The sequence below is a fragment of the Xenopus tropicalis genome, chromosome 2, assembly GCF_000004195.4.
Source record: "Xenopus tropicalis strain Nigerian chromosome 2, UCB_Xtro_10.0, whole genome shotgun sequence".
In the NCBI taxonomy this organism is placed as follows: Eukaryota; Metazoa; Chordata; class Amphibia; order Anura; family Pipidae; genus Xenopus; species Xenopus tropicalis.
In genome coordinates, this window is record NC_030678.2 from 52213891 (window position 1) to 52285979 (window position 72089).

Below are 72089 nucleotides of genomic sequence, written 5' to 3' on the forward strand. Positions count from 1 at the left end.
CACTCTTCCCTTCAGTGAATATAACAGGAATAACTGTGCAGATTATATACTGTCATACTAAAAGAGAGGGATGCTGCGTTTGAATACATTTTCCGTTCTTCATGTTTAAGATGTACTCGCATGTTTTCTATATGCCTCCAGTGTTTGTTTCAAACTTTACATTTCTCTGGGATATACATAAATATCAGTATAGCAAAGTATATAAGATTATCATAAAAATCTCTATCCTTCTCTTTATATATTAAGCTTACATGGTATATTTCAGGAGAACTAGTCAACTCCGTAAAGGGTTAATCTTCTCAACCCTACGTAATTGCATTCTAGGGGGGAGTACAAAAACATATCATTTGAAACATGGGACATTTGAAACTCCACCTCATAGCTGCCTGGGTCTAAACTCACAGACACACACAAAGTCTCTCTCTGCGGCTCTGACCTTAGGGGATGCACTAACTTCCACAAATAACACTGCACAACAATCTAGGACCTGGTCCATCTGTGCTTCTCTGTGTCTATCTGCAAAAGCTGCAAGAATGATGCTAATGTGCTGTCTCAGAGAGCTGAAGAAGGTGTATCTTTTGTGGAGTCTGTTAAGCATCCTCATACTACTTGGTGAGTAGCTATTCATCGTGCTCACAGCACAGTTTATCTTAGAGATTTCCAAAGCTTTTCTTCTTCATTTGCCATGGGGACAAGAATATAATCATAAGCATAATATTGCCTTTTTTAGAGGATAACTGTAAGTGCCAACTGACCCCTGTGAATTTCTCTCTGCTTCTGCCAAGAGTTATTTGAGAGAAATGAGTGTAATTACTGTGAGACCTATTACATTTCTGTGCCCCTTTCACTGGATCATTTCTGTGTTACTGAATGCAACACATGCAACACATGTGAATAAATTCTCTGATTCTATAGTAAAAAGTGTTATTCTATGCATCCTTCCGTACATGTTCCTAAAAACACAATGTTAGTGAACTCATGTAACTGTATTGTTCCTACACAGGACCTTTGTAAATGTAGGACTTGGTATGTGTTAATGCAGTGGTTTGCTTGGCTATTGGAGAGAATATTTCTGTTTCCTAGTTTATAGAGTGGATTTCTTTTTGCCAGAGCATTTAAAAACCATATGTTATATAGTATATATATATATACATCTGTAGGTACAGAACACACAATACACGTGAGTGTATGATTATATTGTCTAGAACTTTTTGTCTTTTTTTTTGAGAAATACATTCAAAGTGTATTAAAGGGGAACTGTTGCCAACATAATAATCCACTAAACTGCACTGGATGTTTATTAATTAATATGTTTAACTAATAGTTGTATTATTTTCCTACATTTTTATATATATAATAATAAATTAATGAGTTCCTCAACCTAACATGTTTTAGCAGCTGCACTAATGCTGTAAGTCACTGTGAGACTTCACCTTGAGTCTGGAAATGAAGTGCAAATTGCAATACTGAATAACATATGGCTAGGTTGTTCATTATAGGAAGAAAATGTTGGGTTGAGGAAACACACTGATGAACCATCTACATCTCAAAAATTATAAGGAAAAAATCACTACCACAAAAGCTTAGTGGATTTTTGCACTTTTGTGCACATTGGTTTATGGATTGGTTTTGTTATTGTTTGTGATAACTTGTTGACTAGCTAAACTTAAGTTTGTGATGAAACTATATGTATGTCTTTATTTATAAAGTGCCACAAGGGTACGCAGGGGTACAAGGGTACAATCTTACAAAATACAAAATTACTCACAGGGAGGACAAGTGTTATAATAAATAAATACAATAAATATATATTAATGCACAGGGACTAAGTGCCATGTGGTATGAGACACAGTAAGAAGGAGGTTCCTGCCCCATAGAGCTTACAATCTAAGTGGAATATTATTCATTGCCTGTGCATAAAGTTCCACTGAAAATGAGAATTGCATGTACATAAAGTTACCCTGAAAACCATGGCTGCACCAAAATGTATGTATGTAATGTCAGTGGTCAACCTGAAATAACACAGACCTGAACTCCATATACTTCTACTGAGTGATCAGTGTAATTTATCCATGTGTGTGTGTGGTCTAATTGCACTAAGATCTGTCTAATTATGATGCAATGCAATCTGTTGAATATCCAACAACTTGCATTAAACATGCAAAATATAGCCAAGACTCCCATTAGTATGGTCACAGTGTGTTCCATCTCTAAATTGTAGAGTTCAAGATTATAGCTCAGTTAAGGGTTTTTTATGCATAATATGAAGGGAGAAGTGACAAAAAAACACCACATGTGACCAAGTTAGAGCCGTTGTGTGTGTAAAATAAATTCAAACCAAATGTAGTAGGTTCAGGTAACTTTATGGATCTGGGTGGTTACTGGGGATTAGATTTCATCTATTACATCATTCTACAAACATGGGAAAGACAAATCACACTCTTTGGTCTATAATATTAGTTGGGGAAACCTAAGACTATTTCCTGGGGTTTGTTTTTCTAATGAGCTAGGTTGAATTCCTGCAGATACCCTTCATCACTTCTTTTGTTATTTGTGCCCATGTTACAGTGGAAGTTCAATGGGGGAGGATTTAATGTGGGTTAAGGAGAGCCTGTCTGTAAAGAAAAACATCTGTGGTCTGATTTTATTAAGATTAACAGAAATCGAATTAAAGGGTGTGGGGGTTTAACTAGTCTTGATACCATAAAAGCAATAGCAGATTGAGACATAACGTAAAAACAAGGGCATCTTAATTCTTATATAATACAACATAGAGCTGGCAATCTAGTCTGGCAATTTGTATGAAATCCCACAGAAGTTAGACAAGGTTGTCAATAATTTAACTGAAATTAGGTGAGGATGTTAGTCAATGCAACTATCTGCACATAGTTTTGTAGCCAGTTGTTTAGAAACATCCCATAAGTTGGGTGCATACAGGCATATCTAATGGATCGTTGACCCATACACATGCTGGTACCAAAACTGACAACTACAGGTCTTGTTCAAAACATTCTGCTTCTACATGAACAAATTGGGTCATGTGGGTTTTCCATTAATACACTGGCCAATAGCCATGGAACATGTCCCATCAGAATCTGTGCACATGAGAAGATATGGATCATTTGGAACATGAGAAATTCACATCACCAGCGTTATTTGGCTGTGTTTCATTCTGCTAAGACATAACTATTCCTCTTAGATTTAGGGTTAATCACTATTACAAGTAGTGGTAATCAAAGAGTTGGTCAATTGTCAAAGATTGCTTACCACTGACAAAAGTCATTTATATGTTTTCTAGTAAAACTGTGGGTTCTAAGCTCCTGGGATCCAGCCAATCACCTACCATTCCGATGACTCTACTTGTATTGCCATAGCCTTTGGAAGAGTAAACTCTATCACTGACATTCAGACTGTCATGTAGCAGGAAATTCAATGAGGAATGTCTTAGTCAAGTCCATTAAGTCCTTCCTTGTAAACCTGATTCATCATAGTTTGTCTTTGTAGGGAACTCCACTACTAAACTACCATTACAGTAGGATTCTTTTCATATTCTGATTATGAATACACAGTCTTTGTACATGTTAATACTGTACACTCATAGGCAAATGGCATAAGGGAAATCTTGTCCAATGGCATATTTCAGCCAACAGAAGAAAACCCCCAAAACCGCTCTTGCTACCTTCAGGTATAGCCATTTTACCTCAGGAAAACTGCATATTAGAACAGTTTGAGGCTGATAACCACCTGCATGTGTTCCAATACAGTCAGTGGGAGGTGGCACTGGAGTTTTCTCCGTTTTGTCTCTAATTTTTTATCCAGTCTTTTATGCTATATTTTTTTAGTTCATTTGGTTTATCTCTCTATTTGTGATTCAAATGTATCTTTGTCCCCAAAACTATAACCTATACCCAAATGTTTGTTATCCAATGTGTAGATTTTTTTTCTATAAATAATTATAATTTTTTATCACAACTTCATGATCATAGTTTCAGTTATCCAGTTTTTGTTATGCAGATATATATATTTTTTTTTTTTGCAATAATCTTTACCAGAAAGCGCCTTGTGTACTATATGCCTTGACATTCATTTCCTAAGGTGGGCAGCTGTGGAAAGGCTTAAAATACTTTCTGTTAAGATGTCATAGACATCAGTTGGGTGTTTCCCAGCTTTATTGGTGGTTTCATACAAAAGTGATTAAAGCATGGGCTCCTAACGTAATGAGGTGCACATTCCTGTGTCTTATCTGTGAGGATTCAGACATGGTGAATGCCTGATGGGTTACAGTTCAAACTCAAGTGATGTCATGCTGCAGATTGGTTTCCTCTCCATTTTCTCTGGTGCCTTTGAACAGACTTCATTAGCATCCTGTCTGACACTCAGTAAGAAGGGGACATACAGTATTGTATCTGATGTTTCCAGAGGGTAGGAGGATACACCCTTTTTGTTCCATTTCCATATAACAGACCTTGTGTCAACTCCTAATTTAGAAAAGGTTGGTGGGGTTGAAGCTATTATTGGACATGGTAATATTTATTACAGTCTATTTTTGATCATCCTATAGTTGTTTGTGCTTCCCCAATGCCATTAACAAGATCACACGTATCCTCAAAAGTCATGCCTTAAGCAGGTTTTTAATTTTAAAACACTAGGGGGCACATTTACTAATCCACGAACGTCCAAAAAGCGTCCAAATGCGTTTTTTTCGTAATGATCGGTATTTTGCGACTTTTTCGCGAAATGTCGCGAATTTTTCGAGCGCTCAATACGAAAAAGTTGCGACAATTCGTGAAAGTCGTAATGGCTATGCAAAAGTCGCGACAATTCACGAAAGTCATAATGGCTATGAAAAAGTCGCGACAATTCACGAAAGTCATAATGGCTATGCAAAAGTCGCGACAATTTGCGCAAAAAGTTGCGACGGTGACGAAAAAATCGCAAAAAATACGGAAAAGTCGCAAAATGTTCGTCTCCAATCCGATTTTTTCCTATTTGGGATTCGGATTTGTGGATTAGTAAATCAGCCCCTTAGGAGTCTTTTACAAATGCAAGTTTAGAGTGCAAAGTGCAATTTCATGCAATGTGTTTACACATAATTTTCTCCTATAAGTGGTGTCATTTTGACAGTGGGTAGTGTGTCTTTTCAGGAACATGCATTCAAGCTATATCTAATTCATTCGTTGCACCTATTCATGCAACCTACTGTGGGAACCCTGAAGCTACTGTCAGGTCCACAGTGGCAGGGTTCCCCAGCTTCTCTAGGCACAGTTGCACTGTTCCTCATAAGAGGCAAGATGGACCTATATGGAAGTGCAGAATGTGTTTGGGTGGAAGTACCTTTATAAATTTGTGTGCATTCGTAAATTACTCTTACTAACTTTAAACATTCTCCCTATATCTTTGCCTTTATACACTTTATGTAACCAAGGGCTATTTAATAATGTATTATTGGATGCTGGTAACATCCTAAATATATTAAGGTAAAGATGTAATGTAATATTTTATTTTAAATGTTGAAAGCTTGCATTTTTACATATATCATTGTTAAAAGGAATTTGAATAAACTATTCTTCAGTTAAAGTCTTGGTTTCAACACAAGTGAAAGGCAGAAAAGCAGCCTTCACTTAATGTGGGGCATTATGGTGAGAATGCAACTTGCAATACTTGAGCTCATTTATTTTTTCAACCAATTGTTACCAAAAATTACATACATTTTTCTGAACTTCATCTCCTAGATATATGTTATTTGGTATTTATTCAGCAAATATTATCTTAAGGGCTGTGACAGAAGGGGAGATTAGTCGCTGCGCAACAAAATCCCACTGGCTAGAATATGAATCACTGGTGGGATGGCATACGTGGTGGCGCGATTTGCCGAAATCGCCAAAGTTGCCTTGAGAGGAAACTTCAACGATTTCTGCGCCGCGTATGCCATCCCACCAGTCATTTACATTCTAGCCGGTGGGATGGCATTGTGGGGAGATCTGTCACACGGCGACTAATCTCCCCGTCTGTCACAGCCCTAATTTAAAACTGGCAGGAGAGAGTTCATAAAACATAAACCAGCATGAATGTATTTAAGGTTAATTAGATAATGCATGAGACCTCAACCTATATATTTATAGATGGAAAAAAGTAACAGTTGTAACATTTTTATAGATTCTATTATATTTTTGCACATTTGAGACAATATTGAATCTATAAAAGGGCTCAAAGAAGTGTATTAATATAACTGTGTATGTACATTTAAATATTCAAAGGTTTCAAATATTTGTCTACTCCGGATTCATTTTAACTATGTCACATGTTGCTAGCCCAAATAATACTGCTGAACATTTCTTAGTCATCTATGGATTGAAAGTTATTATGTGGTTTTGGTGAGTACCAGTTTTATTCCTGAACTCCTTGGAGATATTTCTTGCACTGAAGTCAAGAAGAAAGCCAAGAACATACAGCAATATCATAAATTCAAAGAAGAAATGTTAGCAAATGTGTCAAACAAATGTGACCTATATATTGTTATAGAGTTGTCAAAGCAATGGATGCAATGCATATTATTTTAGACCAATGTACACTACAGAACAGAACTGTAGAACAGAGTTATGGCCAATTGATGCAAAGTATCTCATATCATCTGACCACAAACATGTCAGTGAATATCTTGAATAAATATGCAGTCAATATATTGTATTTCAAACAAAGTTCAAAAGATATACTTTGAATATGTGCAGTTCATTCAAATCCAGGGACCTGAGAACACAGCAAAATAATATAATCACAAAGAGTGATTGCATGGAGCAATTATGAAGTGAATAATTTATTACACCAGTGCTGTCCAACTTCAGCGGTGCTGAGGGCTGGAATTTCTCTAGCATACATGGTGGAGGGCCGCTAATGGAAGCCAGTTTTGGTCACTCCCCTTTTTTGAACCACACCCACTTCAAACCACACCGTTTTATCACAATGGTGGTAGTGCAGCAAAAACCCAAATGCTTGGTCCTTACTGTGGGGATATCAACAGTTATTCAAATATGAAAGAATTATATTATGTCATATTAAGACACACCCTTAAATCCATATGCCTCCTCCTCCCCTGTGGATAGCACAGCAACCCCCAGCAACATAATTACACACCTTAGGGACCATTTAATGGCTGTTTCCAACTACTAACAAAATCCCAGAACAAACCCCTGCCAGGTTCACCTCTCACAGGCAGCATAGGCCAGGCAGAGTATGGCATACACAGGCAGCACTCTGCCTCCCTTATGCTGCCTATGTGCCATACTATGCCTACCCTATGCTGCCTGTGTGTTCCAACCCTCCCTGCCCTATACTGCCTATGTGCCATACTTTGCCTACCCTATGGTGTCTGTGTGTGCCATACACACAGGCAACATAGTCAGGGCACTACATACAATGTCTGAGGTGTGAACAAGGGAACAATGTGGGTGATTACAGCCTGAGCCTGAGGTGTGAACACAGCACGGGGTGAACAATGCAGAAAAGGTGTGCAAAAACAGGGGATTACATGTTTAAACAATACAGGGTGATTACAGCCTGAATCTGAGGTGTGAACCATGCAGGGGGCCAGTTAATCTCAGTACTGATATTATTTAAAGCTTACACAAAGGTAAGCCATCAAAGCAGCCAGACAGGTGGGGGGCCACGGGCCGCCAGTTGGACAGCACTGTCTTACACCATGTTATACTAAATGTCTCTAAAAGCCCATTTTTTTGTTTCTTTTAGAAGCTTCTTCAACAGATCCTAAAAATGCCACAGAAACTCCAACAACCACAATCACCACCAAAACTTCAACAAACACAAAAACCACAGAAACTCTAAGTAAGTTAGCTCCATCTTCAATAAAACTAACAATGGGAGCATTCTTTTCTGACAACTAAAATTTCCATCTAAAATTGCATATCGGTGTTTTTTTATATAATCTTTTCTCTCAAGTTATACAATTTAATATGTATAGGTGTCATGTTCAATATAAATGGGATTAATTAAAGTTGTAAAGCAGTTTAAAACATAACCAGTGTGTAAACAATTCACATTTTTGTTTCACGGTTTTAATTCATATGAACTTTTGAAACTTTTTCATTCACAAAGCTGTTGAAATTATAGCTAGTCATTGCTCACTTCCAATCCTCAAAATTGGTAATAATTTAATAGATATTATTTATAAATGTGTACGGTAAAGTACACCATTTACTGTTACCTAAATTACAGGCATTATAAATTGATCACACCTATCGCCCCCCCCCCCTTTCATTTAGTGGCTGTTTTATAAGGTGATATTACAGGGCTTTGTGTTGTAGCTTAAAGAGTATGCGTATATGTTGTGTATGCAAGGGTCAATGACTCCATAAACAAATTAACTTTTATATATTTCATACTAGATAAGGTCAGAATAGAGTGGCAAATAATTCAGAACATTGCTTGTTTCAAAAAGTACATGAGCACTGAGTTTTGCACAAAACGGGTTGGGCCTCTTTCAAAGTTGAATTCCCTGGCAGAATTGTAATTGGCCATGGGAGTCAGGTGTTGCTGAGTCACTATGTGCTCTTTATTTTTCAACCCCATCTGTTGGAGGGGGTGTTTGATGCTGGGGAGCCTGATGTGCAAGTAGACCACAGTTGCAGAAGTTAGTTCAAGATCTGTAATAGTTTACTCTAGGAGTGAGAGCTAGGATCACAGTACTTAGGAGAGCAGCCAGCTGCTCCAACAAGGAGACAAAGAGGGTTAGTACTCCCTAGTGTTATCAGTCAGCATAGGGGGTCAAGGGGTTAGGCTCAGGGATAGAAAGATTCCTGCAGTAAGGCACCATTGTGGTCACCCTTCTAGCACTGGGGACTAGTTTACCTAAAAATAAGTACTATGCCTCAGTTGCTGCTTATTGCCTAGTTAGCATCATCAAATGGATGGAATTGTCTGAAGTTACATAGTTACATAGGGTTGAAAAAGTCCATCAAGTTCAACCCTTCCAAGTGAAGCCCAGCATACACAAACCTATACTGACCTATCAATGCACTCACATACTGCTCATAAACTATATATACCAACATCAATACCAATTGTAGATTTTAGTATAACACAGTATATTACTGTTTTATGGAAGACTCTTGCATGCAGCATGTTTTCTTTATTGAATTAATTAACCTTTGTTGCTTAAAACATTTCACTTCTTTGTGAACACTGATGGACAAGGGCTTAAAAACAGCAAAAGCAGACCCAGATGCTAATGGTATAGGTCTTATATATAAATACATTAAATCTAAATATTATGTATTTTAATATAACAAATAAATATATTATATATTTGCTAAACAAATAATTTTATACAGATTGTGAGAGAATGGGGTCTTACAAAAATGTTGATGTGCCCCCAGTAACTGCTAGTTGTATCCCTGTTGTATCACTGCAGTTTCAGTAATTCCTCCTATAGGACTTTTTTATATCATGCTGTATTTATATAGTTCTATTCGCACACTTTTATTAACCCAACAGCATGTTTCTGGATCATAGGTAGAACCCACGTAGGACACTCACACAAACATGGTGCATATTTTCCTTAGTCCCCATACAGAAGACTTTTTGGTTGGATCCCCCCTCCCCCTTTGAGGCCAATTCAGCATGTGAATTTAAGGTATAATGGCTCTTGAAACAATCCACCTCATTTGTATTAACAGCTTGACTTTGTCAGCCTCCAGACATGACCTGTGTGATCCGGCTGCAGGTCATTCCCTTACCATGCTTCCTTTGTGTGGTTCCAGGGATTTTCTTTCAGCAAACTGACTTAAATAATTTGTGTGTTTGTTTTCAATACCCCTCACCCCTTCTGCACATCACACTCTGCTTCATTCCTATGTGGAGTTCAGGCTCCTATCATTAAGTGCATTGTGTCAAGTTTTGTGCCATTAATTCATATTAAAACCTAGAAAGCTCTGTAAACTTTGATAAAGCTAGATATGTGATTAAATCTTAAATGCAGTGTAAAGCATTATATTTTTATATATAAGTTTTAAAAAAATGCTTCCCCCTTATACTTGCATTGACTTCACTTTGGCTGTTTAAGCATTCCCTGGGTGTTTCATACATTTTTAAAGCAATACTTTCACTATATGAATTGCATTTTTGCTTGACATGGCGCAATGTAAACGTATCTAAATCTTGAAAAAAATATTTAATTCAGTGTAAATTGTATGATTAAAGCGGTGGTTCATTTAGCATGTTATAAAATGGCAACTTTTCAATTGGTCTTCATTATTTATTTCTTATAGTTTTATGTTTATTTGCCTTTTTCTTCTAGCTCTGTGCAGCTTTCAAATGGGGGTCACTGGCGCCGGCAGCCAGAAAACCATTGCTCTGTGAGGCTAGTTTTATTGTTACTTTTTATAACTCGTTTTAATATTCAGTCCCTCTCCGATTCCTTTACCATCCCCTCATTCAAACTGCTCCCTGGTTGCTAAGTTAATTTGGACCCTAGCAACCAGAAAGCTGCTGAAACTCCAAACTGCAGAACTGCAGAACAAAAAAGTGAAATAACTACAAATAATAAAAAATGATGACCAATTGCAAATTGTCTCAGAATGTTACTTTCTATATCATATTAAAAGTTAACTCAAAGGTGAACAACCCCTTTAAGTGACCATTATTTCCCACAAAGCAGTTCCGGCATGCTTGAGCGTCTATATAGGGGGCATTGTCTGAGCATTTCCTTCAACTGACCCACGCCTGTCACAAATCATGCAATTGTGCTGCCTACCAGCTGCCTGTGACCAGTGGTGACTGTTTCATATGGGGCCGAATATATATTAGAGAACACTTTGACCACAAGCGCATCACTGACAGCCAGTTGCTATCCATTTTTATGGGAGACAGCATAGGCTTTGACCAACATTTCTCTGCCAAAGGAAGTTGCACATGGGTTACTTTTGCATGTTCTGTGTCTTACCAAATTCACATTATCTTACATACCTTTCCTAGGCATCTCTATTGCAGACTTACACATAATAGATTCATTTTACTCTACTGAAAATTTGTGACTATGTCTGCTGAGAGATCACTGTGAATGGTAGGTTTTTTCCCCAGTCTGAGAAAAGAAAACTTGGATTCATTGGGGTGCCTATTATGGCAGCCCCCAGATAAAATGAATATTTTCACTTTAAGTTTCAAGTATTAAAAAAACAACTGTAACGGTGATACCACCTTTCAAGTTCCCTTAGGCAAGCCAGACTTCTGCATTAGACAGAGAGCAAAGCTATATAGCAGTGTACACTACTTGCCCCAGCTTTAACTCTCACACACTGTGGGACCGCTGAGTGTGCAACTCTCCCAGACCTGGCTGGCCAGTCCTTCCATCACGTCACCGTCATGCCTTCCCCATGAGCTTTGTTTTGGAATCATTCTAATCTCCCTGCTAAGAAAACAAACGCACGCTAAACACACAACTATAAGATTACAGCCTGTGCCCAGTCAGTGAGGTCTACATCCAACAGGGCAGATGCAATCCTACATCTGAGTGAGGAAATGCATAATCTTTTAAAATTAGACTGTGGCTAATGATTTAAGGGGCTTGTCATCACCACAACTATTCTTGTTAAAAACACAAATTCTACTGTACAAAATTATTAATGATTAATGGCAACAAATTAATCAGATTAATGGATATATAACTTGCTGTTTCGTAAGGAATACTGTTTTAAAGCAACCCTGACCATCATCTTTCATCCTCTTGATGACTGAGCTTTGGAGAATGGAATATGATTGGAAGATATTCATAAACAGATATAAAAGAGTGAAGTTATAGAAAATGTAGCCCCTTTTTGGAAGTAAAACAGGCAATGACCAGCTACAATTGCAACACATACGCAATCCCATCAGCAATTCACTTTCTTGGCGGTGGAAAGGAATTTCAGGGAGATTGATCACCTGCAGTAGCAAAGTTTTACCATGGGCGTCTAATCTCCCTGTGGCCCACAAGTCTCCCTGTTGCCCACAAGTCCTTGCTACCATGGGTGAGTAATCTCCCTGAAATGCCTTCCCACTGGCAAGAGCATGAATTGCTGGTGGGATTGTGAAGTCTTGTGAACTTTCCTCATGCAGGCAACTTTGCACGACTTTGGGGAAAACAAATTGACGCGAATGCCTTTCAACCAGCAATTCACTTGCTTGTGAAAAGGCATTTTGGAGAGATTAGTCGCCCACAGTAGCAGAGATTTATCACAGGTAACTAATCTCTCCAATGGGCATTAGCCTTACAGAGCAGGAGAAGCAGCTAAGCCATAGGAAACTAGGCTGCTCTTAGTTATATAAGCACTTACTTTTGACAAAGGAAAGCAGTGAGTCACTTTATCCCTCACACTCCCCTCTTGATGGCTGTATTTTAAATTAACCCCTAAATCCCAGCAGTGTCCTTATCTAATTCTGTTATGTCAAATTGCTGAATTTACAACCAGTACTTAGTGTTTAATTCTACAACTTGTGTCCCAATTTTTTGATAGCCAGTTTATTTATTGTTAATATCAAGAAAATATCACACAGATACATATGCCACTTTTCTCCACCAAATCTACAAAAAAAAGTGTAGATGCACATAGGACTGGGGATATGCTTCTTTCTGCCTGAGTTTATGTACAGTGCAAAAATGCATACTTTTGTATTTCCACACAGATATAGAAGGGCCTGGATACCGGGCATAGCGTAGGAGGAGGGCCCACATGACTGGGCTGGCAAAGGGAACGCCGATTGGGCAGTCAGGCCACGGGTCACCAGGGGTTAAAAAAGGGGTGGCGGAAGGAAGGGCCAGGCAGTCGCGCGGGAAGGCGTCTGGCAGAAGGCAAGCAGGACACTGAAAATTCCCACCCACCCTCCCTAGTTGGCACCCCTTTAAAGGCATTTAGTTTGGGCTAGCTTGGGACAGTATTAGGGCAGGAGGATGCTGGAGCGGGTTCAAGTAGGGAGTTAGGCAGGCTACCCAGAGTAGCACATTAGTCACAGCGCTGGCGGGTCCCTTGCCAGTCTGCCAGGCATGTTGGTATGATTTGGACAATACTGGACCGTTGGGGCAACCCCTAAGGTGGGTATCCACGGTGATGGTGGAGATGTTCAGTTAATTTTCCCAGGGCTTGGTCCCTTGTGGATTGTTTCCGTTTAAGAGCTATGGTGTGGATATTACAATGCTATGCATGCTCACTGAGCTAGGGGCAAGCGGCTAGTGAGCATTGCTGGCACTTGGAAGGGCAGACTGGCAGAGGGCTTACCAAGGGCTACTAATTGTTAGCAATTGTTGTCAACTATTAACAACCGTTACAAAGTTTTGCACTATGTTATCAATGACACTAACAAACAATGTTTATGAATGGTTTTCTATGTAAACAATAAAGTTTTTCTACATGACTGTTGTACAAATAAAGCTGTGGCCATATCATCCAACCAAGGTGATGTCACCCGTGGTTATTTAGCACAGATGGTGGGAGGAGTGAACAATGGGCCATGCCCACAGTCATGCCTTGTATCTGCACACAAACCTACACTGTTCCTTTTTAGTGCAGCTATAGAACAAAGCAGATTGGCTTCTCCTTGCCTGCATACTTAAACACACGTGGAGAGAAACACATTCCCAACCCCTTATACCATTAGCCTAGCCCTAATAGGTCCCTACTCTTAGGTAAGGACATATGTAATGTTTTGTTGTCTGGGCTAAATTGTTTCCAGCTCAGGTGACAAAATGTCCAAAAATACTTTAAAACACTTTACTTTTGTAAGTGTGCAAAATTGCTGAGAGAGACATTTTCAACCCATTATGTAAGTGTTTTATAATCTGCAAGTCACAATAAGTTCAAGGCATAGGTATTTTAGGACATTTTGTTGCCCTGGAGGCAATTTAGTGCCAAAACATCTCAAGTGTATTTACCTATATGGGTACCTGAATGGTTCAATGTGGTAATTGGCCAAGATAAAATTTAATTTTAGCATAATTGTGTGAGAGTGCAAAATAAATCATTTTTGTGCAATTATGCATTAGTAAAGATTTCCCTGAAACAACCCTGTGGTGCACAACTGAAAATATTGCACTGAGCATTAATAAATAACTTGGCATACATTTAACACAGTTGTCTAGCTTTAGTATATTAAAATACACAGAATAATTGGGGCAACAAAGTGGCACAGTGATTAGCCTTGCTGAATTGTGTTTTGAAAATATGTTGTTTAATTGCTTGATTCTGTCAAATACACTACACTCAGTTATAGTTACTGGCCAGTGGTACAGCTGCTGAAGCACACAGTAAACTGTCTTCATATTTAACTTTCTGTTTAAACAAAATAATTGTACGATAGACCTTTCTTGGTAATAGGTAATATTTGGGTTTTGCTGCTGGGTTACCTTCTCTGGATTTCCTCTGCTGTGCTATTAGGTGAGCTTTTGCCCATAGGGTATTCTATGAAAATGGAAATTTAAGGAGCAATTCCCATGATTTCCTGTGACCAAATTGGAACTGCATATGTTTGGCAGTACTGCATACAGGGATGCACAAGACCATCCCCTAGCTTGCATATCATTAAGAATAAGGAACCGTCGTTGCTGTGTTTTCTTCATTGAATCATTAGGTAATGTTGCATGTAATCTCAAGTTATTTAGAGGGCAAGTGCCTGGCCACACATTGCATTGCAATATGACTTTTCTACCCTGTAGCATGGTAAGTTCCAGACTGGGACAGCTTACATTATTGCTAATTATATGAACTGACTGGGTAGCCAAGCTACCATAAAATCTATATTCTACATGCTTCACAAACAGGCAAGGGATGAAAAACAGCTCAAATTCACCAGGTTTCTCCACTTTATTTTAATCATTTTTTAGCCTGACAAAGATTACATTTATTTTAAGATCTTGACCTTGCTGCGGTATGAGGGGTAAGGCCCAGCCTGCCTGCCCCAGAGCTTGGCTGCCCAGTATCCCCTTCCCTCCAAAAACAACATATTTTTATTCATTGGAGGCTCTCTATCCTTCTGGGGCCCAAGATGTAAAATGTAAGATTGAAGCATGCTACCTGGGCCACTGAATGACTTGTTATCCACCAGTTTTCACCCATAATACAGTACTTACAAATCTCTTTAAAATTGTCTGTCACTGTGCTACAGTAATATTGGCAAATATTAAATACTGTATATACTCGAGTATAAGCCTAATTTTTCAGCACCCAAAATGTGCTAAAAAAGTCACCCTCGGCTTATACTCGAGTCTGGTGCCATGGGTCCCTCCAGACTAGCACCCTCTGTCTTTTGTGTGCAAATTAGGCCACCCACAACCAGACCCTCCAGTGCCCTGGCCCGCTCCCAAATTCATCTTCATCTACCATCCTCACCTGTCCCATTCTGCACTAGACATTGCACTTTATATTCTATATAATCTATATATAGTTTTGAATTATTTTAACTTTGTGTTTTAGCTTGGTTGCTGATTGAGCTAAGGGGTAGAACCATATTGTTTTTGTTGCCCCTCTTCTCCACTTACAGAGCTAATTTACTGTTTTTCTTTGAAATAAATATCTAAAAACATATACCCCACTGATGCCTCATTTAATGTAATTGTATTGGTATTTATTTTGATTATTGAAACTTAGCAATAGCCTCTGCTTTTCTCACCCTATAGGCTTATACTCGAGTCAATAAGTTTTTCCAGTTTTCTTAGGTAAAATTAGGTACCTCGGCTTATATTCGGATCGGCTTATACTCAAGTATATACGGTAAATTAGGGCCATCTTATGTTTAGTTGTATTTAAAACTTCAGTTATATGTTTATTCTCTCAAAAGTAATTCTTTAAGCAGATATATATGAAAGAGCTTTGCATTATATTCACACAGACTACATGTTATATGGTCTTTTTCAGATGTTGTTACACCAACCATGCCTAAATATACCACAACGACCACTTTACCTCAAATACCAAGCACAATATCGAACGTCATAACCACTGCGTATACCAAATCCACAGAGCCTGCGCCAGTGACACAAAATTCAACAGGTGAGTCTTTTTATTATGTACTTACTTTGGCTATGGATTTCACCCACCCAGTTTTGTAGAAACAAAGATAATTTTGGGAATAAACAGAATAGAATAATCAAGTGGACATTAATTCAAAAATTCTTTGTATTTGAGCCTGTTTTTTTAATGTAAAAAAAGAAATGTACTTTTGTTCCTCTAAGAAATAATGTTAAGGTATAGGATCTATTATCCAGAATGCTCTGTCCTGGGGGTGTTTTGGATAAGGGATCTTTCTGGGACCTTATGCCTGCTAAAAAAATCATTAAAACATTAAATAAACCCAATGGGGCTGTTTTGCCACCAGTATGGATTGACACAGGTTAGTTAAGTCACATATCCCAGAAAAGCAAGATTGCAGACAGTAGCCACCCAGTAGTAGGGATTAGCGAACCTGTTGCTTCGCTGGAAAATTCGCGAAAATAGCAAAAAAGTGTGTGTGTAAAAAATAATTGTCACACGCGTCAAAAAAAAATTATGTAATATTTTTATACGGACGACAATATTTTGTTGCACGCCAAATTTTTCCGTGGTGAATTTTGCTGCCTGTTTCGCCAAAAAAAACCCACCAATGGCGAAACGCAGAAATTTGCCACGACTCCATGCCCATCACTACCTGGTAGCTGAAAAGATAAATGTCACAATGACCTTCTTAATAAGGTCAATGACACACAGAGAGATTTGTTGTCCCATCCGTGGTAAAAAATCAATACGCCAGGTTACAAATCTCACCGAAAATGCAGTGCCCTATGCTAACAATGCAATCAACACAAGTAAATGACATTACTCACAGTGATTTGGCTTAATCACAGGGAAATGCCTGCTTTCACATTTTCCAGCAATGGGTCGCCGCGAGTAATGAAATTTACTTTTGTCAATTACCTGTAAATACTACCTGTTGATTGGATGTTATGGAAAGACCTGCAGCACAGAGTAACTTTCAGACACTTTTGTCCCTTGGCAGCCGAGAAGAACAGCTCAGGGCATCTGTCAAAAAAACATGACAATGAAAACAAAAGACAACAGAAAAGGAAAGTAAACTGCAAAAGTGCTCAGAAGAGAAATCTGAGGAATTTTGCATTAAAGGGGTTGTTCGCCTTTGAGTTAAGTTTTAGTATGATGTTGAGAGTCATGTTGAGAGACAATTTGCAATTGGTCTTCGTTTTTTATTATTTGTAGTTTTTTTAGTTTCATTTTCAGTTCAGGAGCTTTCAGTTTGGAGTTTCAGCAGTTTTTGGTTGCTAGAGTCCAAGTTACCTTAGCAACCACAGAGTTGTTTGGATGAAAGACTGATATATGAATAGGAGAGGGCCTAAATAGAAAAGAAAGTTACAAAAAGTAACAATAAAACTGTAGCCTCACAGACCAGTAGTTTTTTGGCTGCTGGGGTCAGTGACCCCCACTTAAAAAAAAAAAGTTGAAAAAGAGTTGTAAGGAGAAGGCAAATAATTTAGAAACTATAACAAATACAAAATGAGGACCAATTGAAAAGTTGCTTAGAATAGGTCATTCTATAACTAATTCTATACTGAAAGTTAGCTTAAAGGTGAACTACCCCTTTAATGGGTTTAGTTTACATTTAATTAGGTGTGGGACATAGACAACATTTATTTTTCATTAGTGTTATCACATTTACAAATTTTGTGTTTCATTTCAGCCATTCCAGCAGATATAAAGACAACAACTGTATCTGAAAATTTAACATCATCTGTTCCCAACACCACAACTTCCACTAGTCCTTTTAACCAGAATATCAGTGCAGATTCTTATGAAGCATTTACAACCGCAGCCTCATCTTTTCCTCCTCTGGCCACTACTATTTCAAATACCACATATTCCTCCCCTCCTGACAGCACAAACTCAGATCTGGAAAATGAAATTCAGCAGAACTCCACTGGTCAAGTCAAAGTTGTAAGTATGGCTCCAGTGTTTAATCATGTTTTTGTGTTCTAATCACAATGGTCCCATTTCCTCAGAAATAAGTCCTGTGAGCGAATTCACACAGTTCTTAATTGTAGTTATAGTAAATAAAACTTTGTTAAGGAGAGCAGGAAAGTGAAAACAGATAGATTTGTTTGTACTGTAAGAAATGATGGTAACAAACAGATTTGCTTACCACGGCATAGCCATTAGTAAGTGATTGCTAGTACCAGCTCATTAATCCAAACATCCCTTCCCTTTATATCCATCACTAGTCACAGAGCTGATTCTGTGGTTGCATGGCCTTAAATGGAAACTTAATTGCAACTTGACTGAAAAAAACTCACGGATGGTTCTAAATAGACTTAACTTTCAACACTTGAATCAAAGATCATACTAGTGAAAAAAGAAATCCCTAATTAAGTGTAGCATTTTCTTTTATAATACCTTGCTCAATTGATTTTGCATAGAAATGTATGCTTGTGCTTACTAACATAGTAGTTTAAAGGAGCAAAATGCCAATGTTCCACAGATGCTATTACTTTGTTTTTAATTGTTTCTGATCTACAGTGTCAGTAAAACATGATTTTACTTTATACATTAAAGGGCCTGATTTGTGACTGGCAGGGCAGTACGTGCAATAAACAGGTGCATGCGCCCGGTCCCTAGGGTTGCCTCCTGAAGTCTTCCTATTCTTTTTAACCTTTTTCCTTACTAATTACATTGGCAGGGATTGTTTTTACTGGCCAGGCTGGCAAAATACCAGCCAGGTGGCAACCCTACCTGTCCTGGCCAAGAACACCCGTGAACACAGTTCTTTGTGCATGAGGTGGAGAAAGCAGCTATGCCCTGGAGGCAAGTTCTCAATGAATGAGTACCAAAAATGTGATGTTGCTTCTCTCAGTATTCTTTCACTTGTATCCAGTGCATAAGTAACTGACCACTATAACCACTTTCAGATTCGGCATTGTCATGTAATGTAATGTTATAATAAATAAATTCCATTCAAAGCTGGCCATACACGTTCAGATTTTAGTCTTTAGTCGAACGTTCTTATATGGATCGTATGTTCCATGCAAAGATCTAAAACTAACATTCAGATTGAAATTGTAGGATAAAGTACTAAAAATAACAAATCTGAGGATGTTCTAAACATCCAGTTGGCAGACAACAATCATTCTAAAGTTACGTCCCGGAAATACATTGTAGGCCCCCAACAATACAGTCAGATACACAATACATGAACAGATTTTATCACTGAAATTTTCCAACCTGTCAGATCGACTAAACGACCGATCGCCATGGTACAAAAATTATCGGGGTGATAATTTGGAGCCCAAAATTTAGTTTTGTATGATTATATTAGTGTGTGTATGCCCAGCTTTATACATTGTGCCAGTGATACAAAGCAAGACACATTAGAGGAAGGAACTCTTTATAATGGTGGAGGACTATGGGGGGCACTTTTTTAATACAAACCCAATGTAAGAGGATTGTACTTATATTGTTCCTTAAAAAATGTGCCCTTTAAACAGTAAAGAAGAAGATCTGCAATTTTATGTGTGTTTCTTTGTAGTAGGCTAAAGAGGCTGTGCCCCCATTAGTGTTACTTAATGTTCATAATTAAGAAGCAGGACAGCATTTGTCAGACTCTATAGTTAACGTTAGAGTTACAAGCAATGGGATCTCCTATGCTTGTTGGGGCCGAAAACTCAAACTACTAGAACAGCAAGAATAGAAGAGGAGCTGCTTCTCCTTTCTTTCTCATCACCAGGCCCTGACTCACATGCTGCACTGGAATATAACATTTCCAAACCTGCTAAGAACATAAGAATCAATTGGGAACTGTTTTTTTTTTACTATTAATTGTAACTTCCCTGTTTAAATTACAGAACTGTGACAGCCTCAAAAACTATGTATCTAATGAGAAGGTGGTGTGCTTTGAATACCGGGAGAAAGTCAAATGTGTAAGTATAATAAATAAATAAATAACGAAATGATCTCTTTAACCATCATTAGAATGTTTACTACAGATATATACAACACCTGATATTTACATTGATTCACATAAAGGTAATATCATACACAGCTGTGTATGCACAGTTGGCAATCTGGTGGCAAAGAAACAGATTATAATCCTGATATCACTGTTGCAGACTAATATTAATGGCAACCACATTTCAGTGCACACAAAAGAAACAAGTGTACATTTTCAGGGTGAAATACATCCCAAAAAAACAGTGGTTCTCAAACTTCTTTGGCTTAAATGCCCCTTGAAAACTTGAGATTTGAGATTTAATCAACCCCCACTCAAAATTGAAGTAGCTCAAAAAGGTGAACCACACCACATGCAAGCACACCCAATTTAAAGGAATGCGCACAATTTCATAGCATTGTGGCTCCAGAAATATAGGACACTATGGCACCACAGCACCCACTTACAATGGGGAGAAGTGACCTGGCATTCAGCATGGTGCTAGGTTGAATATGGTGAAATGGCAAACAAGCCCATGGAATATGACATTGATGGAGGATCAAGATTCAAATTTGATTGGTTGTTCAATTAGCAACAGGGACAGTGGATGGCAGGCAATGAGCTTCTTGAAATTGAGAGTCTTGAGATGATGAGATGCTTGTGGATAGGAACACATTGCTTATCTCTGTCTGCTACTCCCATTCCTTGTGGTTTTGTGGCTTTGCAGAGATCCTTGCACTATGACATTCTGACAATGGGATGTCAAACACCAGTTTTCACAATCCTTGTCTCTAGTATTGCAGAATAGGGAAGGGAAAGGCTGTATTATTCAGTACTAAAACCAGGGGGCTGGCCCTTGGCCTCCTATCCTTAATACCATACATATCAGTCCTTGGGGTAATCTTGGCTATTGCCTGTTCATCATTACAGCCCCAAAGTGTCCAGTGCCAGCAATAAGACATCCTGAAAATGTTGTAATCAGGTCCTACCTCAGTTTAGGTGTTAACATTTTTAAATGTTTTTTTATAGCCTTAAAGGGGATCTAAGCCCAAAATATAAACTGATGTACATTTAATCAGAGTGCTTTTATGAGCACTTTTGCAATGTACTTTTTTATCAGTTTCCGAGATTTGCATTTTTATGCTGCTAAAAGCAGGCTTATGGCTTAGCTGAAAGTCAGCAACCCAAAGGTTACCTGAACACAGAAAGTCAATGACACCCTTCAAAAAGCTGTTAGTTGAAAATCTGCCAAACAGAATAAATCTGTCTAAAATGCTCAGAAACCACTCAAGGGACTCAAAGGAGCATTCTGAATAAGTTTACTTTAATACATTTTTGTAAAAATCTATATATTCTTAGTCCCAAGCATACCACATAATAAATCCCATAACTGTCTAAAGGTGTAAGACTGATGCCAATAAGGCTGGGCCAGGGCCATGTTATTGCACAAATGCCCTAGGGCAAATTTGTTTGTTTACAGTTGTGATAGGAGCAAAGAGGCAGTTAGAGAAATAAACATGCAGCAGCCTTGTGATATACAGCTGTTTTTAATGTAGCCTTGTAGAACCTGTGCTAGGTGTAAGGTTAAAGTTGTGAAATCCCTTAATAGTATCTGGCATAATATAATAATATAGTCAAGCTTAGCCCTGCCTTAACATGTGATAGCAAATCACAGTTATCCTCAGTTATGTGTGGGTTTCATAGGCTCCTATGGTCTTAAGCCTGCCACGAGACCTGCATCCCTTATTGTTTTGCCTCTGGCTCATAGATTTCTGGAGTTTGACATCTCAGAGGTACAGAATTCAATTAGTGTTTAAAATGTAAATGTATCTGTTACAACACCTAGCAGTCTGCACAAAAAACAAAAGCTCAGATGAGGAGTCCCTAAAAGAGATGAACTGCTGAGAACATGACATTTAATTGAAAGATGAAATAAACCTCTGCAAATTTCTAATGGATTGTAATTGCAAAATTGTTTGTTTTTTTCCAGATAAAGCTTGTAGCTAGTGTCATAGTCTTTGATGTAACTTTATACAGCATTTTTTTTTATCATTTTCAGGCACATTGTGTTAGCTGCTTGCCAATAATTTTGGCACAGTGTAATGATATATTAATTTGTTTGCAGTGATTCCAGAAGTAGAGAGGCATATCAGAAAAGGTGACCTCCGAGTGAAACCCTTTAGCTACTTCATACTTTTGCTTCTTCATCTAAATAGCTGCATTAAGGAAAATGTAAAACAAAATGCCTAATTCATAATATTCACTGTTGCTTCTATGGTTTGGATGCATATTATTCTACCTAATAGTGATTTCTAGTTCAGAGAATAGCCAAAAAGCTCAAAGAACAATAAAAATAAGTGAATGTGCTAAAGTTAAATATCTAGGAGAGAACATGTCATGTTTTCTAGTGTATTTGTAATATATAACTTATATATATAAGAAACTTTATTGTTGCTTTTGTTGCGGAAACCCTATGAGTGCCGACACTTTGAATTGGTTTGTAACTTATATATATATATATATATATATATATATATATATATATATATGTAACACTTGTTTGGCTTATAAATGGCAAAACCCAGGCTAGTAATTAGTGTAGAGCATGTGTTAAATGCGACCTTAATACACAGGAGTGGGCCTCCGCTAAGTGGGAGGTATTAATGGAGCTGAGGGTGTAGTTGAACTACAACTAGATAGAGCTTGTGTGGTGCAGATAGAATAATGGACGCCAGAAAGGTTCTTGCTGATAAACTATAGTACAGGTTTATTGGACAAGGCACAACTTAAATAGTGCAGCAGGCTATATACTCACAGACACAGCAGTATAGGATTATGTCACAATGGAGAGTAGCAGGTGTGACACTTAGGAACAGTATAACCCACTTGAAGGATGTACGGAGTATTAGCTGGATACCTGAGATGAAGACCTTTACAGTAGGGAGTGTTCCAGTTGACTATGGTTCAGTGGCACAGCACCTATCCTGAATCCTGCATCTAAACCGGTCCCTAAAGAAAGACAACAGAGCCGGGGTAGGCTAAACCCTTTTTACAAACTCCTGGATGGGGCTATATACTGCCCTTACTAAATAAGCTATCTGTGCTCACCACTCCTAGAGGGTGCTATTACATAGAACTGACTGTGCTGGCTTGTTCTCATTTAAACTTTAAATAATCCCGATAGGATTGTTTTGCCCCCAATCAGGAGTAATTATATCTTAGTTAGGATTAAGAACAAGGTCCTGTTTTATTATTACAGAGAAAAAGGAAATATTTTAAAAAAAATTAGAATTATTTGCTTAAAATGGAGTCTATAGGAGATGGCCTTCCGATCATTCAAAACTTTCTGGATTATGGGTTTCTGGATAACGGATCCCATACCTGTATATATATTTTTTGAACATACTGATACTTGTTTATGTAAGACCACTAAGCACAGGCTGCTGTTTTCTAGAAAGGAATGGTTAAAGAATAGAAATGTTGTTATGCCTCCTAATGAGTTTTTAGACTTTCCGCCACATCCTCGTGTCATTTAAAGAACAATTATAGGAAATAGCATAGACGGGCCATCAGGGAACATTACTTTAAAGTGTGTGCTTTGACTAGCTGTGGTACATTCTGCTTAAAGCTGTCATTTGAAACTCATTATGTTTGTTTGTGCTGTATAACCAGCATATGTGTTTTGTTCAAGAAAACTGTTTCTACATACAATGAATCCTTTGCTTAAAGGGATACAGTCATATAAATAAAGTATTATAATGTGCCTGGAAACAGGAAAGGATGTTGAACGTAGTTTTTATATTTTTTAAATTGTTTATACAGCAATAATAATAACAGTAGCAACATTTTGGACCACATTGCTGTACAAAGTGAGGGGTCAAATTTGGAGTGATTAAAGGAGAACTAAACCCTAAAGATGAATATGTCTAGAAATGCCATATTTTATATACTAAGCTGACTGCACTAGCTTAAAGTTTTAGCATCTCCGTAGTAGTAATGATATTAGTCTTGTCGCAGGGGCTTCCTGCCTTGGATTCTGTTCGAACGGTCCAGGACACTGTACATGCTCAGTGGGCTCTGGGTAGCTGTTAAGAAGCTACGCTTAGGGGTTGTCACAAATTATCAAGCAGAAAATAAGGGTGGCCTATCATATAAGCTGATGCTACCGGGCTGATTATTGAATTCTGATGCTAATTGCACTGGATTCACTTATAATGTGAATCTGAATGAATTACTAATCAGCCTTATACTGTTACATTTATATTCTATATATACCGTATATTGTGCAACAGTCCCTAAGCTCAGTAACTGACAGGAACACAGAGCATGTGCAGTGCATCAGCAGAAAAGAAGATGGGGGGGCTACTGGGGGCATCTTTGGAGGCACAGATCTTCCCTGCTAAAGGGCTGTGGTTGCCTTGGGCTGGTACAGAAGCCCAAAACATAATTTACAACTATTTAGCAAAGCTTTAGTTTTCCTTTAAGTTTATATCACCTTGATTAGATGTTTTTTGCCTTAGTTGATTGTAATTTAACTTAAGCTGTTTGCTTCATGCCATGTTGTTTTGGCTCCTTTAGCTATGCACATCATAAAACAGAGCTAAAGTCTGGGGCTTCACTGCGGCCTGAATTGTGTGCAAGTTAGGGTTCAGTGGTGAGGCCTATTGCCTGAAAGGTCAGCCCCTCATGAATACAGCACTGCAGAATGCAGGTAGCTCTGTATTCACTGGGCTCCAAAAAGGAGGGAAGAGATGTGGCAATTCTGAAAAGAACAGGGTGCAAATGTGCATGAAGGTTTGCATCCATTTAGGCACATTGTACTCTACCCAGAGTTTTGTAAGCCACCCCTTGGATCTTTTAGGTAACACAAAATTGTGCAGACCGTTAAAGGTGTTCTCACAGATACATTTATATTTTAAACATGAATTAAATTTTTCCTAAATGCAGCTATCTAGATGAAGAAGCAAAAGTGTGAAGTAGCTAAAGGGTTTCACTCGGAGGTCACCTTTTTTGGATATACTGTAACTCTCTACTTCTGGAATAACTGCAAACAAATTTAGATGTCATTACACCGTGCCAAAATTATTGGCAAGCAGCTAACAAAAATATGCCTGGAATATATAAAAAAAAAAATGTTATATAAAGTTACATAAAAGACTCCTCTGTTAAGGAGTTGGTACAAGCTTTATCTGAAAAAAACAATTTTGTAATTACAATCCATTAGTGATGCACCAAATCCACTTTTTTCAGATTTGACCAAACCCCGAATCCTTCATAAAAGATTCGGCCGAATACCGAACTGAATCTGAACCCTAATTAGCATATGCATATGCATGCACACGTGGAGAAAAATTTTCAACTTCCTTGCTTACGTGACAAAAAGTCACGTGATTTATAAGATTCGTTTTCGGTTTGGCCAGGAGCATGAATTCGGCCAAATCTTGCTGAATCCCGAACCAAATCCTGGATTCGGTGCATCCCTACAATCCATTAGAAATTTTCAGAGGCTTATTTCATCTTTCACTTAAAGGAGAATGAAAGGCATAGATTAGCCACAATAATGTAAGCTAGAACGCTATATTTATTATACAGAAAGCTTTACCATGCCTGAGTAAACAGCCCTTGAAGCTCCCTCCGTTTATTTAAGATGGCAGCTGCCATTGTAAACAAGAACTAAAGGTCCCTTGAACAGATTCGGCAGCTAATTTGCCCGTGTATGGGCACTTCCGACGGGTCTGTCTGTCCGATAGCTGGCCTGAAATCGGCCAGATCTCGATCGGCGGGTTAGAAAATCTAGTGGGATCGGGGACCGCAGACTTAGGACCATAGGAGTCTAGCAGGACCTGACTGACCAGCAATTTTAATGTGTGGTTGCAGAATACATTTTCCAAGTTCATGGTCATAAAATTATTTTGTTGTGAAATTGCTTAAACTCCAGTTACACTATTGTTAGCCCACCTCATTATTAGGCTATACTCCAGCTCCTACATCTTGGAAGCCACCATGCCGTATACACATTCAAACATGCCTGTCTGAGGGTTGTGTTGTATGGCTCATGTATAGCTTTGTCTGTAGATATTATAAATGCATGTTTTGCTAAACAGAAATGCAGCCCACGCATAACTATAATAACTAATAAAGGATAACTGTGATTTGCTATTACATGTTAAGACAGGGCTAAGTTTGACTATATTATTATATTATGAAACAGACACTATTAAGGGATCCCACAGCTTTAACCTTACACCAAGCACATGTGTCAACAAGGTCGTGTTTCAGCTGTATATCACTAGGTTGCTGTATGTTTGTTCAAGTTGAATTTGAAAACCTCTTTATTGAAAGCATTACTTTTTTTTTCTCAGAAATAATTTTGTCTATGTTGAACTATGAGCCACCATATGGCTCTAAAATAGTCAAATATTGTCAATTGTGCATCTATTTCCATATGATTGTCATGTTTTGCATTCAAATATGTAAATATAAATGATTATTAGTTTTATTATATATTTGTTTTGTTATATGTTTGACAGGAAGACTTCTTGAAACCAGACAAGGGAAATTTACTAAAGTCTGTTCTGTGCAATGTCACTAATTCTGACACAAGCCAGTGCAACCTGACCCTCTACACTTCAGAAACCAATCAGCAATGCATCCTTTGGGTCTTAAAAGGACTGGCCAGCAAAGGTATTTATCCTGTTTTTAGCACTATATAAATATATGATGCTGTGCTAGGTACCCCCCTTCCTCTCTAATGGCCCTGTAATGAGAAATATGTGCTTATGGATCACTGCCTGATCCCTTATTCAAGGAAAGTGTTCCAAAAGGCAGTGTGATCATTTAAGAAAACTGTTACAATTAATACTTAGTAACCCATGCAACTAATCAATGGTTAGCTTTGTTCAGTCAGCTGCAAGTAAAATAACAAAAGCAAACATTTGATTGGTTGTCATTGGCTACTGTCCAGGTTAGAGTTTTCTCAGTATTGGTAAGTGAGCCCCAGAAATGACAGTAAATTGCTCACACAACTATTTTGTATTTTAATAAAATGGATGTGACCATATAAAATAAAATATAGTAATGCACAATGAGCTCCAAAGCACATCTATGTGGTTACTGGTTCATCTGAAGGACTGACTGCATTTATATTGTTTGGATCTGTAAAATTTGGCTGGCTTTATTTTAGAAAGACATTCCACATTGACTCTTAGTGGCAGTTTCATAGAAAAAATATCATTGTTTGAAAATAAACATTTTGAAAATAGTTGCACCACCTTCATAACAACAAGGAAATCCCAGAATATGCCAGAGCAGTCACAGACAAGGGCATCCCTTAATTGTGAGGACTGCTTACATCTTGGTTGTGCTTTCCCACATAAACATTTGCGATAGGTCTATAGCTAAATAGGCACTGTTTTTTGTTTTTTTTATAAAAAGAGCAGTTATTAGTGCAAGTCTTAAAACCTGACTGAGTAGTGTCACTCAGCACTTCATAAAATACTCTCTGTTGACTGGAATGTTACTTGAATAAATAACCTGTGATGTGATTATATTGAGTTAATAAAGTAACAACTTACTAAGGAAATATTGATACTTTTCCAATGTCTTATTAACTGAAATGTTTCTTCTCTCCGTGCAAGCACCTTTCTGTGGGACAACGGGGGGAGGGGTGTGATGTTTTTTCTTAATTCTGGGTAGATGGGTTAGAAAATACGTAATACACTACATATCTCCTTGTCTGTATGGTTTGGATGACAGCTTATCGCCAGTGAACATAAAATACATTTTAGAAAATCCATAATACCAAAAGGAGTTTGCTGATCGTGCAGTTAGTGATTATGCACTAAAATGTTAAGGGCTCACAAGGGCGACAAGTCGCCACGACAATACCCATGAAGAGATTTCATGCGAGTTGAGCTCCAGGCGATCTGCTACCCATGGTACACTCAACAGTTAACCCCCCCTCATGTTTACTCAAGTCGCTCAGAAAAGGGTCTGTGTGCGATTTGAAACAGCAGGCGATTTGAAGTAGCCTCGTATGTTTTGACGCTGGCGATTTCCATTGATTTAGCATTGGTGTCTTGTCGCCAAATCGCTCTTTTAAAAATCGCCGGCGACAAATCTCCTCGTGTGCCAGAGCCCTAAAAGTGGGCATAGCTCACACATGTAATTACTTGGAAATAATCTTATCTGAAGTCAGCATAGACTAAACTTTCATCCTGATTGGCTGCTTTAGTGCACTGAAAGAAGTTATCCCACTTAGCTCTTCCTTTTAGCTCTCTCTCCTTTCTCCCTCAGTGGTCACGATCTTTGTGAATAACGTTAAAGTGAAACTTTTTTACATGCGCTCATTAAGTATGTCTTATGTAGAAATGATGCATAAACACTATATAAACTTCCAAAAATAAATAAAAACTTAGTTTTTTGTTTTTTTTTTTTTTTTAAATAGACATACCTTATTCTCACAGATTGAAACACATACCTGATTCTCACAAATTGAAAGGAAATCATGATAGTCTGTCTTTTCTTGCAGGGACCAGCTCACTGCCCACCTAAAGCACACAGTCTAATGCTAACCATTACCTCTGCTTGTTCCATTGTGAATTGATGGATTCTGGGACTTCAGAATTCTGTGGAAAGCAGAAGGGATTTAAGTCCAGGAATCTAACACTAATACAATGGAACAAGGTTGTCTCAAACTCAAATTTGTTGACCTTTACTGATTTTTGGAAGTCCTGGTAGTGTCTATGCACATTGTCTAAATAAACCCAACAGAATATGCTCATGTTAAAAAGGCGGTATAAGACAGTTCTCTCTTATTGGTTGCTATAGGTTGCTGCTCCTGGGCAAACCTAGTGCCTTTTATTACAAATGGGGGTTCCTTTTCTGATCTTTTAGATAATCATTTTTATTTTGCCCTGCAGATGAAAACAACGCTATAGAGAGTCATCGTAGCAAACTTCAAAAGGTAAATTTAATTGATTTTGCATACATTATACTGTCAAACTGAAAGTAAAGGTAGAAGTTTTATAAGCAATGCTACAGGAAGTTTAGAAGGCATTGCATTAATATCATTTTCATTAGCATCCTTATTAAAAAGGAACTTATTGCTTTCAAATGCAATCATACTGTGCTGTGATTTTAGTTTTGGGAATGATTATGACAATGAGAGAGAGAGATTAATGAAGTGTCACACGGATTTATTATTGCATTCTAAACCCTGATTTAAAAATGTAAATTGTGCCTAAAATGTGCATTTTGTTGAGGCATGACTGCTCAGCCAAAAAGGGTATATGTTCAGTTAAATGTCTGATAGAGAGACTCCTGATGCTCCCCTTGTATAGCTAATAGGGCTTATTAAGGAGTCTTACATTGCTCATAAATGTGTAAGCTCATTAATAGCCAGAATAGTCTCTTGTACCTATGCAAGGTCCAACAAACTTTTAGCTAAATTGTTTTGTAGTGTGTGATGTGAAAAAACTGGTCAGATAAAGGCCTTTAATATAATGTGAGTTATTCCTTGCCTTCCTGTAATGTTTAACAGGAGGCAACAATTAAGCTGGGTATAGACTGGTCTTTTGTTTTTGGTCTATAAGATTAGATCTGTATGTGATTTTGGCCACACAAAGAGCCTTTTTTGCTAATGGTAAACACATTACCAACCCCTTGCCCCACTTCCTCGCTTTAAATAGATGTCCTCTTAAAACTTGTTAGTTCCACAATCAAAAGATTTTCCTATACATACAATCCCTTTTTGTACATACTAAAAATGCATTTTTACTCCTGTTCTACCATTATTTGTACATTGGATTCCATTGGAACCTTCAGATACATAATATTCACCTTTTATTCTTCTTCTTACAATTTATAAAAGTAGATTATCACTCCCCTTTTCAAGGGCATAAAATGTTCATCAAGGGATACTGTCGTGATTTTTATGGTATACTTTTTATTTCTAAATTACACTGTTTACATAGCAAACAATCACTCTACCATTTAAAAAGTTATTCTTGAACCAACAAATGTATTTAATGTAGTTGTTATATTGGTGTGTAGGCGCCTTCTCAGTGCAGTATGCCTGGGTCTGAGCTTTCAGAAAGAGCCAGCACTACACATTAGAACTGCTTTCAGGGAGCCTATTGTTTCTCCTGCTCACTATAAGCCAGACTTGGATTTCTTACTATTGAGTGCTATTCTAATATCTATTGGGAGCTGCCATCTTGCTCCCTTCCCATTGTTCTGCTGATCGGCTGCTGGGGGAAGGGGTAATATCACTCCAACTTGCAGTGTAGCAGGAAAGTGTGACAGAAGTTTATCAGAGCACAAGTCACATGGCTGAGAGCAGCTGGGAAATGAAGAATATAGCTAGGCCCATATAACATTTCAAAATTAAATGTTTGTGTTTTTCAAAAATGGATTCCAAGGCAGGATTCTGCTGGAGAAGCTCTATTAACTGGGGGTTTATGAAAAAAACATGTTTTCCCATAACAGTATTCCTTCAAGAGCATAATCCTACCTGTATCCACACTGGGGTGAGCAATTCATCACAGTGTCTCTCTCATCCAGCAGTGATTAAATATAATCTACAATTATTCAGTCAATAATTGTCAACTCAATTATCTATAGGCATGGATGCCTTACCTTTTAAAATTCATTTTAGGAAAGTGGACAGTGTGCACACTAACTGTCATGGATGGGATCTGGCTCTTACAAGGGGCAGATTTCAATCAGAAAACTTGTGTGCATTTTCTAGTTATAATCCACCCACCTGGACCGTGACAGGCAGCCCCCACTCATGCCAATTACTGCACACACAGGATATAGCCATATCAAAAGTGTGTATAGGATACTGGGAGTGTATTTTTTACAAATGGAGATATGCCACATGTGACAGGGCTCTAAAAGCCACAGAGGTATAAAAGCACCTAAGTTGAAGTACCTAGTCAGTACTAAGGTCATGTTTATTGCTAAACAAAAAAATTCACTTTGCAATTTGTCAAGAAAATAATTATTACTACATAATTTTTTTTTGCAAAGACCTGGAGTTTTCCAGATAAGGAATACTTCTGTAATTTGGATATCCATACCACCTTAAGTCTGCTAAAAAAAATCATTTAAACCCAATAGGATTGTTCTTAGAGATGGACCAAATCCACTTTTTTTGGATTTGGCCGAACTCCAAATCCTTTGTAAAAGATTTGGCTGAATACCGAACCAAATCCGAACCCCAATTAACACATGCTAATTAGGTTACAGAAGGGTTAAAGGTTAGGGTTAAAATTTCCAACTTCCTTGTTTACGTAACAAAAACATTTTAGCTCGGTTCGGCCAGGAGCATGGATTCGACATGGAGCAGAATCCGAATCCTACAGAAAAAGGCAGAATCTTGGCTGAATCGCGAACCAAATCCTGGATTTGGTGCATCCCTAGTTGTTTTACTTTCAATAAGGATAAATTATATCTTGGTTGAGTTCAAGAACAAGGTACTGTTTTATTTTTACATATAATAAAAGAAAACAATTTTTAAAAATATTAGTTATTTGATTAAAAATGGATTCTAGATTTGTGGGGGTCTGTCTGGAAGATACTTACCGTATAGTAAAAAGGGGCTGCAAAGGGGACTAGGGGATGTTAATGCTTCTAAATCAGAAGGATGATATAGTGAGGGGCAAAAGGGTGTATAAGAGACAGACTTCCTTTTAGAGACAAACATATTTTTCAAAAGATTTTCACCAGCACAAAGTATTCAAACAGTAAAACACACAAGTGCTCATTTATTAACAATGGGTAAATCTGCACCTGGATAACCAATTAGATTTTTGCTTTCACTGCTCTAATTGCAGTTGGCTGAACAAAGCCAAACAATTTTAACTATATATATATATACGTTGTACACACAGATAAAGAAGGTAAAACAATATCTGCCTGGGTGCACACCACAAAAAAGTACTATAGAATACCATATAAGAAGAACACTCACTGGGCTAAAAAAAATATGGTAAAAAGGAATAAAGTTTGTTATTCCAACGTTTCGGTCTTTAAAACTTTTTTTTGGTCTTTTCGCCATATTTTTAGACCCTGTAAGTGCTTTGCTTTATACGACATTCCAAATATACATGTACATACACAGTCATGAAAACTTTACATTCTCATTGTAAGCCTTTAAAATAAACCATTTATAGATACATCTATCCTTGTTGTGGTAGCACCAGGCAATTAGAAGAGTGCACTCTTTAGATTCATAGTACATACATACAGCAGTCACATCAGGAACAGCGCTTAACATTTTGAATGGTGCTGAAAGGACTGGTAAATTAAATGTAGGGTGTGAACCATGTCATTTTACATGTTAACAAATATCACAATGTTTATTTTAATTATATATATATACATATACACACAGCAGGAACATCAATCCTTGAGACAACCAGCTGCTGTTGAACTTGTTGAACTATGGCTTAAGGGACTCCACACTTTACAGTGAAAAACAAACGGGCTGGGACTATAGGGATAGCTCTCCAAAACAATAAGGAACTCTCTAATCAGCTACCTTATCTAAACCTTTTGCATTATGTACACAGCTGTTGTTATGTATATGTTTTCAAGGCCACTGTAACCTCTCCTTCGCTTTCATGAGTAAAAACATCTATAAATTATTTTGAATCTGGTCCAGTAAAAGTTGCCAACATTTCTGAAAGTCCAAAAACAGAGAAGAGGTCAGAGGAAGTAAAAACAACCTCTCCCCCCAAATAAAAAAATATGTTTCATTGTTGCAGAATGTTTTCCATTATGGGTCTCCTAGTTACCTCCTGGATTTTATCCTAAGAATAACTTCCTAACTGCTGCGTGAATGCAAACACTCTTAAAGTCAAGTAGCAACACAAGAGGACAAATTTGGCACGTAGTATGAATCTGAAAAGCATGGCATTCTTGTCATAAACAACATAACATTTAACATGCCATCCAAAGAAAAGAAAGTCCAAAAAGGGGCCGTTTACTCTTTATTCTGTAATGTGTTTTAAGTAGTAGCCACAAAAACAATATTAGGGCTGATTCACTAAAGTGCTGATTTTTATCGCACGCTTTTTTGCATCAAAATTGACGCGAAAATTAACACGCCATTCACTACAGTATTACCGTGTGTGTTAAGTCACACATTGCATGCGTTAAATTTCGCTCTACCGCATGCGTTAATTTTAACGCATGTGTTAACTTGCGAGCTGAAATAACACTAACGCATGATTCATGAACACTTAGACGTGCTAAATATCGCATTAGTCTAACACTACTTGAGGCAGGCGGTAATTATAGAAAAGTACATTTCATGAGCTTTTGGCAATAAAATATGGACTTTGCAGTGTTATTTATTCAAGTATGTGTTGGCCCTAGAGTGATGCAGCCTCCAGTTTGCAGGGAATTGGTCATTTTCAGTACAGTAATTTTCCATAAGTATTGGCATGTATGGCTAACATGGCGTGCATTTATTCGCACGACTATTTATATGTGGCTACTATTTATATGCAGCTACTATTTATATGCGCCGACTATATATATGCAGGGAGTTGATTAGCACACGTTCCGTCAATGGCTAACATGGCGACTATTTATACGTGGTGCGTTGATTAGCGCATGTACCGTCAAATACCGCACGAAAATAGTCTTCGCGACTAAAATAACGCATGCAGTATCGCGCTTAAATTAACGCAAGTATGCTTTTAGTGAATCATGCGTTAAGTCGCAAAAATTTAGACGCGATAAAAATTTTACCGCATGCATTTTTAACGCACTTTAGTGAATCGGCCCTATTGTCTCTAATGTCATTTGCGGAGATTAGTGAGTGATAAGGCTAAAATGGGAAAAACAACACTAGGCCATCTGTGATAAGTTGCTAATTTTTATGAAATTGATGGTATCACATACACCAAACAGCTTGACTAATCTTCAAATCCTTCATCTGATTTTTAACAATATAACTGTATCTAATTTAGTACTGATTGATGGTAATTTCCTTTTTAACTTTCACCAACTGTTATGTAGCATACTGAAACACTTAAAACTGATTGCTACCCCATGCCTTACATCTTTTATTTCACTCTATATGATTAAAAGCATTTAAAATTGATTCACGGGGATAGGAACACATTTTATAATTTCCCTTTGCTCTATATCTGTAGAGTACCAACTTTATAGTGGTCAAGGACAGACTACAGAGAATTCAGATCTTCACAGTGCAAAAATAAAGAGAGCAAGCTGCCAGCTATATAAAGAAAAAAAATGTAGAATACACTTTTAATTGCAGGAAAGTATATACTTCCAGCATACTGGAGGTTCATTCTCACTGAACATCCTTCTATGCTCTCAGTTATCCCTTTCATTCCCTTCATATTCATGTACTTGTCCCTGCGTCTCATCAACTATAGCTATACTATTATTTCTTGATAGACAGGTTTCTAATTTAATATCTTCCCTATACGTTTCCACTAAAAGGCCATCAGAGACCTAATTCATTATTTGAGCTCGGGGTTCAGACTGGAGGGCATGGAAGGTAGAAACACCACCTGCAGGAGGGCGATCGGACAGTTTGTTAGGAAAGAGTCAAGACAGGTTACATTTGGTAATAGCATGCACCGGGTGTATAAGGAAGCTATAAAATATTTTAGGGCAACCCAACGCTCCAAGTTGGAATTAGTGGAACTAGGTTCCAATGGATACTCCATCAGTTGGGTAATAAATGTGAGTGCAGGACCAGATAGGGGGTTCTGAGGGCTTCAGGCAAAGAGACCATCATCTGTAAAATTCCTGTTCAGAGGAAGAGCAGAAGGGCAAAACAGGGGGAGTGACGCACTGCTAGAACTAATCAGGGGTTAGGAGTGCAAGTTGATGGAGAGAGCAGGAAAAGATGACCTAATGGAAGGAACTGACTTCATAAAATAACTTGTTGTGAATACTGGAGTAGATATGTGTGTTTTGGAATACTGTATGTTTGCCCTGGTGGACTAAGTGAATAAAGCAAGTGGAATAGAGAATTATTTCCTGTTCTTTATTGGAAAATACACTGTGGTAAAAATGTTTGAGTGGGGTTCCATTTGTTTGCCCTCTAACAAATGGACTGAATATAAAAAACTAAATTGATGGCATTGTGAGTCCCAGAAGACAGCTGCAGAAATGTAAGCTTTTATTCTCAAGTGAAAGTGCTTATTCAGTTCAATATATTTGACTGAAGCAGGCATCTGTTTATTCAAAGGTTCCAAATGTTCCAAATGTATTTCCCAAAGGTTTCTGTTTTTTTTGGTATTGACAGTTAATACACCCAACATTTTGGCTAAGATGCAAAAACCCCATGGATATATCTTCTAGAAAAACAGCAGAGCTCAAGAACAACAGAAGAAAATCTGCTGGTTATAGCCATCCCAGGAAAATCTGTTAGTTATTTGTCTAAAATTTAGCAGCTGTGAGTTCTGTTAACCTCTTAAACAGTCAGCCAGTAGTTTGTGTTTTAAATACAGAATACATTCTTGGGCACAAACATGAGTGTTTACTAAGAAAAGTGATAGAAAAATAGTAGCCAGCAATATCCCATTGATATTTGTGTGAATATTTTTACACCAATAGGCAAAGAGATAAGATGTTTGAGGAAAATTCCTGCGGGCCTACATATGACCTCAACACAGGCTTAAATTGAACTTCAATTAAAAGTGGTGAAAGGCCACAGAATTATTATAAACTTTCTAAAACTTTACAAAAACTCAGACTAGTTACATTGGCCATATGCCACAAACACCTTGGAAAAAATCTTGGCACTAGCCTTAAAGGACCAGTAGCCATATAAAGCATTATTTTATTTACATTTAAAACTTACATTTGTTTGTGTCTAGCACCTGCACATAAAATGTTTCTTGGCCGCAACAACCTTATTTTATATGAGAAAGTATTTCATCCCATAGGTATCACCAAAGAACCATTAATTACTTTTGACCTCAATCTCCACTTAAATACTAAAACCATGGTATCGCAAACAGTTTAGGTTTATTTACTAACAAAAGCAAAAGTGCATGGAAATGCTTATTATGGTAAAATACTTTAAAACACTCCTTATTGTGGGTAAAAAAAATTAAGATTTGTGGCCATTTTAGCACTTTGTATTTAGCACTGGCATTAGTAAATTAGCCATCTTATCTGTTATCTGTCATACAAAAAGGGGCCCGACGCCACTGCTGGAACTTGAATGGAAGCCGTATGGCTACACAAAAGCTTTTTTATATAAACTTCCTTTTACCAATAAAGACCCAGGAATTATCTAAAATATTAGTATGTTATGATGCCAGCTTATATATGGACAATTAAAAGGACAGAATAACCCCATTTTTCAACATTAGTTCAATGAATAGGGCCTAAAAGTAAGTAGTGATGTTTTTTATTTCTTGCACTATACAAGGCATTATATAAAACTGAAAGTGAAGTCATTCTACATCCTGTTCTTTTAAGCATAATAAAAATCCTGCAGTCCACTGAGAAGGCTTCTGTTTAACGAGTTGCTCCTAACCTGAAAGCATGGCAGCAGCCAGGGGAAAGCCAGGCTGCAGTAGGGGGTAGGAAGGAGTTTGTTTAAACAGAGGGTTTTTCTATGGACTGCTGATTTGTTTTGCAAGCCCTACTCATTGCACTAATGTTGAAATGGGTTATGCTGCCAGTTCAAGTTTTCCTGTTGTGAGGCATGTAAGTGTTGTATGCTTTACCTTTTTAATTACAGTGAAGGACAGAAACCCGAGGGCTGTAATGCCACAAAACAAATTACTCTTTTACTAGGTGGGGTTAAAGTTAACTAAAAAAACCTAAATATTTTCCCATCTCTTCCTTAAAACAAGTGGGTTTGGATTAAAGGAGCGGTTCAATACTATGTCAACTTTTAGTATGTTGCAGAATAAGTTCCATTTTTCTTGATAGTTTTTTAATTATTTGCCTTCCTATTTCAAGCTCTCCAGGTAACTGAACCCGGAAGCCAAAAACGAGTCCACTGTGAGGCTACAATTTTATTGTTACTTTTTATAGCTAATTTTTTATTTTTATAACTATTCAGTCCCCTACAATTTATATTTCAGTCTCTCATTCAAGCCACTGCCTGGTTGCTAGGTTATATTGGACCCTAGCAGCCAGATAACTGCTGAAATTCCAGACTGAAGAGCTGCTAAACCGAAAAACTAAATGATTCAATTAAAAAAAAAACAAAAAATACAAAAAGAAGATCAAATGCAAATTGTCTCAGAATATCAGTGTCTACATCATGTTAAAACTTAAGTTAAAGGTGAACTACTCCTTTAAATACCAGATCATGTGTAGCCCAATTCCTGCCGTGCTATAACATATTAGAAAGTAAGTGAGACACAAAAGAAAGAGGGGAAGCAGTATTAAAAATAGTCCATAAGTGCAGCAATAATGCATACTAATGGTTGTATTTTAACTATGATTTCCAGCCAGGATATATTTCATTATGGAGTTTTTTGTTTTGTTTCTCAGGAAGACATTGAGTTAAAGTGGCAGCAGATTTCTGATCATCAAACAAAAACAAAGAAGACAATGATTGCCCTGGTAACTCTTGGTGTTTTGCTGGCCTTTTTTATTTTAACTGGCTATTATATGTCCAACCGGGAAAGCTGGACCCCTGGCAGACAGAGACTGGTAAGTTTGTGCATGTGTGTTGATCTAGAAATGCAAGCAGAGGTTAGGTTGTCATTGGTTTGAATATAGCATGGAAAATGTTGGTAGTTTTGCAGCATGGCTAAATGTTTGGGTTGTAAGGTCTGCCATTTTATATCCACTTTTTCCTTCCCTTTAGGGTGAGGACCCATATTATACAGAAACGGACAGCCAAGGAAACACTCTAGTGTCTGTGTCTTCCCACACTCAGGAAAAAGCCAACAATGAAACCCGAGAGAATGGAACAGGCCAGGCAAGCACACCAACTACAACCAATGGACACTCAACAAAGAAGCAGACTATGTCAGACACCAAAGTCTAACAAGGAAAAACTTAATGAACTGAGGGAGAAAAGTAAATAAAGAAACTTGGAACATGTACAGACAAGAAAAAATCCAAAATATCTGTTTCCTATTGTGTCTTTGGCTTTAGTTATCATAAAGAAAGGAATCTGTACTAAAGACACGAATGACAAATTAAAATCTGGGAATTATGTGAATATGTAAATTAAGCATTTAATGGGAAAGCAACTTCTTTATTTGTGAAATTCAGCATTTTGCATATGCATAAATATTGATGATATTGAGGAAAAAAAGCAGTTTTGCCAAAATATTTCTAAGAATTAACATAACCTTTAAAAAATGTTTTTACTAATGTGGGTGCACCAGTGTAGGTACCATTGACAACCAGTCAGTAATTACTTTTGATTATCTTGTTAAAATTAAAAAATAAAACAAAAAAACACAGATCTCATTGGTTGCTATGCGCAACTGCAATGGTTCAATATAGCTGGTATGTTAGTAAATTAGACCCTACATTTTTTAAATTAAAGATTTGAGATTTCACTAATTCACTGGAATTCCTGTTTATAACAGGGAAGTGTTTTATTGAGAATACAGAGAGGAATTGCAAAAAATTGGGCTGCGAGTTCCAATTGTGTCGTCAGTGCTATGCTAAATTGAGATTGATTTTAGGTAGTTTTGTGAATGTGACCGCTACCATGAAAACTACCAGGGTAAATAATGCCAGTAAATAAAAAATAAGTGTCCCTATGTTTTAAAATACATATTTCCAACACCAATTATTTTGCTGGGACACCTATTAGAAAAGAGCAGCAAAGGCTGGCTTGATTTCAGTCAGGTTTGTGTCCATGTAACATGTTTTTGCTCATTGTGGACTTTGAGGACAGTAAAGCTATTTCAGGAAGAATATAGCTAGGGTCGGCTCCCCTGGGCACTCCAGCTGTTTATTCACATAAATAAGGATTATGGGAATTGTAGTTTAGAGAAGCTGAAGGCCAGAAGATGGTTCAAGTCTAGTAATTGTAATTTAAATGGCATAATTAACATGTAGGACTGGTCTTGACTATATGTATGTTTTTTATATATTTTTTATATTAGTATATATATATGTTTGGGTTTGTGGTTTTGTGAACACATCCAGTGTACAGTGTATATATACCTAATGTACAAAGACACACACTTTAGGCAAGGAAAAACTTACTGCAAGACTAATGTCAGAGCTGACATGCAGATGTGGCTAATGTTATTACAGCCAATGAATAACTCAGAGTATAAAATGCCTCCCCCTGCTAAAGCTATTTCTCAAGATAAACTTGCCATAAACGAATGAATCCCTTTTTTTGTGATTGATTAGAGGTTTTCTTTAGGGGATACTACCATCAAAGTGTCCAAATAAGGCTCCTGCATTTTGGTTACTTATGTAGCAGTATTTCCTTACTTATACCTGTACTGCAAAAGCAAAATCTCTCCTAACTTACAGCAATCTGCCACAGTAGTCACTCATTCTATGTCTGCATCAGTATAGCCTTTATAACCCATGTTTATTACCCTACACTTCTGAAATAAAGAAAGAACTGAGCTTGGACACCAAAAAACAGAAAACCCCACCACTGTAATTTTAACTTTTTAAGTGTCAAAGATCATAGAATCTTCATCACTGGCTCTGCTGTGCCACAGTATTTTGTTTCTATGTAGGCCCCCATGTGCTATCCAGCAGCATGCAGTCCCACTCATGAAAAATCCTGCAGCAACAATAGGGAGAAATAATACAGTATTATTTATATTGGATATCTTGAGCAATGGAGAAACTGCACAAAATGTGTTATATTGAACTAAATATGAAACACGGATGTTACAATGTGTACAAAACTCATAGCAGCTCCTTTAAAAATTATAAAACTGGGAACCCAGGTGTATGCAATGAAAAGAACATTTTTTGTTTTTTAAGCAGCAACCTTAAACATTTACAATAAAATTTTGTTATAGATCCCTTCTGTCTTTCTCAGTCTGTCTGTCACATAAGCTTCATCTGTTTTGTACAAGTATAATTGCAAAAATAAAATTAAGCTAGTTAGGGGTGAAGACACATGGAGATACTAGAAGCAGTTACTTGTCGTAGCTGTTAAAATAGACAATGCTGATCCTTTACTGATAACAGTCTCTACGTGTGTTTTAGCAAAGGCAATTCTTAGTATTGTCTATGGCAGGGTATTCTTTGGCATTTAGTAGCTGTGAAAAAGTAGCTGCTACTAGTAGCTCTGTGCGTCTTCATCCTTAAGGGGTAGTACATCTTATCATTAACTTTTCGTATAAAGCAGTGATATTTTGAGACATTTTGCAATTGGTCCTCATTTATTATTTGATGTTTGAATTGCGCCATCTGAAGTCAGGGTTTACTTTCCCTAGCAGCCAGGCTATATATATATATATATATATATATATATATAGAACCAGAACCAGGACACACTGAGAACCACTGCATGTGGTTTCATGTCCTGGCTCCCTCCTCATTTTTAACCTAATGAGGTTTGGAGTGCAAAGGCGAGACATCATAGGAAATAATATTTGGACACATCATTTACTCTTGCTATGTGTTTATATTGATTTTATGTGATCAGTGTAGGAGGAGGTGTTATTCTTGGTGAAAGAATTTCAATTCAAAATTGGTGTTATCTCAAGACTGTGTCAAGATCATGTGAAGCATATTTTTACAGATGCACTTGAGGACCCCATTTAGGAAAAGGATTCCATGGGTTTTGGAAAGGCCCACGAAATACAACTAGAGGTCAGCTGATTCCTGTTACACCATGTCAGACCCAGATAACAGTAAAAGATAAACAATTGCCTGGGGTACCACCAAAGTGCAAAATATACACAAGGTAGAATTTCAACAAGGCTAGGGGAGGCTTAGCCTCCCCAAACCTGCTTGGCACCTTGAAAGAAAAAAAAAAAAACAACTCCCTCCGTTTCTGCTTTGCTCTGGAATAGTGATGAAAAATGCGTTTCGTAAATTTTTTGCCGTTTCGTGAATTTTATTGCCATTTTGCGAATTTTATGGCGAAGCGAAACAGGACAGCTCATCACTACTCTGGAACCTTTTACATCGGTTAATCCTCATGCTTTCCTGCAAGTTTCAGTTCTGCTGTAATCAGCTGTGCTCCGATTGGATCTTTCTTCTTGTGGCTTTTCCAATCAGAGCACAGTTCTCTTGACAGACAGTAAAATTGACCAATCAAGGCACAGATATAGGCAGGGCTGGGGAGATATAACAAACCGAAGGCAGTGCAGAAATGAAGACTAAGAAGGATGTACAGGCTGTAACCTTTACCTCACCAACTCTGAACTACAGTTTTATCCTTTAACCACAGGTACTATACTGTATATGCTCTAAACACTGAATCACTAGCTGAAATTAAATAGTTTTTTGTCACCTGGCATCTATAATATCCTTATCACCTTTGCTCTAGTCCTAAATTAACTCTTTCCCCCTGAAAAAGCTAATTGTGTTAATTTGTTGTTGTTGTTTTTTGTACTTTCTTTTTTTTTTTTATCTTACTTTTGTCATTGTTTTATTAATTTCTATTTAGTTACAGTGGACTGCATAGCTGGGAAACAAACCAATGTTGTGTATCAGTGCCAGTGTTATAGTGCCAGGGCCTGAATATCTGCCATCTGTACCCACTGCTTCTCATTGCATATAATGTGCTGGTTTTGTATATAAAGACTGCATTTGACTGTATATAATGTGCCTGTGGTGTAAGTACCCACTGCCTTTCTCACTATAACACTAAGTAAAACACATTTAAGCTAACATTTCCAAACACAAATGGATGGCGAACCCCTCCCAGAAATGTATGAAAACTTTTACATCCGAAGCATTTTAGGGTGAAAAAAGCACGCCCACCCGCACTTTTGCACAGTATCCCTGGAAGTCAGTGGGAACCACAAGTAGTTGGCAGCAGCAAATCCACTAAGTCTCACATTAGCTTTAAATCATTCTGCATATGGCACATCTTTAGCCTTCCCAAACAAAAAGTCACCCTCTGTCTATGAGTGACCCCAAAAGGAACAATTGGCAATATTTGTCATCAGCAATTTAATCTACACTACTGTGGGCAACAAATATCCCCTGAATGCTATCCCACATGCAGGGTTGGGCTGGGCCTTATGGTCCCCATCTGCCCAGGTCCACTCCCTGCCCTGAACTTCTGCTAAAAAAACAATATGCATGACTGAGGTGGGGGCCCTGTGGGTGGCAGCCCCAGACACCCCAGTCTGACTAGCTCTGTAAAAATAAAACAATACCCTGTGCTTGATGGTAATAACAATTCATCAGCAATACAGAGAATCACTGGCAGATTTACTAAAATTATTCTTGTTTTTTTCTTTTTAAAAATTTGAATAAACTAATTTCCTTGAGTCTAAATTATCAAAAAAACTAAACTCAAAAAGCACATGTGGGAAAAAGTCACAAAAACTTTTTCACACAATTTCACACAAAATTGTGACTTTTTCAAATTGTTGCACACAAACCAGCATCAAAAATCCTCTAAAGTTTTGAAGCAAAGACACGTCTTTCAGGGAAGAGAAGGGAATGGACATCTGTCGTTGACTGTCTACATGATCTCGACAAGTTTTAGATAGCGTATTGTTGGATTTGGAATTGTTTTGTCACATAGTAAATCTAGATAAAGTTGTGACTTTTGTTTTGGCGACTTTTAGCTCATATAAATCCGAATCGGGAAAGAAACAGGCTGTTAGTAAATGGCCCCCTAAGGGTGATGGCACACATGGAGATTTGTAGGCTGTGGTAAATCTGCACTGCTGTGGGTGGCAAGTCTCCACTAAATGATTTTCCACTTGTGACAAACTTCTGGCGACTTTGGAAAACAAAGCACCACATATGTTTTGCCACCACCAATTCACTTTATTACTGGTGGGAAAGCATTTAGGGGAGATGTGTCACCTGCAGTAGCCTGTGTTTATGTGCCATCACTCTTAGTCTGTAAAACATTTCAACATTAAATACTGTACATCCAACAGGATTTTTTTGCAGCTTAGTTACCATCAAGCGCATGGTACTGTTATATTATTACGCAGCTAGTTTGGGGTCATGCACTGCTGTAACCCATAAAAAGGTATCTGCCATTTCACAGAGGTTATGATTTATTGTTGACCCTGTTCCAAAGAGATTCTAATATAATTACTATTTCTATAAACACAACAGTGCTTTCCACAAAAGTCATGACAGTTATCGTTTCATTATTAGATAATTGTTTATAAAGTAATATGAACATGGCATATCCTCACCTAAAGTCATTTTATCATGATCAGTAAAATGGTATCTGATATTTAATGCTGAATTGTGAATTAGACCTTATTCCTTCCTACTTTTCCCTTAATAGTGTAGTCAGACTGAACCCTTGTTTGGAAAAAACAAATCCAGCAGCCAACACACCCAGAAGCTGCTTCATAGATATTTTTTGTACTGAAATGACATGGAATTTTTGCAAGAGCAAAAAACAACTGCAAGTGTTTAGTCATTGAGGTTATGCCTCACTTGAAACATATGCTCTATAAGAGGATTTGTTTCTGTTCTTAGATTTGCACTGCAACATGTCACCAGGAGAGGTCTCTCTTATCCTCCTTATTTTCCCTGGCACAATAGGAAATTTCCATTCATAATTTCTTACGCAGTTGGCATCCAAATCTGTTTATTATTGACTGAATCTGCATCCAGGGAGAGGCCCAAAGAAAATGACGCATTAACTTTTTACTTGCGAAGGGGCTGCAAGCAGAAAATACACTGATGTCTCCAGCGCTGGATTAAAGGCTAAAAGGGCATGGAGCTGAGATCATTAATGAAAAAAAAGGAATAAGAAAGTTACTTAGAATAACTGGAGTTATAAGAGAAATTTTAACAAAGTGGGAAATAAACGCAACTCTAAGATTTTGCACAATAATAGCAGTTTAAACACTATGAAACATAACAAAACATTTGTAATTAATGTATTTTGGAAAGTTGCTTAGAATCAAATTGGCTTAACGGGCAAAAATCACATTCGTTAGGTTTAGGTGTGCTGGTCTGGGTAGAAAATCAGTGCAGTCTAGTGTCAGACTGGGGTGCCAGGGACCCATCGGGGTTGCCACCCCAGTCCACGCTCCGCATTCTGCACCCCCCTACTCCCGTAGTTCCAGACTGGCAGAGGGGGTGGGCGCAGGCTCACAGGTGGGGGGAGCGGGCCGGCAGCTGGGGAGCGGGCTGAGTCCAGTCTGACCCTGGTGCAGTCAATGTGGGTATCTAACAATTTGTCACCCCCAGTGATTTTGTTCTACTTTAATTGGCCCATATAGGCTGTGAATTAAACTGCAGAGATAGTTATCCATAACAAAGAGCAAATATTAAGTTGTCATGCAGCAACAATCTACATGGAAACAAAAGTTATCCGTATTTACATAAGTTGCTGCTGGCACTCTTCCAATAAACACAACTGCATTGGCAAAATTGTTAATTTGCATACTGCAGGGCGGTTTTGACCTCTAGTGTTCAAAAGGGATAGTACAGAAATAAAGTCCAAAAAAAATCAACTAAGCTGATAATGGCCAAGTTGGGAATGTTTATACTGGATATGTGGGGGGTATGATAGTTATGTATAAATACACAAGAGGGCCATATAATAAACTCTGTGATGGTTTATTTAACAATAGATCCTGCCAGCAAACATGTGGACATACTGTACACTGAGACTAGAAGGTGATTTAATCTTAAAATGTGAAAAGGGTTTATACAGTGAGCCCTGGGAAGATGTGAAATTCTCTCCCAGGAGTGGTTGCACTGGAAGTTACATTACAGAATTTAAGGTCAGAGATTTTTTAGCAGGGGTAATAAAAATTAAGTATTAGTACAAAACTGATCCAGGGCCTGTCCAATTTCCCTCTTGAAATTAGGAATGTATTATTTTCCTCCTCTAAAGCTGGGCATGCACACACCGATATCATACAAAACAAGGGTTTGTACGATATTTGGTGCGTGTATTGTGGATTGATGAGGTGACTGATATCACAAAAGCCGTTGAAGTACTCAAGCAAAGGCATGCATTTAGGGCTGAAACGTCAGATAGGGGTAGAATCCCTATTTTTTCTACCTTTAGATCTGACGATTCAGCCCTGAACATTAGTGGTGGGTAGGAACGATCTTTCCTAAAAGATCGTAATTGTAATGTGTATGGCCACCTTAAGGCCTGGTTAGCAGTACCTGGGTTACTAACAGTAAAAAACAAGACTTCAAAATATGAATGTACATTAAAAAAATATCTGTAAATCATTTTTCCATGATAGAGCTGCTTAATAATTGTTACTTGAAGTTCCTAAACCTGACTATTTTGCCAACTTGACTGTCCCTTCTCAGCCTGTCAGTTATAGCTTCTAATGCAGTAATGTATTAACTGACTACTGCTGCACGAATATGACAGCCCCCTCATACAGAAACACAGGGAATTAGATTGGTAATGTAAAAGCATGCAAAGACAATGTTATGATAAAAAAAGGGTTTCCTTTCCGGTGTCAGTATTCCTTGAATAAAGGCCCCTAATTTCAAATGATTATTTTTGTAGGAGAAAATTTCAGCTAAAGCATCACCCCCCCCCTCCCCATTGTGAATTTGGGCCCATTTACCTCTTGCTAATAATCAAAATATCAAGTATCACAGCAAAGCAAAACTTGCAAGTAATCTCAGCTTTCTATAAACAACAAGAGAGGAGTGCTCCAAGTGTAATAATAAAAAATATGTTTATTTAAAAGTTAAAAATGCACTCACATCAAAGCAAATGAATAAAAGACTCATCAAAATCTGAACATTCCCTTCAGCCTCAACATGTTTTGCGCTCAACATCGCTTCCTCAGGAAGTCAAGGGGTACTACACCAATACAACACTGAATAGCAATCCATTAAGTTCCTAAAAGTGAGTAATTCATTCTTTCCCTATTGTAAGATACTTAATACACATCTTAAATATCAATACACAATTCTAAAAAAAATTTAATTTGCAACAAATCAAACATTTATTTTCCTTTTATTTCTTTAAAAAAAAGTGTCAATTCTATGGCCACATTAAACACATAAGGAAACTTTGTGCCACATTCAAAAATCCAGTGTTGCTCCCTTTGCAAACTTTTCAAATCTCCATCTCTTTTTAACATAGTTTTATGCACCAATTCTATTTCCTGAAAGCACAATAAACTCGGATCACAATTATGTTCCTCATAGAAACGTTGCAAATCAGTTAAACATTTGTTTTTCTTAATAAACCTTGGAACATGTATGATGCATTAATATGTCCTAAAATGCATTTTTTAAAAGGCCTATAGATCTTACTAATACATTGATATTGACATATACATGTTGCCATATATACAGTATGACATCCTTAGTAGAACAAAATTTTTGATTGTATAAGCCTTCCCTGTTCGATAAGCTGTGAAACTCTCACCCTCATTTAAAAAAGCATAAGCTTTAGGGTGAAGACACACAGAGTTACTAGTAGCAGCTGCTAAACTCCAGAACATACCCTGCCATAGACAATACTGAGAATTGCCTCTGCTAAAACACACCTATAGACAGTTAGTAAATGATCAGCATTGTCTATTTTAGTAGCCGTGACAAGTAGCTGCTACTAGTAGCTCTGTGTTTCTTTACCCTTACACTTCCTGCACTTATGATTCCCCACAAAAACGCTGATTGGTTTCTGTGGTCCCTCCCATTTCAAACTAGGGGCCAGAATATTCTTAATAGTTTTACCTTTTGTAAAAATTCTACCTGGTTTCGATGATAGAATCCTACTAAGGACAGGATAGGCAATAAGAAAACACCAGTGTTTATTCAAAATTTTTCGTACTGATTTGGCAGCAGTGGTACTGTATATAGTGTGTAATAAAAAAGGAGAACCTCTCCTTTCATCGCAAGAGAGAACTACTCGATCTTTTTTTAGCATTACTTATAGCAGCACGAACTACAGATGAATCACAACCCTTATTATCAAACTTGATAGCCAGGTCCTTTGCCTGCTTCTCAAGGTCTGCCAATGTACTACAGTTCCCCCTCAGCCGCAGGAATTGCCCCAATGGGATATTGTAAATGCAGTGAGAGGGATGCACGCTTATAGGATTATAGGATGCAGATAGGAGTTTCACAGATTTAAAATATGTACATGTATTGAGATTTCCCCTATCCACAAAGATCTCAAGATCTAAAAAGACCAAAGATGTTTTGGAGATGGTAAGTGTAAAGCACAAATTAAAACCATTCATATTGAGATTATTCACGAAGGAAACCAGATCTTCCTCCTTCGCTTTTAAGATCAGCATAATGTCGTCAATGTAGCGACGCCATGTTTTAAATAATCATATTTTTTTTTATTAATGCACATGGAGCTTGGAACTTGTACTAATTCTGTTTATCATACCCCACAACACAGAAATGTAATAATGATTTAATGTACAGGGTAAATGCTAGTGTACTGTGCCCAAGAGCATAAGCATAAACTATTCATGAAAATATACTTCTGTAGATATTTATCAGAATAAAAATATAAATGTACTGGAAGCATTTAGTCAAAGGAAGACTATTTTAAAAAAAGGTGCAAAATAACCTGTAAAAAGCATGCAGGCACACCTTTTTGTTGATTTTCTACAGTAAATTATTTCTAGACTATTGGAGCCATTAGCATGATAATGGGAGTCACAGCAGACTCTGAAGGTGGCCATACACGGGCTGATTGTAGCTGCCGATATCAGTCCCTTAGACCAGTGCTGTCCAACTGGCGGCCCGCGGGCCGCATGTGGCCCTCAACCCCCCTCTGTGTGGCCCCCCACCTGTCTGGCTGCTTTGATGCCTTAACTTTGTGTTATCTTTAAATGGTATCAGTACTGAGATTAACTGGCCCCCTGCATGGTTATCACCTCAGATTCAGGCTGTAACCCCTCTGTATTGTTTAAAAATGTAATCCCCTGTGTTGTTCACACCTTTTAATCTCTGCATTGTTCACTCCCTGGCTCAGGCTGTAATCACCCACATTGTTCACCTCTTCACACCTCAGACATTGTACTGCCTGGACTATGCTGCCTGTGTATAGGCAGCATAGGGTAGGCAGAGTATGGCACATAGGCAGCATAGGGCAGGGAGGGTATGGCACCCACAGGCAGCATAGGACAGGCAGAGTATGGCACACACTGGCAGCATAGGGCAGGCAGAGTATTGCACACACAGGCAGCATAGGGCAGGCAGAGTATGGCACACACAGGTAGCATAGGGTAGGCAGAGTGCTGCCTGTGTGTGCCATACTCTGCCTACCCTTGCTGCCTGTGGGAGGTGAACCTGGCAGGGGTTTGTTCTGGGAGTTTGTTAGCAGTTGAAAAATTAAATGGTCCCTAAGGTGTGTAATTATATGCTGGGGGTTGCTGTGCTATCCACAGGGGAGGGGGCATATGGATTTAAGGGTATGTCTTAATATGACATAATATATGAATGATGGTTGATATCCCTGCAGCGATCATTGTGATAAAATGGGTGTGGTTTGAAGTGGGTGTGGTTTAAAATGGGGGAGTGGCCAAAACTGACTTCCATTAGCGGCCCTCCACCATGTATGCAAGAGAAATTCCGGCCCTCGGCACCGCAGAAGTTGGACAGCACTGCCTTAGACCAATTCGGCAGCTTAACGGCCCGTGTAGGGGCACAAACGATGGGCCTGCCTGACTGACATCTGGCCTGAAATCAGCCAGAAATCAGTCGGGCAGGTTAAAAAATTTAGTCGGATCGGGGACCGCATCGAATTAGCCTAAATTCACCCAATATCGCCCAAACGTAGGTGGGGATATCGGGAGAAGACCCGCTCGCTTGGCGACCTCACCAAGCGAGCGGATCTTAACATGTCTGGCCACCTTTACACAGAAGCACAAAGAACATTCAATGGTAATACAAACACAAAAGTTCGCATGCTCATACTCTCTGGAACTCAGTCTATGACAACACAGTAGCTAACAACACAATAACACCGAGGCACACAAATGTTTGCACAAACTTACACATGTTATCAGAAACATGCAGATGCAGAGCCAAGTTCACCCTGACTGGACACCCATATGCATCAACACCTGCACTGCCCCTTACTACTCTCCTTCACTGGTCATGTGACCTACAGTACATTCCACTTTGTAACTCATTGATGGCCGAAAACACAGGTTTACCGCGAGGCAGGGTAAGGCAATATTTACATACACTCTATACATGGCACTGAAGTGATCGGCTACAGCAAACTGCATTGCAATTATCTTTAAAAAGGTGTGTTATTTATGTCATACATTATTGCAGTTTTTATTTTGTGGTTAGGTCCCTGAATAGTTAAACATTTTTTGCTGTACTATTGTACACTACTTTTTGGAATTATTCGGTCACTAATTCACAGACAGGTTTGTTTGTGCTGACTGCTTCTCCCTGACACACCACTGTGTTAAGGCTCCGCCCCATTCTCCCCCCTTTTGTATGCACTTCAGGCTTCTGACAGCTGCGCTGCTCATGTTTGTGCTGAGTGGACAGGGAAGTTGTCAGTCACATTAGGTCTTCCCCTTGCTTAGCATTAACTGCCTCCTTACGGTTACATATTTATTTTTATTTTTCGTGATGATTTCAGCCTCACTAAGCCATATTAATAATTATTATTAATAATTATTCATATTAATATCTGCTTATGCTGGTATTTTTCACAATTATACTTTTATAGCCTTCTGTGGAGTACTGAACCTGCTTATCATGTTTCATGTTTTATTCTTGTACCTAAAAGCATTATTCTATTGTAGGGACCCATAGGGTTAATACAGTATGTCCCTATGGCTTTAAACCCTACCATTTCCTGATCATCCTTGTTACTTGGTGAAAACTCCATGTATCTAGTTTGATATTAGCATTTGTGCCTCATTGGTTTACAGGTAGACCACTCCCTTTGCACTCTAATATAGTGTTTAGCAAAGGGGTGGACCCTCCTCTTTGGCTCCATCTGTTGACTCAGGTGAATCAAGAATTAGGGTAACATCTTTAATAGCACTTTCTAGGAAAGTGAGATAGTTAGTCTAGTTAGAAAAAGCAGTTTCTGTCTCCAAACAGGAGAGATAAGCTGGAAGTATTCTTCCTTATAGGCACTGTTGCCTTAGTGTAGGGCCACGGTTAAGATGCAGGTATCAGGTTAATTCCTATCCCTGATCCATCGGCTATTTGGGATCCTTGACTGCTAAGGTACACATCCTGAGGACACAGATACTTGTCCAGACTACTCTCCTCAGTGGTTTTGCCTGTTTTCACAGCCAAATAGGTGTTACACTAGCTTTATCAGCTTTAAAATGTTTGCTTGCATTATTCTTTCTCAGACTTTCCCCTAGTGTTTTCTAAAGTAGCACAAACATTAACCAGTTTCTCTCCATTTTTTTTAATCTAACTCCAGCAAACTGAAGGTAATAGGGTATATTTATCGATGAGGAGCTCACCACAGTCAGCCAGTGACATTTCACCACTCTCTATTTGTATGGGATTTTTAGAGGTTAATCATTGAAAGTTCACTCTTTGATAAATAAACCTTAAAAATCCCAAAGAAATGAATATAGGGTAGCTGGATTGTCCCCTCTTTGATAAATATGCCCCTTTAACTCCAAAAAAACTTAAACCAACTTAAAACTGGCGCAAGTTTGTCTGGTGAAATTTGGTACTCTAAATTTATTAAACTATAATGCTGCAGTGTACATGTTTCTAACTACAATAGTTTAGTGTATAATACACACAAGTATCTATGTGTGTCACCATGCCATGTGATGCATTCTGTTGAAATGCTGTCTAAGCTTAGTAAATCAAACTAGTAGTTAAATAAGTCTCAAATTCTCATGTGTATTCTTGGTTTGGGGCTCAGTTATGGTTCAGTTGGTTACAGCAAAATAAAGTTCTGAGGCAGAAATAGCTTGCTAATGAAATATTAAATATCTCTAAACCTATTAGAAAAATGAATAAAGTATTCTTGGTTTTATTAATCAACCACTGCATTTTGTTATATGTTTTGCTCACAGCCTGCTTAGTACATATCCCCTACATAATGGAATGTAAAGGCTCAATCTGGCAGCATCTGGCCTATGGGACTGTGGAATCAATCCCAGGACTCAGTCATCCCAAAGTCAGACCTTGGTGCTGCCCCACACCACAGTTTCTGCTGCAAAGATGCATTGCTCCTGCCAGTGCCAGTGGTCCTCCTGCTGTCTTCAGGTAAAATACATATAATATACATTTTACTAAAGTTAACTTTTTGCCTTCTTCATTATTTTGCACAAATGTATAATATTATGCATATTTGCAAACTTACATACACCCAAATATACATATGTAGAACTTTAAATGGTAGGGACCAGACTAGGGAGGTTGTTACTGGTAGATGGCTATTTTCCTATGTGCATAGATAAAGCTGGATGGGAACTGCACTGCCGTGGAAAGCACTGAAGCACTCAAATGGCTAAACAGATCAACTCCAGCACCTGCCTGAGCTATCTATAGAAACAGAGTACATGGGATATCAGCCTAGTAAATATATAGGCAGATTTTACTTTGTAAACCAATACTGGTACCATGTAGAATTCATACAATCATGGAACTGAAATTATGGGGCAAATTTATCAAAATGTGAGATTGGAGCTTACCACAGAGAAATTCACCCACTTTCTTTTCATTCCTAAAGGATTATTAGAAACAAATTTATCAAATAGTGAACTCTGACTTTCAGCCATTGATAAGTATACTTCTGAAAATCCCACAGGAATGAACAGAACATGGTTGAATTTTTCTGTGGTGAGCTTTAACCTCACATTGTGATAAATCTGCCCCTGTGTATCCTGTAGTAAAGAGCAAAGATAGTAAAGATCATCATAGCAATGTAACATGGTTTTAAAGCTCCCTTTATGTGTGCATATTGTTGTAAACATAGCACCACTTGTGCACAAAGTACTGTACAGTAGAAAATTACATAAAACAACAGACAGGACCAGTACCATAATAAAATACAAATAAATAGAAAATACGTTTAAATAAGTAAGTGCAAAGGGTACTGGCACAGAGGTGAATTATGAAAGCTTGTGAAAGCAGGTATTTTCTGCGATTAAGCCAGATCATGGTGAGTAATGTTATGTATGTTAGGCAAGGGGAAGGCATTTTTATAAGAACACAGTAGTGCAGAGTTACCGGTGGTGACAAATCCTGCCCTGTGAATAAGTTTTTTTACATACAGCATTGGCTCTGAGCAGGACTTGTCAGTTTGCAATATCTTTTCAGTGTCTAGTACCTCCTCGTGGCCAACCCTGTATGCAAAGAAGTGCCCACCTCCATATTGATTGCTGTAAAAAGCTTTACAGTATATTACTCAGAGCGGGCAGAATTGGAAGTGGCTCCAGCCACTCAGGGAACGAGACCAGTAGGGACAGAGGCTGGAAAGCATTGTGTAATCATGCTGCCGCCCCAGGGGCCCGCAGGTGCCCCCACCGCCATATGTTAAGTTACATAAGTTAAGTTTATTAACATACGTATGCTATTGGCTTGAAGGTAGGGTGGCTGCTTCCTGCCTCACTTTGATATAGTCTTGAAAAAGGAGTGGCACTTCCGCTTTGCTTCCACCTGAGGAACAGGGTGGATGTTGCTGTGAGCCCCGACACTGGCTTAGTTAAAGTTGGGGAACAGGGCCCTGTGAATGATTCATTAGATTGTGGCAGGTGTAGCTCCCAAAATAATACACTCTAGAATTGTAAGGCAGTTAAGGTTGAGCTAGAAAGAGCAGTTCTAAGCTCCTGCACAGGACTGGTAGCTTTGGAGGTATCTCTCTGCCTGTAGTGTAGGGATTCCAGTGACTAGGGAATCAGGATAGAGAATTCCCTGAGGTGATCCACTACAGGGTGTGCCAGAGGTGAAGTGAGATTCCTGCCAAGTCTATCCAACCTGCGACACTACTAGTAGCAGCTACTTACTAAACACCAGAAAATACCCTGCCATAGGCAATACTGAGAATTGCCTCTGCTAAAACACATAGAGACAGTTATAAGTAAACAATAAGCATTGTCTATTTTAGTAGCCATGACAAGTAGCTGTTACTAGTAGCTCTGTGTGTCTTCACCCTTACACTCTGCATGTGGTGTTGCCTATTCCATTTGCCTCTGAGAAGCTGTATTGTGAGTAACCCTGTGGATGTTCAATAAACACTTGTTATTTAGTTGTTTGCAAAAACCTCTGGCACCTTCTGTTTTTATTTTTCTGTATAGCAGCAAGAAAGGTGTAGTTGCACAACGCCTTCCTCTTCCACTTAGCGAAGGTCTATTCTAGATGAGAGAATACAGTGTAACCGGGGTGGTGCCCCTGTAAGCAGAAAACTGCACCAGCACAGGGGTTCTTCCAGCGAGCACCACAAAGCATTCCTGCTTCTTCTTTCTTTGCTACCCCCAGTTCAAGTGCATTTGCAGTAGAGTTAAAAAGCTGTCTTTTTTTGTTAATATGCAGCTTTTTACTCTTTGCACATGCATTAGCCTTGAGGTTAGCAGTTTTCTTCTAACAGTAGCACCAGTCCAGGGTATCAGGTAAGTGAATACAACCACTGGGGGTGCCTAACTTTTGGTACCCGCCAGCGATTGTGACTTTTCTTCTCCTTTAATCTAATTCTTTTTTCTGGCTCTGATTTTTGAAGCAATGTAGCAGAAGTCAGCTTCCCTCTAGAAGTAATGATATATAAACACAGCCGGAAGTGTGGTTGTCATGATGCAGGCTTGTAAGCGTTAATGAAATCCAAACATGACTAGCTTTGGGCCCACAGTTTGTCAGTAAGAATATCTGGGCAGGTCACACAGTAGTGATGTTTAGTCTGTATGGGACCGGTGGGATCATTTAAAATTGATGAATTTAAAATCATCTTCAGGGCTGGAACTAGGGGTAGGCAGAAGAAGAACTAGAGCGTAATAGTGAGGGAGCGCTAGGCAGGTACTTCTATTGCCAACCCCTAGTCCGGGATCTCTTACCCCCAACACTGATTTCCTGGCGAATGCGCTAGGACTCTGGTACAGTATAGGACTGTGTTTTTCCCTTTTATTTTAAAAATACTGTTTGTAATTATTTACCTGTATGTTCCTTTTGTAACATCCTTTTGTACAACTGCACTGTATACCTTTTGTAATTGTCGGGACCCATATGGCTTAAAACCCTACCTTTACTTTCTCCTTGTTACTGGGCAAGGATTTATGTATCTAGTTTGGTATTTACATATGCCTCAATTTTATTGGCCCATAGGTAAACCACACCCTACCACACTTTAATATAGTGTTTGTTTAATGTAGGGATCTCCAGAATTGGGCCCCTTAGGTGGGTTCCCGTTTAGACAGGCACTAGAGGGTGGCCTCATGGGATTTGGACACCTAAAGGTGGTCCTAGATGTTTATGTGCTAAAAGGGAGTGTCCCTGCAAGTTAACAGCAACCACTAGATGGCGCTGTGCTAAAAGTATAAAAAGGGATGACACATGCACATGTTTTAATATAGTGTTTGGAAAGGGGTGGTTCTGCCTTCTTGGCCTCTTATCTCTGATCTGTGTGGATGCTCCATGAAGCCTGGGATCCACACTGGCCCAGAAGTATTTCTGCCCTAGGGAGACTATCACGCTTAGTGAAGTCGGGTAGCAGGGACCCCGTGAATGAGGTATAGAAAGCATAAGTTATGTAATTTCATAGCACTTTTTAGGAAAGTGAGTCAGTCAGCACTTATATAGAAAGTGTAGCTTTCCAGCTCCAATTAGGAGAGTAAAGGAGTAGTCTCCTACAGGGACACAATAGTGCCAGGGATCATAGATTAGTCTTAACCCTGCCCACACTTATCCAAGGTGGGATAAACCGGTGGACATCCATACTCTTATGCTAGATCTACTTTACCATCAATTGTACTGCTGAGAAATTGCTATACCTTCTAGAAGTGTGAGTATTGTTACCCCTGCATTCACATCTTTTGTCTGGGACAAATAAATCATCTGTTATTCTGTTTTGCAAGAGCTTCTGACATCCATCAATTCATTTAACCCTTGTACTTACATTTGGCTTACACTTGACCCTCCATAGGAAAACTTCCCCTTAGTGAAGGCCCATCCCGTGGAAGAGGAGTCCAGTGTATCCCATGCTCTATCACTAGCAGGACATTTTGACTATATATATATATATATAGCCAAAAAGGGGTTACATAATATTAAATATAAAATTTTGTCTTTGAAGCTCTTAAAGCAAACCTAACCTCAGCGTGTGGAACTGTTTGTCTTAACCCTCTGCATGCAGTATGCTTATTAACTATTTGACTGCTGGAAGGAATAGTGTTTGTGTCAGTTCAGTTACCTTACCCCTTTTAATATTAGAGTGCTTGGCATCTCTCATTGCTAGTGTAAGAAGTATGAGAGTGGTGGCAGCAATTTTTTTAAGTTTAGTGGATGTTGGTTAGTCTTTTGGATGCTGTGACGCTGGTCTGAACTGTGTGTAAGGTGTGTGAGACTGAGCAAGTGACTCTCCAGAGAGCTGGTAATTCCCATAGTGGGCTGCAGCAATAGGTACAGCAAACCTGCACTAAAAGAATCACATGCAGAATGTTAGCCGCACCTTGCTTCCGATTTGCTATAACACGTGAACATACATTAGGGTTTGTTTTGATCCATTGGGCACAGTTGTGGTGGGTGCATCTTCCTACACAGCCACAATGGCTCTGGAAACTTATGCTACATCGTACAAGGAGTCAGAGCTGGTAATGCAGGGAATGGAAACGGCAAAACAGATACTGCTTTTAGTGATTACATTGATAAATAATGCTGAAATAAGTGAAAAGTTTTAATGAACATGTACTGGAATGCTTAGAACACATTATGCAAATACTGCTTTTGGTAGGGATTTCAAGCCTGAGAACTGCAGAAAAAAAAAAAATCACAGAAAAAATGAAAAATAAAGGCCACTTGCAATATAAATTAGTTTATTTAATTAAAGTTTTAGGAGAATAACCCGATTTATATTGACACCAATAAAAAATAAAAACTTTGTGAAGCTGCATGCAAGCTGAACCACACAGCACACAGATGCAAGTTCCCTTTATTAAATTAAACATGTTTGATAGAGGAACTGATGCTCAGTGGACTGAGTCTCAGGGACTTTTTGTGCATGTGTTCTGGAAGCAAAAGCAAACAGTATTTTTTCCCAGCAAACAATTGAGCTGAACCAAACAGAAGTAAAAGAAAATACTGATATCAAGTTATTTTGTACTATAAAAGTTGACTTAGTAACTGAAATGACATGACATCTCGGTACTTGTTTACAGTAAGCAGGCTTGGATACTGAGTAACTTCAGTTTATTGCTGTTGCTATGCACTGTTATACTTTAACTTGTAGAAATTCAGGTCAGCATTCCATGAGCAACATTAAATATTCATGCACTGGATTTAATAGAAAAAGGTGCCACCCTTCTGCATAGCATATGTATATACTTATTATATATTATCTTCATTTTGCTTCATTGTTTTTCTGGTTTGTTTTGAACAGGAGAATGGTGTCTCTGCAGTGAGCCAATGAAAACACAGAGGTGTTTCTGAGCAAGCCAATCCATTGCTGACAATTCTCTGCAGCAGCTCCCTTGTCACAGAGAGGGAGTGGTAGATAGCCAGTGAAGAGAGGTAGGAAGATGCTGCTGTTCCACGTTCAGTAAATCAACCTTATAAATCTCCTGTATGTGACTTTGAAGCAGACTTGTTTTGTTTTTTTTTAATCGGGATCAAAAGTCCTGGTGTGCTGCTCTGTCTCAGGAAGAGACACAATAAATGATTTTTTCTTTCACTGTAGAACCTGAGGCTCCAATAAACACACTGCGACATCGAAGAGAGGAGAACAGTCTCACCAGCTTTTATTGCAGGCAAGTAAATGCTTAAATGACTAAAAACGTAGGCATCATGACGCCCAGACTACAGCAGCTTTAGCAAGTGTAGTAGTGTTTCCACTTTCCTGAAATGATGCTGTTAACTGCAGTTGTAGCTGCAGAATGGAACAGGAATCAGCATGGAAAATATTGCGTATGAGCTAAGGTAAACTGTGTGAGTCCTGTTTAAATTCCTCATAGACAGCTGTTGAGCCTCTAGTGAGTTAGCTGTTCACTGCTTATATTTGGTGGCTATCAAGGATTGATGCCTGCAAGATGTTCCTAGAAAGCAAAGAAGGCTACTCTATAACCCTGTCTTCTGTGGGATATGGCCACTGTTTTTTTCTTTTAAATAAGCACGTTTAGTCGCAAAGCATGCATTGCTCTAATCTATGATCAGTAGCAACCATAATTCTTGCTACCTTTTCATGTGTTCAACAAAAGAACTGCGTGCTACATTTAATCCTTATCTGGGAGGGGTGGAGCTACGCCGTTGACTTATGGGAAAAAATTTTATTGCATTGCGCATTGAATTTTAACTCCAGCAGCAGAAAGGTTGGAAACTGCTAAATATTTAACCCATAAATTCTTTTGTTAGCTAATGCAGTATAGTAGGGCTGGTGTTGACAGTATGAAGCTGATATGCTCTCTTCATTCATTTCCTTTAAGCCCGGCAACAAATACTTAGTAAGCTTTCTATACGAAGCAAATGTTTTCTCGTTGGTGAGGATATATACATTTGTTGGGAAGGCATGTGATAATGTCATTCCACGCATTTCAATAATAACAGTGAAGTTGTAGCCTGCGTGTAGTTAGTTAACACTTGAGGGTGACGTGACCGTGGCTGATAAATTGGCATAGGAAGGGTTAGGAGCAGCGAAAATCTGTATCAGGTGCATGCGATGCAGCACCAGACTTGTTACACAGTCGCCATATTGGTGTACGCCTTTACCATTAAATTAGTCTTATAAATTAGTTTTTAAGTACATTATTTATTACTGGTTAGGCTTAATGCATTATTTGATATAGCCTCTTAATATGGTATCAGTAAATCTGACTTGATTTTTCAAAGTTTTAGGCTTTGTCAATCACGTTGTCAGTGTTAGGAATAGATTCCTAATCAGTTTTGCTTGGGCTATATGTCAAGGTGTGGTTTTCCACCTGTTGAAGTTCAGCTTTCAGCATCCTTCAGCATGCTGTGCCTGTTGGGATATCATAGGATTTGTCATTTAATAACCGCTAATATGTGGTGAAAAGCCTGGATAAATGACTACACTTTCATTTAAAGGGGGATCCACCCAAATATGTTTTTTGGAATTGTAAGCTATTTTCCAATATACATTAAACAGTTTAATTGGTTTTAAATATATTTGTAGTTGTAACTGCTACTGAAAGCAGTATCTGTCCGGCTGTTTGTATTCTTTTCACTACAGGTTCCGACTCTTGAAAGGCAGAACAGACCTAGAGAAGAAGTGAATTCTGCTACATTTTTCAGATCCAGAGCCAGAGGAAAGAAAGGGATAAACAAAAACTCTTTTAAATTGCAATTCCATTTAAAAATATCTTTGAAACCATTAGTTCTGTCTAATTAATGTATATTGGAAACACTCCTTTTAATTGCATTTACTGTACATATGTCCCATTTAAAACCTTCAGCAATTTGGCAGCCAAAAAACTTTACTTACAGCCTGGGTCAGTATATACTGTATGTATATCTTTCTAAATCGCTACTTATGTAAGCAGCGCTATACTGTGAGTAATTCCTAAATAAAGTGACACTCCCATCCTCCGCATAGCACAAATATTGTAACTACTAGTTTTTGCAAGCTAGCATTTTAGGGTGCCACATAGCCAAAAGGGGACTGCTTCAAAGGTCCAGGCTTCCTTTGGTATTTAAAGTGCCCATCGGTGTGTGAAGGGGCAGGGGCATTTTTTAAAAAACAGAAAAACATACCACAAATGGAAAATAGGGAGAATGGAAGATCTAAAGAGAAGAGTCAATTGCAAAAGAAGGAATATTGGTTAGAGGTTCAAAGAGAATATGGGAAGCGGGAGAGAAAGTGAAAGCAGCACAAAGGTTAAAGAAGAAAAACAAGAGTGGAAATCAAAGATAAGGATAGGAAAGAGAGGGGCCCAGAGGAGATGGATAAGTAAACAGATAACAGGTATGGGCAAGGCAAGGTTGCTAGAGAGTAACTAAAGGTTAAACTGTTTGTTGTGTATAATATATCATTTTCACAAATAGATGAGTTTTGAGTTAACGTTTAAGAATGTCAATTCTGCAAGTTATCACACAAGGGAGCTGGAGAAAAGGAGCTCCCCTGGGAGAATTTTAGAAAAGAGGAAGGGGAGGGGTCCAAAAGTTATTAAAGAAAGACAGGAATAGGTTTGATCAGTGGGAACAACTAAGGGTGAAGACACACTGAGCTACTAGAAGCAGCTACTTTTTCATGACTGCTAAACTCCAGAAAATACCCTGCCATAAACAATACTGAGAATTGCCTCTGAGAGGAAACTTCCTCGATTTCGGGAAAACGCGGTGCCGCATATGCCATCCCTCCGGCGATTTACATTCCAGCCGGTGGGATGGCATATCGGGGAGATTAGTCACCCGGGCAAGGGAGATTTGTTGCGGGCGACTAATCTCCCCGTCTGCCACGGCCCTAAGGAAGCAAGCTGGGAGCCTAAGGCTCTGGACTCCAGTGGGAAGCTGTCAGGTTTAGCCAGGTCAGGGATAGCTTGTGTCATAGCTCATCCTATGGATGAGATGGATGAGAGGCAGGCAGAACAACTAGAAAGCCTGCGCTTTGACGTAGTCCTCTTGCAAGTACCCTGCAGGTAAGACTCAGGTGGAAAGTGCAGGTTAACAAAAGCACTCTGGTATGCTTAAAGCACAATGCCTCAGAAGGACTTAGTAGAAGGCACAGAGGGGGGCAACTTTTCTTTATGTGGACACAGTTCATCTAATTGCTTACAGGTAGGAGAGAATTAGAGAAATTAAAAGATGCTGAAGATAAGAACATAAAAGAGTATAAAAAGGAGGAAGAGAATGACATAGAAGAGGGATATGTGTTAGTAAAATGAAGATAAGAGGGAAAAGTGGTAGGAGGTGAGTAGAAATTGGATGTGGGAGATAAGAGGAGATTGTAACACATGGAAAGTAGGCAGAGTGGATCAGAAGAAAAAGAGCTTATGAGAATGGGGTAGGAAAGAGTGCCAAGTCTGGGGGTAAAAGGAAGATTTAAAGAAGGAAGATCATATTATCTAGCGACAGTAGACAAAAAAAACAAACAAGGAGTTTCAAGTGAATGAGTAGAGAGGATAGCAAAGAAGAACAAGACAGAAAATGAAGGAATGGAGAAAAAGATTAGAATGGATGATAGAGTAGTGAGGAAAGAACAGCAGAAGAATAGTCAAAACCGGGAAAGAAGGGATAGGGAATTAGAAAGGGATAGAAAATGTGGAAAGTATGGAAAAACGGAAGAGGTATAGAATACAAGAGGTAGGGATTAAAATGGTTGGAAGAGATGGAAGACAAATTTTATAGGTTATGCACCCAGAGGTATATGTTGTACTGCCCTTCCACATTAGGAAAAAATACATTTTTAATGTTCATAATGCACAGCAGCCAGCAATGTTGTACAGTGATACAACATCTCCTTGCATTAGTTCCAACTAAATGTGTATACTTCATTCAGGGGATTTATTTCTCTTAAACAGCCCATCCAGGTACTGATTATTGAAAATTACTGTTGTTTGACCAGTCAGCCCTTTTAGATCTCTTAATTGAAAGAAAATGTTTTACATGCATAAACTTTTCTGGAAAAATGTTGACATTTTTGTCATTGTGCATTATGCTGAGCTATTTCTCCACTGTGCTTTATATCTGTATTGCATTACCCAATGTGGTACAGTTTAATTAGACATTTTTAAAATAAATTGAATGCTATCTGGTTGCCTGTCTATTAGCAATTAAACAGTACAAACCAAAATATGCCTGCAGATGCAGTCCGTTAATTTCTAACTGCTAATGATATATGGATACAGGGCTTAAATGTGGAGAGCTCCTTAAAATGAACTTAATGGATAATGTAGGCACTCAAATTCTGAAACAACTTGTTTTAGATCTTTATTTTTTCTTGCGTTTTTTTCTCTACTATACTTCTGCCTAAACTTTAAATTTTCACATCAGTCTTGAGGGGTGCAGCTAGCCACAAGCCAAGATGAAGTTGTTCTCCACATAACATGGGGAGAAATTCTGTTTTATGTCCGAAACACCAAGGCATTTTGCTACCCCACAGCGTGCGTCAGTTGATGAGAAGGAGAGGTATAGAAAAGAGTGCCTACAAAGCTCAAAACAAAATGACAACCAATGATCTCCAGCACTTTTTCCAGCATAGCCAGAAGGACCTGGAAGGTGACAATGCAGAATCCATTACCACCACAATCTACTGTTTCAGAATATAGAGAAGATGGTAAAAGCAAAACACACTAAAGAACTAGCAGTCGTAATCACTTTCCTTGGGACAAGAGTTATGAGAGCTTGAGCAATGCATAGATGATATTATGGTGTACAGTATGCCTACCAGGTGGACAATGATATATTCGCCATTTACTCCCAAATTGAACACATCCAGTACGCTCACAAAGACATGGAAAACCGTTCTCGTAGGAACAACATCCACCTACGGGGCATACCGGAGACTGTGACAGATCTAGAAACTGTATTCACAGATATGTTCCAGGAGCTTCTGCCACGCCGCCAGAACGCCTTAAAATGGACAGAGTTCACAAAGCACTGGGCCCCAAGGAGAGGCCAAGAGATGTAATCGTTCACATGCACTATTACAAAACTAAGGCGGACATTATGATGGCAGTCCAACCTTCGGGACAACTGGAAGTGTAGGCCACAAAATTGCTTTATTCCCAGATGTAGCCCCAGCAACTTCGGCACTCTGCAGAAAATTCAAACTGCTCACAGAACACAGCACAACATAAAATCACCTACCGCTGAAGGCACCTGTTCTCAATCCAGGTTTCTTACCAAAGCACACAAGGAACAAGACAAACTTCTCCGCTTCCTCCATCTGCTGAACCACCAACCAGCCCCACCATGACTGAACTGTCTGAAACCTCCTAAGCCCTGCCAGAGGGACACATGAACTGAATAGATGCCCTGGATGGCTGCTTTCCACAGTGACGAAAAATGGCGAAAAAAGCAACATGCACTATACACTGCTATCCCCCCACAGGGGACCCACCTCACTTGACCCCACTCACCATCTCCTTATATTTCACCTACTCTTCATGATGCATCCTTGGTACCCGAGGCACTCTCAGGCTTGGACGCTGGGGAACACCTCTGACACTCTGGGAAGGCCCTGTGACACCATCAACCCCCAAGCAATTTTTATACCACTTGCTATTTACATAATGGTAAAAGTACTCTAAGCCGACCCCTCTGTGAACTATTTGTAGGGGGAGCTGCTAAGATGGTTTGTTATAATGTACGGTTCTTTTTGTCAGCTGTTAACACTTTTTGTTTTATCCTAATTCTCATTGCTACTTTCCATTCTTCTTTCTACCTTCTTCCCCAAGTCAACACCAGAACCTACCGCTTCATCCCAACCCCCTTTCTCTTACACAGGGCTCTCGCTATCACAAGACTTTAATCACAATTTGGGCTCACCTGAAACTGTTACCCACTCTCGCAGACCAAAAGACACACAACTAGATTTAAAGTTTGCTACACTTAACTGCAAGGGTCTTAACACCCAGAGATGGATTTCTTACCTGGGCACCCCTAGGCCGCCCCCATTCGTAGTAAGTACGGACAAGGTGAGCTCATTGTGGCTGGAAACTTCAGTGCTGATGACAAATCTTAATAGATACAGATTTCCAAGGTCTAGCCCCACACCCAAGGCAGCAAAAAGCTTACATGAATTGACCAAGTCCCAGTCACTCCTGGAAACCTGGAGTTTCTTACCCCAGTTAGTAAAGCTTACACGTTTTACTCCTCCTCTCACAATTCATACAGTAGAATAGATCTAATACTAACCTTCAGCACATTGATTGATAAGCTATACAAGATAGATATTATTCAGACGCATGGTCAGACCATGAGATAATGTTATCAACATTTTTGATAAACTATACCAAGGACAAGTGCAAGTGAAAATTAAACGAACATTTACTAAACCCTGATGAGGTAGTCCAGGAGCTGACTCAGGCTATTCCTCAATACAGCAATGGGCCACTCATAAAACTGTGATCAGAGGGATATTTATAAAACATGCCTCCTATATCCGCAAACAAAAAAAAGCTCAAATAAAACAACACACATCAAAATATTAGCCCTAAAATCTTCTCACAAAGTAAACCACAATCCTCCTACTTGTTGCATTACTAGTTGCATTAATCACCAAAAGAGTTGAATAAGAAAAGCCTTGAAATACACAAATCAGCTTTTTTATGAGAAGGGAACCAAAGCAGATAACTTATTAGCCAAATTCCTGACTTAAAAACAATCCTCAACCCTAATTAGGGCAGTAAAAACCCTCAGGAGAACCACAATCTACAAACCAAAAGATATTTTAAGACAATTTGCACAATATGGGTCAAAATTATACAACAGCAGAAAGACCTCTGCTAAAAGGGCAACCACAGACAAGAAAAAAACATACTTAGAACACTGCACCTTACCAAAAATGTCTACTGAAGATTCTCAAATGCTCCAAGAAATCTCAGGAATAATAGAAAAAAGCAAACCTAGACCCCCCCCCCCGCTCGCTGGTGGCTTTACTGCTTTACTATGCTGTACTATAAAAATTCAAAAGAATTACTCCCACATGAGCATTCTCTCTTTAAAGGACAAGTCAACCCAGAATATATTTTTTGCTTTATAAAAGAAAACATTCTAAGCAACTTTGCAATATACAATCATTTCAAATTTGTAATGGTTTTTGAGTTATTTGTATATATAATTGCTATTAAAAGCAGTGTCTGCCTGTCTTTTTCCATTCTCTGCCCTGGAGGCAGCAGACTGAGAGACCTTTTTTGCTGGAGGAGACTGGCTTTTGCAACATTGTTTAAAAAGTAACAACCAGGAGTTCAGCAAATGCTGCTTTCAATAGCATTTACAAAATACATTTACAAATAACTTTTAAAGCACTAACATTTTTTAATAAATTCATATTGGAAACTTGCTTACAATTATGTTTTATTTTATTGGGCAAAAACGTATTTTTGGGGTTGACATGTTCTTTAATGATCTCCGACAAAAAAATGTCAACTACCCCCAGATATGCTGGGAACAAAAACAATTATTAATACGGATGTTAACATTTATGTTAAGGTCCTTTCAAACAGGCTAGCAGGGGTACTAACAAATTTCACCCATCCAGGCCAAGTAGGATTTCTAAAGGGCAGAGATGCTCCTGTCAACTTAGTAGAACAATGCACCCACTCCACCACGTTGAGAGCCTGAACATCCCTAGCATCTTTCTGGACTTGGAAAAGGCTTTTAACACGGTGGACTGGAACTTCCTGAGAGCCACCCTGGAAGCCACAGGCTGCAGCCCACAATTCCGAGATGCAGTCATGGCTTTGTATAACTGCCCTTTTGCCAGGACACTATTCTGAATCCTTTGCTATTCAGAATATGGCAGAAAGTAGACAGGGATGTGAATTGTCACCCTTCCTTGCATAGAGCCCCTAGACCAGAGGATCAGATTGAACCCAGATATCTCCAGAATTACCATAGGGAAAGAGATCTTCAAATTTGCCCTTTTAGTAGATGACACACTTCTCACTCTTACCCATCCACAATTTTTCTGCCCAATCTATTTAATGATATAAGCATGTTGCAAGAAGACAGGCACTCACGTATAAGTAGGTCCAAGGGAGCCTGGGTGCAGTCCCAAAATAATAGATGGAGTAGCTGTAGAGAGAGTCCGCACTCACAGGTCTTAAGAAAATATAGAGGTTTTATTCAAATCAACATCTAACGTTTCGGCTGCATCCACAGCCTTTCTCAAAGACAATGTGAAACAAACAATGGTGCACTGAAAAAAACTAATTTGGCGCCAAACAATGACGTCATAGGTCCTCATAGAGGTCCTCTCTACTTTGTCTCTCCCCAGTTACTATTTTCCATCTTTCTCTTTGACTACTTTTCTTCCCATCTGCCTCTTCTATTCCCCTTATCCTAGCTTTACTACAAATAAGCGGACCGATTCCCCATAAAGCACACCATATAATGCATTATTTGACAGTCATGTCAGTCATGTCAGGCAATACATGCTGCACAGAACAGTCATGTTAGTTACTCATTTTCAGCAACTCCCTGATGTATATTTGCCCTACTGTCTCTCATTATTTCTTATTCCTTTGGCCAGTTCGATTTTGTACATTTATAAACTTATAACTTGGGGATGTCTTTGCGACATGTGTGAGTTGCAGTTCAGCACTAGATACATATGCGGGCTTTTTTAATACACACCCACTTTTCCTTTCCCCTGACAGTCCTTTTGTTTGTGTTCTATGCCTAATCCATATTATCTTAACATTTTTTGTTGATTCAATGTGTTTTGAGAGCGTTTTTTTCACACTGTATGCTAATGTATTCACACCTATGACGTCATTGTTTGGCGCCAAATTCGGTTTTTTCAGTGCACCATTGTTTGTTTCACATTGTCTTTGAGAAAGGCTGTGGATGCAGCCGAAACGTTAGATGTTGATTTGAATAAAACCTCTATATTTTCTTAAGACCTAATGATATAAGCAAATAAGCCGCCTTATCAGGGTTCTGAGTCATTAATACTCTCTGTTGACAGGCCCACCCCAAAACTCCTGGAGCTAAATTTTGAGATTAAATGGTGGAAAGAAGGCCTTAAATATTGCGAATCCTTCTAACTCCAAGAGTATCAGATATGTACACCCAAAATTATTCCCCAATGATTAAAAACTTAATTACAGCATTGCGCTCATGTCACAAAAAAACTATTTTGTAACTGGGGAGACTATACTCAAAAATAGATGCTTAGGTTTTCCTGGAACAACAAACACCATATGGTAAATAAGGCAGTTATTACATGGCCTGTGACACAGGGGGGCCTAAATTTTCCCAACCTCCTCTATTACTGGAAACTGGCCAGCTGTCTCAAATGGTCAAGCTCCATTGTTCCCTCTCTTAGATGGATCTCCCTAAAAGCTTAATTGCTGACACCACTTAGGGTTGCCACCTGTCCGGTTTTGACCCAAACAGACAAGTTTTCTGCTTAAAAGAAATGTTCAGCTGGATCCCTGGCTTACCCTACCAGATGCACACAAAGGGAAAGAAGGCACTCCTATGTTTCTCAATATAAAAAAAGAACATTTGGTGGATTTCTGGTCCCCATGGACAGCCTGCTGCGAAAACAATGACCACTCAACCCAACCAGGAACTAACCCCTCAAACTGACTGACTTTATCAACTTTATTAATCAGCTACAACTTACCTTTTGTGAGCCCTAAGGTGGCTAGGCTAGAAAATATCAAGTAGAGAGAGCTCCTCTACCCAATCCACACCACCCTCCATTCTCTAGCCTACTCTCCAACACTCTGAAGTCTTATTTTCCTTCCCTTTCCTTTCCTCTTTACAATTTGTTTTATACCTATTACAATCTGCACTTTGTACATGTGCATTCATTTCGCAAAACACATTGTACTTCTTGATTTCTGCTTTTAATTTCTGCAACAGACATGGTTGTTACTTTTAAATAGAAAGTTGAAAAAAAAGTATATCAATCTTAAGTCTTGATTTTTATTATTAATTTTAATAACATTTCTATTTAGTCAAGTTTATATTCATATTTCAGGTTAACCACTTATTTATATTCAGTACCTTTCCTATTCATCATTCTGCTTTTCAAATCAGTGCCTGGTTGCTAGGACTCAAATAACAGATTGAACAAAAGGTTGACTATTAAAATAAAAAACAAAAAAAAAGACCAGTTGCATTCATTATGCCAGCAGAAAAGGGGGAGCTCTTCCTTGTTTGTGCATTGAGGCAAATCTCTCCACATGGTTCAGTAAATGTCCAACTAGAGGCCCAGGGGTTAAGGACCAGAACTAGAGGTAGGCAGAAGAGGCACTTGCCTTGGGCACAATGGTTGGGTGGAGTGCTATTTAGGTACTTATTTCACGTACCCCTAGTCCATGCCTTTGTCCTCCGCTGCCTGCTTCTCTGTTACTTCCCTCCTGCCTGTCTTCAGCACACCCGAATGTGTGCTTCTATAAAGTTTCCAAAATCATTTCAATGGATATTTTGCTGCTGTGAGCTTTGCGCTATATCAGAATAGTGCTATAAGAGGGGCATAAGGCCGTGCTGTGTATGACATGCAGACTGGTCATAGTTATAAAAATGCAACTGCGTTTAAAACATCTCTTTTCTGTAGGCCATAAAATGAAAACACACAGAATTGTGGACCTAAAAAGGGTTGTGCCATACCAAAAAGAAGGGTCTATATGCCTGTATTTGTTGTCGTTGGATTCCTTTTTCCCAATACATTTATTGATTTTAATCTCTCTTTTACCAAATCAAGTTATTGGGTATACTGTGGTTTATTTTCTGTAGGGAAGTTACACACAGTACATTCTACATCCTGCACACAGTACAGAACATTAATTGCCATGACCCAGTTTATTTCCAGTCTGAATGTAGGTTTATATTAGGAATGGTAATCTGTAAGAAGCTTAGTGATTTTTTCGCACACAGCTTCAGTCTTCACAATACACAAACGTCAGAGGAGGACTCACCTAATTATTACTGGAGGAAAGCATAGGCTGCCTTTGTGTACTTTTAACCTATTAAAATCTCATTAAACTGCTAAACTTGTCCACCTTTTGACCATTAAAGAGGAATTTTAACTAATATATATCTAACCATAGAATCTTGGTAAAGGTCATGCTGATCGTAAAGTTTACATTTATGTTTTGACAAAGACCCAAAAGTGTGGGTCTTAAGTCTGTATATGTATATATGCATATACACTCGCAGACATGTGTGGGCCTACTAGATATTTTAAGTTTTAGCTTTTTCTTGGCAAATTTAGTACAGCAAAAATGTGTGGGTATGTATTTGATTGTGTAGGTTAGAGTCGGGTACTCAAACTTCAGCTGGCACTTGGTCTAAATAGCTTCTCTTTCCACTCAAATTTCCAAACATTATTCTTCTATCTTTTCTCAGCAGAGGCCTAGAGCTGTCAGTGTTTACAATTAATATGCTGGAATGGAGCATATTAACAGTGCAGGATGTAAAAGGGAATTCACCTTGGGGAGGTTGATGTCTCTGGGATCCTGGTAGATGCCAAGTGCTATATATATATATATATATATATATATATATATTTCACTGGTTTCTACTATTTTAAAGGAGAAGAAAAGTAAATGACCCCTAGGTCATAACTGGGGGTGCCAATTTGCTAAGCAACCTCCACTAATTATAATTGCCAACCTTGGACCCCAATCCAGCACTACTCTTCACCACACACTCTCTGGGGTATTGTTCTATTGATTCTGTCACCTGCCCCGGGATCCCTTGTATTTCACAGAGTAGTAAAACCAAATCAGATCAAAAAGCTAAACTGTTGCGTATTCACACATTACCACATTCCTACAGCTCAGAGAAGCAGCAAGGATCCCAGGAACAGAAAACAAGATGGTAGTCCAGGCCATTGAGTTTTTCAGTGAGAGGAGGACCAATCAGGGCCTAAGGTTGCAGATAATCCTTAATATAAAGATTGTATAAAGTACTATTAGGAGAGCACTTGAATAATTTTTGGTCATATTATAAATATATATATTAAAACTACATTTAATAATGTGAATATTTCATAAAAGTAATATATAATTAAAACATGTATAATGTTCTCATGTTTTCTTTCTATTAAACCTGATTGACCACAGCTTTGTATTAGTGGGTGTGGTTTTGTGTTTGTGATTGCAGAGCTGTCTCACTTTCTTTATTGAAACAGTACTCAGCTGTTCTATGCTCTATATGTTTTACCTGCAATGGCTGCCTACTGCTATTAAGCTTCCACACTATATTATGTTATGTTTATTTTTATAGTTATAAGTGGATATATATGATAGGGCTAGAAGGGCAGAAATTACATTAGTGGACATGATTTATAAATGTCATTTTACATAATGTTTTATGGGAGCACAATATGGGCATACCACCTGTAAAATTTGTGGAAACCTTGGTGTACTTGAGCACAATTTTTAATGTTATTGTATTGTTTAAGAATAGGAAATATTACTTTGCCTTGCTTTTTGTTTGGACAGCTGAAAGTAATCAAACAACTGTAGCACAATCGTAAACATCTGCAATTGCTGACTGGAATTGTAAAATTATATGGTTGTCCACTGTAGGCATTACTTCTTGAGTGTACAAATATGTAGAACATGAGTGTGCAATGTTTATGTATGAGTATTATTTACTGAACTCATTTATATTTGTTATTATAAATGTTTGCATTCATGCAGCTTTATTTTATATATGTATCCCTTTATTTAACTATATTATTTAAACTGTATTTAACTTTATTTTGTTATTAATATTTTTGTAAAATTGTTGAAACTTACATTATTGCAGGGCAAAGGAACATCCTGATTTCATTGTAAAGCTGGTTAAGCAGTCATATGATGATGTTAGATAGCTTCATTCTCTTTGTGGGGATTTACAGAGACTATTATTATGCTAATTAGCAGGTATAAAATGAATCACTATGATATGTTATCATTCTACCCCTTCTTCAAGGAGAAGGATAGTCATTTTAGCATTTTCCTGCCAATAGATTAGCCACATTAGTGCCACCTAGAACATTTATTCTGCAGAAAGAATTACCATACCTAAGTTAACAGCCCTTGAAGCTCCCTCCATTTGTTTAAGATAGCAGCTGCCATTTTAGCTTGGTCTCCGTAGCGTCTGGCTGCAGCTCTAGCTGTTGGTAGCTCAGATCACACATTCTGATGGGAGTGGGGAGTGAATTGTTATCAATTCTTATGGAAGGGGGGGAGAAAGGAGAGAGCTGCACAGACTCCAACCCCAGGGGGAGGGAGTTCTTAGCATTCTGGTGGGAAGAACAGTTTTACAAAAAAGGATAGAGGACTCAGTGCAGCGTTTCTGTGAGTGCTTATGGCTGTATCTACATAGACCTTTTATCTTTCCTTCTCCTTTCATTCACATAGCAGTACATTTATTGATCAGCAATTGCAGCATGTGAACTTAGATTTGTGGCTATATAAAACTTAAGCATAACCCAAGGTACTGCAGGTTCTACATAGTTCCCCTCCCATGGATACCCTTTCATGTCTCCTAAGCAAAAAGAGGAAATGCAGAGAAAATATAGCACAGGAATTTATCTCTTTGGCTAGTGGGTAGATGCCTACACAATGCAATAATTTGCTGCATAGCAAACAAAAGTTTGATTAAAGGTTAGACTAGTAACAATACACATCGTGCCGAGAGCCATGACAACCCTGTGACAGTAAAGATTCATGCTTTTGGAGCTGTCCCCTGAAGCTTATTGTGTTCTTTTTTTCTATAGAACCACTACACATGCTTAGCATGTTGCGGAAGAGATAAGGATTTAGTTCTGAGATCTGAGTTTTGTGTGTTTGGGTATTAGAGGCACAGAGGCCCATTTATCAACATTCTCATTTTCATGGTTTTAGAGGTTTTTGAAACAATGACTAAACTCATTTCAAACTCATTTATTATAAAAAAAAACCTGAAAACCTCTAAAACCAAAAAGCAAAGAAAGATCAGTTGTAAAAGTGACATCTGCTATTGAATTCTACATGATCTAGACGTGATATGTTCGCATTCGGATTTGACATGTTTTTCCTATCAAAAAATTACAAAAAGATCACATATTGGCGCAAGAATATATTGAACCGTGAATTAAAATAAAGCCCCCCATAGAGTTTACAAATCCCTTTAAGATGTAACACCTTACCCAGTTAAAACAGAAAATCTTTATTAACTTTTAAAAAAGGCTCTCTGTAGAGCACCAATTATATTGTTATAGTGCCAACATATTTATACCAAACTTGTAAAATATTGGGCCAAATTCAGTATCATGAGAAAAGATTATCTCCTAATTCAATTCCGAATTTTCCTATAGAGCCAGATGTAATTAAATGAAAAAACTTATCTCACTATGAGGTAAGTTTTCATTCTTCAAATTGAATCTTGCCAATGATTTTACGTGATAAACCAAAAAATATAAAAGATAACAACACTTTTTCTTTTATTTGAATCTGGCTTTTTACTCATGAGTCCCTGCTATAGTTTAGGTTAGGTTCCTCTCACAGTCACACAATACACTAGGGGCAGTTATAAAACTTGTATGAGTATCTGGCGAAAGCCAATCAAAAGGCTCTGTAGTAAGCCCATGCAAAAAACAGATCAGTGACCAGGTCAGAATTAAACTCAAGACTAACTACTGAGAGTTTGTGCTACCCATGAGGAAATGCAACAACAATTATGTTTGAAAAGGGTCTACTACAAACCTCCCAACATTTGAAAAATGAAAAGAGGGACAAAAAGATTTGGCACGCTCAGAGCAGCAAATATATTTGACCACGCCAACTTTTGTGGCCACGTCCCAAATATCACACCCCATTTAAAAAAAATAAAAAAATACTCCTTTTATATAGTTGAAATGGTGGGATCAGACGCAAAATGTGCTATACCCTCATACTGTACTACCTAAGGAAAACAATATAGCAACTCCTACATATAAAATACAAATATAGAGAGAAGGAAGTCAGATATAAGTGAGTTATAACTATGTACCAGTTTTGCCCTCCCATACAAAGTGCTCCCAATGGCCCAATAGACAGTACCCCCCATACACAGTGCCCCCATAGACAGTACCCCCCATACACAGTGCCCCCAAAGACAGTACCCCCCATAGAGAGTGTCCCCAATTGACCCCATAGACAGTGCCCCCAATTGACCCCATAGACAGTAGCCCCCATGCACAGTGCCCCCATAGACAGTACCCCCATACACAATGCCCCCATAGCAAGTGCCCCCATAGACAGTGCCCCCATACACAGCAGCCCCCATAGACGCTCCTTGTTCTGCGGCGGCGACAGGCCCTTTTATAAGGTTGCGCCCCA

At 38.4% G+C, this 72089-nt stretch overlaps 1 protein-coding gene and 1 long non-coding RNA gene across 2 annotated transcripts; both read left to right on the plus strand.

Moving 5' to 3' along the window:
* The first annotated feature begins 251 nt into the window (after window positions 1–251).
* Window positions 252–39924, plus strand: cd34 (CD34 molecule). The gene is made up of 9 exons (XM_002938432.1): window positions 252–612; window positions 7744–7839; window positions 15894–16028; window positions 17704–17957; window positions 19859–19933; window positions 26472–26625; window positions 28863–28906; window positions 37453–37614; window positions 37772–39924. Exons 1-9 carry the CDS (start codon window positions 252–254, stop codon window positions 37952–37954), a joined length of 1464 nt encoding a protein of 487 aa, XP_002938478.1. The 3' UTR covers window positions 37955–39924.
* A 16544-nt stretch (window positions 39925–56468) lies between these two features.
* LOC116408815 lies at window positions 56469–58924 on the plus strand. The gene is made up of 2 exons (XR_004221275.1): window positions 56469–56676; window positions 56843–58924. It is a non-coding gene; the product is annotated as an uncharacterized LOC116408815 (long non-coding RNA).
* The last annotated feature ends 13165 nt before the right edge of the window (window positions 58925–72089 follow it).

Excerpts from the sequence above, each read along its gene's own strand:
- cd34 (XM_002938432.1), top strand. The coding sequence starts at position 252 with ATGGTATATTTCAGGAGAACTAGTCAACTCCGTAAAGGGTTAATCTTC. Across the intron at positions 7,840-15,893 it reads AAAAACCACAGAAACTCTAA|ATGTTGTTACACCAACCATG; the intron begins GTAAGTTAGCTC and ends GGTCTTTTTCAG. Across the intron at positions 19,934-26,471 it reads ACCGGGAGAAAGTCAAATGT|GAAGACTTCTTGAAACCAGA; the intron begins GTAAGTATAATA and ends TATGTTTGACAG.